This window comes from Microtus pennsylvanicus, chromosome 2, assembly GCF_037038515.1.
Source record: "Microtus pennsylvanicus isolate mMicPen1 chromosome 2, mMicPen1.hap1, whole genome shotgun sequence".
NCBI lineage: Eukaryota > Metazoa > Chordata > Mammalia > Rodentia > Cricetidae > Microtus > Microtus pennsylvanicus.
In genome coordinates, this window is record NC_134580.1 from 127,281,993 (window position 1) to 127,353,353 (window position 71,361).

Genomic DNA, 71,361 nt, shown 5'->3' on the forward strand with positions numbered 1-71,361 from the left:
TTCCTCATCTGTAATGTGGGATAGCGTATGTAGACCTCACGTGGTTGTACTGCTCAGTTGGTGCTGGCCTCCCTGTCAGGGAACATGCCCTTCCGTGTACATATATTCATGGATTTACAAAGTAAAATCATTTACAGGTTCCTATTAGATACAAAATAGAAATGAAACAAGATGAAATCATGTAATACAGATCAATTTTCTTATTATTTTTCTTGTAAGACTTGGAGGAACTTGGTGCAGCCCTCAGGTCTGTTTCTTTACCTGTTTCATTAAACTGACAAGCCCCTTCCTGAGAACTGAGGTGTGGGGACAGGATGACCATGCCCTGTTCACTGTTGAGAGTGATTTGTTTCCATGACGACGCTGTGGTTTGGCCATTGCTGTTATCCCTCCTTCCGTTTTGAATCAGCCTCCAAGGTGGGCTCCTCAATGCTAAACTAGGCTCCTCTGGGCTAGCACCTGGTGAAGTGGAATTCATCCACAGAGGTTACTGTAGTTGGGAGCCTGCCACCCAAGTGTAGCCCAAATAAATACATGGGATCTTATTCTCACTTATCAATGCCTGGCCTTAGCTTGGCTTATTTCTAGCCAGTTTTTCTTTTAAATTATCCTGTCTACCTTTTGCCTCTGGGTTTTTACCTTTCTCTATTCTTTATTCCTTTGTTTCCTTCTTACTCTGTGGCTGGTTGTGTGACTGGGTGGCTGGCCCCTAGCGTCCTTCCCTCCTCCTTTTCTCGTTCCTCCCTTCCTTCTTTGTTCTTCTCTAGAGACTAGATTTCTTCTCATTTATTCTCTTCCTGCCAGTTCCACCCATCCTTTCTCCTGCCTAGCTATTGGCTGTTCAGTTCCTTATTAGACCAATCAAATATTTTAGACAGGCAAATTAACACATTTTTACAGAGTTAAACAAATGCAACTTAAAAGAATGCAACACATCATTAAACAGATGTTCCACAGCATAAATGAATGTAACACATCTTACATTAATATTCCATAATAGGTTACTATTATTGCTAACCTTTTATTTTACCATGTAGGATGTAAGTTTGCAGGATCGCCTCAGAAAACTTCGGAACGGTACCTATTAAAACTAAATAGAGCCGCTGTTGAGGTGGCTGTGTGGGGAAAAGGCATCGCCGGCTAGTGATGCAAACCTGACAGCTGAGTTTAATATCTGGAACCCATCAAGGTGGGAGGAGAGAACCAGCCCCACAACCTTGTCCTCTGACGTCCACATGCATTGGGGTGACATGCACACCTCCCTCTACCCATATCACACATACACCACCACCACCACCACCACCACCACCACCACCACCACCGCCACCACCGCCGCCGCCACCGCCGCCGCCACCGCCACCACCACCAATTAAAATAAAAACTAAATAGAGTTCAATTGACCAAGTCCTTGCCTAGGCTTGATCCATAGCACCATGTAAAACCAGATCTGATAGCTAACTCCTGTAATCTCAGAACTCAGGAAATGGAAGCAGGAGGATCAGAAGTTTAATGACAGAGAGTTCAAAGCCAGTCTGTCAAAAATGAACAACTGAACAGAAACTGAGTTGTTGCTGAAAATTAGGCATTGTATGCACGAAGCGCACAGGTCCTAAGACATACATCTCAAAGAATGTTTTGCAAATGTGCTTGTCATCTAGGTCAAGAAAAAGAACTTTCTGGACCCACTGCTTGGCTTTCATGCCTTCCTTCCAGCTGCTCCCCATCTTCCCTACCTGCCATTGCAGATGCAGACTGTGGGAAAGACATCTTTATCAGTCTTCTTGTGCATGGCTGTGACTTTGTGTCAGATATCTCATGACAACCAAGGTGGCTAAAATACTTTGGTAACGGGGAAAGCTGAGTAGACGTGGTAGAATCCGAATGAAGAGTCCCACTCGCAGCGGGGTTTCCACAGCTCTCAAAAGCCCATTATGTCCTGCATGAAGTACCAGAGAATTAGAAGATGAAAATGCTAATTACCCTGGTTTTGTATGTCCACGCTGTGTATGTGAGTTGAAATAGCACATCATAGTTTATTAACAAGTACAGATATTCTGTGTAAACACCGTTGCTATGAGTTTAAGCCAGTAGAAAGGCCAACTAACCCAAGCTGATCAGGGTGTCTGATGGGTGAGCAATTATGATGGCTGCCATGGAAATAGGTTTCTATGGTAGCATGGCTTTTGCCTCAGCTTACCTGAGAGATGGATTTCAGGAACTGTAAGTGAGATGGTTTCAAGTAAGTCAAGGTAGCCAGCCCCCTGCCTCAAGCAGCTTCTACTCAGCCTAAAGTCAAGGGTAGGCTAGATTCCACCATCTTCCCTGATATTATAGAATCTAGTTTAACCTAAACAACAACTATAAATCTCAAAATTTTACATTGGTATGGATTTTGGTGTATTAATACAAATTTAATTTTGTTATACTATATGCATGCCTCTACTCTTTGGGGGTATTGTGTTTATGTGACTCATTTAAAAATGTAATTGTGTAACTAATAAATACAGATTAAAATAGTAATCTATATGACAGTTAAGCTTATAGTTATGTTAGGTATGTTTTCAAAGTCATATACAGACAAATTTGGATAGATGGTCTTCAAAGACCTACAGAATATGGCATTTCATATGTTTAATAACCTAAGGTTTTCATGACAATGAGACATGTCTGCTCCTAACAGCACCAATTTACTTCAAAAGAAGATGATGGGTATTGAAGAAACTCTGTATGGTGTTTGCTTTCTTTATGGCAAAAGAAACTATCCCTGTCTCAATTGCTGACAGTATACTATCCAAACTGGACCAGTAGGACCCACAAAAAAAGTGACTGCCAAATTTTGCGAAGACAAGGTAGGACAGTCCTTCAAAATTCCCAGCTTCTCAAAAATGTTTGTCAGCTACACTAGGCCTGTAGGCCAAAGTTGGATGTCCCAACATTACAGAAGATCGTGTCTGCCCAGTGACAGCACATGCCCCCTCTGCCCATGACCCCAGCTCCCAAAGTCAGTTCTGCACATTCTCACGGAAGGCACACTGCAGCTTTGCTTACATCCGTGTGAAGCTTAAAGGCTGATAAAGTTATTCTAAGATTCAGAGGGCATGAGAGGGTAGATAACTACCCTCTAGAGGGTGACCAATAGGGTGGGGACCCAGATGCGACCGATATTTGTTTTTCTCCATCTAAGTGCTCCTTATGGGGTATGGACAGTCTGGAAGACTTTTCTGCTTGCTCACTCATATGTGCATATTTTAAACATAGTATTCTTAAACCAGGTTTGTGTGTTTTTAAGTGGTGTGTATGTGTGTGTGTGTGTGTGTAAACCAGAGGTTGACCTTGGGTGTCTTTATTCAATGAGACATAAACCTGGTACCAGAACCAACCTCCTGACAACATGAAGAGGGGGACTCTCCCCGACAGCCTCTCATGGGAAGCCCTCTCCTTTTAGGCAGAGTAGCAGAAATCAGGGGAGGGTCCCTTAGACACAAGAAAGGGTCCAATGTGATGGGCAAGCACCCTGAGTGACAGAAGCTTGTGGACTGAGGAAGCAGAACACTCCAGAGACAGGAAAGCTGTGCTTGTCCCAAATACAGAGCCCCAAGGTGGCTTTGACCCTAATGGAAATGGTCCTCCTGCCTCTTCATCTGCGCTCCCGGTGGCTCAGGTGGTGGTTCACCAGCCCTGCTTCCCTGCCGGCTTTTTCTAGCTTTCCACTCACCCCCAGCCATCACCTCAGCAGATGCAAGCATTTCTTCCTCAGGATCCTTGCTCTGAGATCCCAACCCAGGATGCCCATGCTTCTGGACTTCCTACTCCATTCAAAGATGGAGATCTTGACTCTACTGGGAGAGACAGAGCCGACAGGGCCAGAAGATACATTGGATTTGACCTGACTCGCCACTGCTGGTGTGAGGGGCCTGCTGAGTAGCGAATGTTCACTGTGGGGAAAGTGAGAACGCTTGTGCTCACTGTGAAAGAGAAGAGTGAGGGGAAAGAGTGGTTGTCACTGAACACCTGCTGAGGAGGCCAGGTCAACCTCAGAGGTCTTCCTCACTCTGTACCTTAGTTTCGAAGCAGGATCTCTGACTGAATCTAGAACTTACGGACTTGGCTAACCTGGCTGGCCAGCACACCCTAGGGATCTTGTCTCTGCCTCCTCCAACTTGGGTTTACAGATGTATGCTGCACACCTGGCTTTTGGCATGGGTGCTAGGAAACCAAACTCGGGTCTTTACTTAGGCTTGTACAGCAAGCACCGTATTGACTGTGCCATCTTTCTAGCCCCACTGGTAGATTTTATATACTTGATTCACTTAGCACGCCCCCCCTCCCCCCAGTTATCACCAGGTAAATGCTAACTTACAGACAAGGAAATGGTTCAGAGAGGGCAAGTAGTTCGCTCAAGACCACACAGTCAGCAACTCAAACAACTGGGATTTGAATCGTCCGACTGTCTTGTACTCGGCCCACCCATTTCTTAATAAACACCCTCATTATTAAGTGATGACTCACGCTGCAGCAATGGCTCCTAATTAAGTTTGGGAATCGGAAAAGCATTTGGGCAGTGCTTGGAGGAGGCCGGCGTGGCAGAATTACTTCCATCCCAAGCTTTCTTCCCCAGCCAGGGAGCGGCTGGGTTTCTCTTTTTGCATTCCTTGCTATTCACAATGAGCAGATGACCAGCTTCCGCCTTCCCCATCCTTCCCAGGCTGCCTCAGACCCTTTGTATAATAGGAGCAGAGAAATCACAACAGAGAACTTCATCAATAAATCAATTCCCACTTCCCCAAGCTATGACTACGGGGGGGGGGGGTGTTACTGACCCACGGTGGACACAGGGAAGCCTTAGGCTCCAGCCCCCAAACGCTATGACAACCCTACGGAAAGTGCTTAGTGTTGCAGCTAGAGGTCCAAGAACACATCTGCTCCCAAGCTTCAGGTTAAACCATCATGCAGAAGAAGCCATGGCTGGCCTCCCTCTCCTGCCAAGAAGAGCTGGGCTGAAGGAAGCCAGTTGAGAAACCCAGCTTCACGTTTTCTGATTGTAGTCTGGAGGCCATACCTGTTGATCACCCATGAGATGGTGGCTTGGTTGGGTGGCTAACATTTCCTTCTGAACCAGCTATGAGAGAATCCTACAGGGCCTCTTTTCTGTGGTCTACCAGCTCAGAGGCACGGTGGCAAATAAGGTTCTGAAAGACCTGGAAGGGGCCTGCGTTAGCTTTCCATCACTGAAACAAAACACCCGAGGTAATCAACTTAGAGAGGGAGGAGGCTGGCTGTGGCTCATGGTTTTCAATGTTTCAAGCCCGTTACTGGCTGGCCCACCTCCTTCAGACCTCCAGAAGGGCACAAAAGGCGATGGCTGGGAACATAAGGCAGAGAAAATTGCTTACCTGGCCTTAAGGAAGAGGAAGGAACTGGGGTTCCACAACCCAAGGGAATACCCCAGTGACCTAACAGCCTGCCGGGAAGGTTCCCTCACCTGCTGATAGTGCCACTCTGAGAACCTGGCCTTTCACGCTAGGGTATTTGGAGGATATTCAATATCCATACCTGAGCAAGGATGTAAGAGTGAGGTGGGTTTGGCATGTGACCTCCAGCCAGCTACACAAGCTCCCTGAGGCTCAGCTTACTCCTCTACAAATGGAGCAGATGATGGAGAAGATGGAGCAGGGTGAGGCGTGGGATCCTCCCCTTCCCTAAGAGACAGACAGCTGCAAAAGCTGCTGCAGAGACTTCAGTCTATGGCTCCATTCTGACCCCAGGCGCCACTGAGGAAAGAGAAGCTGGGATTGCCTATGTCAGGATGGCTGTGGCTCTTTTCCTAGTAGATAAGAACTCATTCTGGCACTGAGAAGACCCTGCTGGGCCAGCTCAGTGCGGACTGCACCCAGAGCTTGGCAGCCCTTGTTTCCCTTCCATGTCTTCTCTCTCCCCTCACACTGTCCCATTCACACCAGCTCTCCGAGTTCATCCCGACCAAAGGGCTTTGCACAGCTGTTCCCTCTGCCTTTCTCCCAAGATGTCATAGGGCTCCCTTGAGATCAGGTACAGCTGGTCACACGAAGACGGCAGCCGCTTTGCTCGGAGGACCAGGCTCTACCACAGTGTCCATAGCCTGGAAGGTGGGTGACCGCAGGTGGGGGTTAGTGGTCCAGGGTGGGAGTGGTCAATCGCAGATGAATGAACGCAATGGAAAGCGCTGAGTTTGAAGTCCCACGGCCCCTGCCTTTGTTCCAGTCTTCCCACTCATGACCTTTGCTGAGCCACTGTGTTCTCTGAGTCACTATCCACACATCTGCTCAACACAAAACAAATTCTACCTCACAGGGCTTCTCCGAAGCAGACGTGATAACATGAGCCTTGCCTTTGCTTGCTCACTGTGTGTTCCCTGGGGCATTAGAAGAGCTTCCCTCACAATGGTCCCAGCATTCTGTAATTCTCATCGATTTTGCTCCCATGAGAGCAGGTATCACGATCGGGCAACTTCTGTGGAGCAACTGTAATGTCAAGAAGTTGACGGGACAATGTTCTTGAATCTCCTCCAGCTTTCTTGAGATGAGGAAGCTGAGGCCAAAGGGGAGACTGCAACCCAGCTGTCAATGTGTTAGCATCTTGAGTAGGATCTCAAAGCAGTGACCTCTTTGGACACTGGAGACCAAGAGAAGAAATCACAATCAGTGCTGATACCGAGGTGGCAGCGGGGCAGCTTTCTCCAGAAGGGCACTTTCAACCCTTCCTGTAGTCGCTCGGTCCTTCCTCTGGCTCCAGGATCAGGTTTTATATCTCCATCAATCTCAGAAGGGCAAAGGAAAGCCAAGGAGTATAAGGCACGCACCCAGGAAACACCGCAAAGAGCATGCCTCAGACTCTGTCGCCAGTGGGAACCAGATGGCTGGAGAGATTGAGGCAGCCGGAATGGAAGGGTCTGGGTAGATAACATGGTAGAGGGAAGACCTTAGGCCCAAGACACCCAGGACCTCGGTGGAGCTGTCCACATGAGTGCATAAAATGTGGTGACATATTTGCTGTGGGGAAACTGAATTCTCAACCACGGGTGAACCAGTCCTCAGCAAATCTCATTCAGTGAACGAAGGGAGGAAGTGAATGAATTACTGTGAGCCTTACCTTACTCGGTCCAGGTACTATTTCCATAGGCTTTTCACGGTACCTCCCCTGGATGCCCACGACCCTCCTACGGCCCCAGATTCTAAAACTTGACTGACTTTACAAAAATCTCTTCTTTCCTAATATGCCTCTCCAGCAGCGTGTGAGTACCTAGACATCATCTTCAGCTTCTGCCAATCCTTTCTGCAGCGAATGCTGGGTAATGAGTGAACGAATCCCTCAACCAACTGCTCACACCAGTGAATGTGGGACAGGAGGCCTCGGAGCCAGTGTCCATGCTACGGCTCACAAGATCAACCCGTCTTGTCCTTGCAGCCTGAACTTTGTATATAGACATGAAATATTTTATGAATCTGTAACAAGCTACCCCTTCCCCTTTGCACACCTGCTGTGATCATGAACCTTGACTGTCAACTCGCGGGGTTTGAATCACCATGGAAACAACCTTTGGGCAAATCTGTGAAGGAATTTCTGGTTTAAACGATAGGGGAAGACCACCCCAATGTGAGTCACCATTCCATGGACTGGGTCCCCACTGAATAGAAAGAAGAAAGCAACTGAATGCCACAATCTGCTCTTGCGGCTGCCGATGCAATGTGATGGGCTGCCTCAAGTTCCCGTGGCCCTGACTTTTCTGCCATGAAGCACTATACTCTTAGACTGTGAGATAAAAATAAATCCCTTCTTCCCCTAAGCTGCTCTTGCCAGGCATTTTGCCACAGCAACAGGAAAAGTAACCAAGACACCCATCATGCACCAGGGGCCACATTTATTAGCAAATTAATCTTCATAACCCAATATCTATCTCCATTTTAGAGACGAGGAAACTGAGACTCCAAGTGGCTCAGCAGTTTGCCTAAGGTCGTGTAAGTAAGTGGCCAGCCCACGACTTGACTCTGGTTTCAGTGGCTCATCAAACCCTCCCGTCACTCCGTCACTCCGCTGACAGTGGCTGCAAGTCATGACAAAGGCAGACACTGTCCTTTGCATCTGCTCGGCACTTCACAGTCACCATGCAGTCCTTGGGCAGGTGCTGGTAACTCCAGACTGCAGGACTCACAGTGGCTCATAGACCCTGCTCTCATCAGCTCTCTCCAGAGTTGGGACACAAAGGCGTTTCTCCTTCCTTCGTGGGCTCAGCTCTCCGTCTCTCCCTCTCTATTCTTCACTTCTTCAGTGCAGACTGGCAGCCCAGCTCAGCCCCCACAGCCCTGCCCCCCACCCCGGTCCTGATGGAAAACTCCTGCAGCTCTCTCTTCTTCCCTCAATTACCAAGGGATCGACGTGACTGTGAACATAGTTTGGAAATATTTTCACTGTTGTTTTTCCATTTTGTCCTTTGTTTGAAAGAGTGTCACAACTTCCAACAGCAAAGAAAAGAAAAACGCTATGCCAGGCTGACCAAGGCTGGACGCAAAACCAGAAATGACTTATTCAATAATCAAAACTGAAAGCCACCCAGCCAATAGCACTCGCCATTACTCTGGCATCAGAAAACATGGAACTTTGGGACTCTTCTCCCTGGGGTACACCCAGCAATTACAGCCACAGGAGGTGAGACAGGGTCTTACTCCTATGGTGGCATATGAATCTTGCCTTGACACTTGGACCTTTCCAAGAAATGCCCAATCTTCTGGTTCACTCTTTCTAGACAGATGATCTGATGGAAGATGGGCAGCAGCTGAGGTGGACATCTAAGTTCGAGAGCCCCATTGTGCTGAGACAGTGGCCAGAGTCGGGGCTCAGCGTGGAGTCGAGATCCTGAGTCAATATGGGATCAGTATTAAATTCAATCTGTCTCAAGGATTAGGGGTCAGTCTACCTCAAATATCAAAGCCCAGTTGGGACTGGAATCAAGAGCTGGTGCAAAACAATATCCATGGCTCTGAGTTCTATTAAAAATTAAGATTTTTAACCTTGGTTTCAGTCTATAATTAATAATTCTCTTCCCTGGATTAAGTTCATTGCACCAATATAATGGCTAATTTTGCTTGTCAACTTGATACACCTGGGAAGATAGAACTTCAGCTGAGGAATGGCTTCCGTGAAATTGTGTGTGTGAGGATGTCTCTTCTGATTGTTAAGTGATGTAAGAGGATCCAGCCCACTATGGGCTGGTGGTACCATCCCTAGATAGGGAGGCCTGGGCTATGTAAGAAGCATAGTTGAAGGTGAACCCAGGGCAAAGCCAGTAAGTGGTATTCCTCCAACGGTTTCTATTGATGCTTGTACCTTGAGTTCCTGCCTTGGCTTCCCTCGATTATTGGTTATAATAAACTGTTTCCTCCCCCGAGTTGCTTTGGTCATGGTGTTTATCACAGCAATAGAAAGCCAACTAAAACATTTTGTCTAGGATCAGGCTCAAGTTTCAGTGTGTGACAAGGATCAGGACCTCCCCGGCCCAGCCTACCAAAATGGAGCCTGACTCTTGCTGTTCTGAGAGCAGGAATCAGATGCCTGCCAGATGCTGGCTTCTCAGACTCCTGTCCTGAAGCTCTCCCTAGATCAGCATCAGGCGGCAGGTGTCTGCGAGCTTTGCAAACTGCACCCTGGAGAAACGCTGGGATGTCGCTCAGTTTCACCTGGTCCCCCGCAGCTTCTGCTTCCTCTTCCACCTGTGACACTAACAGCAGCTGAAGTTCCCCAGTGTGGCCTTGCGCTGTCCTCTACGAGCTTCGTGTATGTTTAACTGATTTGATTCTCTCCTTCCATCTTGTCGTAGGCACTGGGGATCAAACTCAGCTCATCGGACTCCCACAGCAAAGGCTTTACCCACGCAGCCATCCTCCCTGCCCATTATTGCAATCTTATGGACTGACGCTAGAGTCTCCTGCTTTCTGTGGAGAAACCGAGGCCAGCAATGAAGTAACTTGTTTGAAGCCTTTCTTCAATGGGAAAATTTCTGCTTCAATCAGAGAGGGTGGCTCCCAAGCCTACACTGATTGTGGGACCTGAGAAGGAAGTGGGAAGTATGTCGTCGAGCAGAGTGGTAGACATAAGTCATCATAGAGCCCGAGAGGTGACCGTGATTCCCAGCAGTCTCTCCGCCCAAGAGGCCATGCCCCGGCAAACTCCATACGCACACAGGACATAGAGGGTTTAAGAGAGTTCTGGAGTGGCACTGAGGTAACCCATCAAACTCGTTTGTTTATGGAAAGAAATTTCAAGCCAGCTGCTCAAAACCTGTATTTTGTGGGTAATTTTTTTCAATTTATTTCACGGCATTAAAATAATAACAAGCCAATCTGTGGAGGGTGGGGGCTGGGATTCCTCTGGGGTTAACACAGAAGGGGCAGGCGGGCTTGAAGCTGTGAGGCTGCGTATTCCATAAGGCCTGGGCTGCTTGCCTTCCCCGGGGGAAAAGCCAGACACACAAGGAATGAAGACAGAGGTTCCAGGGTTTTGATTGAAGAGGGGACTGACATGAAGTCCTGAGGAGGTGTTGGGAGGTTTGATGTCTCTGTTTATGGATTCTGAGCAGACACAGATGAGGAACATGTGAGAACATTCCCTGAGTTGGGAGTTGCTCCTAACTCACACGCATTACCTATGACTTACCATGAGAACTCTCTCATTCTCTCTTGGTTTAGAATTGCCTTGGCAGATCCTGGAGTCAAGCCGGAGGTGAGGTGGGGTGGTGTACACCTTTAATCCCAGCACTCACTCGGGAGGCAGAGGCAGTTGGATCTCTGTGAGTTTGAGGCCAGCCTGGTCTACAGTGCAAGTTCCAGGACAACCAGGACTGTTACACAGAGAAACCCTGACTAGAAAAAAAAATAGTTGGGGTCAAGTTCATGTGGAAACTGATCCCCCAAAACATGGCACAGGATAGACACTGGACAGGAAAAAACTTGAAACAGGAAGGAAGTTGGCCCTGGAAGGAGAGCTGCTCAGTCAGCACCGGCTACAGCCTAGTTTGCCATTCCCAGTTTCTGCTGGCACTGGGGGAGAGGGGACAGTGTCTGGGAAATGCCTTGGGCCACCTTGTCCCTTGGGGGTGGGAGCTGGGGTTTGTCCATCATTGCTCATTTCTGCTCTATTATTGGGTCTATTAGCAAGTTGTTTTTTCCAATTATTAATTTTTTTCAGCTTCGTAATTTCTATTTGGTTCCTTTTTTTTCTTTGCCATGGTTTTATATGCTTTCATTTGTTTCAAGAGAATGTGTAATTTCCTACAAGAACATTGTTATGACGGCTTCTTGAAAATCCTCGTCAGACTATTGCAACATCTTAATTATCTTGGTATTAGCATCAGTTGAGTGTACTTTCTCACTAAAGTTGTGGTCATCCTGATTCTCATTATGACAATTCTCTATTCTGTCTTGGTTATTTGGGCTTTTATGTCAGGAAGCTTCAAGTCTTATAAATCTTCCCTTTTTATGTATTCATGTATTTGTTTGCTTGCTCTCATGCTGAAGATTAAACCCAGGACCTTAGGACACACAGGCAAGTGTCCTATCACTGAGTTTCAACTTCAGCCTTTATCCCTCTTGATTTAATAGTCTCACCAATGAAGAGGAACACGCGGATTCCTGTTGACCTTCAAGTGCGGAGTTACAATGACAGGAACACACTTTTAATCCCAGCACTTGGGAGGGAGGGGCAAGTGGGTCTCTGAGTTCAAAGCCAGCCTGCTCTCCATAGCAAGTGCCAGGACACTATGTGAGTGTCCAGATTAGTCCAAGTAAAGGCAAAGATATTTTGTGACTAGGAGTGCAGGGGAATAGAAAAGAAGGCATCCTTAAGGTCAAGGGCAAAGCAATGGGAGGTGTCTGAGGGGATGATGGAGAGGAGAGTACAGGAACTCGGTACTTCAAGGTGCTGAGGAACCACTGCTGAGATGATAAGCCAGAGACCCTGAGCAAAGTGATAGACCTGTTGGGATTTTTAGCTGCTCGTGTGGGTGGGCTAAAGGGGGAAGAAGTGAGACACAAAAGATTCTCTCTTGCCAGGTGGTGGTGGCACATGCCTTTAATCCCATCCCTAGGGAAGCAGAGACAGGTGGATCTCTGTGAGTTTGAGGCCAGTCTGGTCTACAAGAGCTAGTTCCTAGACAGGATCCAAAGCTACAGCTGGAAAAAAACGATTCTTTCTTAAGAGATCAGAGATAAGAGTCTTTAGTCCCCCAGGGCTTTGAAGAGAAAGTGAGTATTGGATCTTAGATATGTATTTGATCGGGCTTAATAGTTGGGTGATGCTTCCCTATAGAAGGGTTTTGAGTGTCCCACACCTGGGGATCTACCTGAGAGGCTGGTAACGGAAAAGGAGTAGCAGAATGTGGGTTTGGAGAAGGAGGGGAATGGCTGGCGAGCCTGGGGTCAAGTGGATGGGGGAGCAAAAGAAACACTGGCTCCCTAGGGCTACATGGTGAGAGCCTGTTTCAAAAAACCTAATTAATTAATTAGTTAAAAATCTAATTAATTAATCTATTAAAGCATTATGTCAGGGTCGTCATCAGAGCCTGTGCAATTTCATTCTGTCTGCTTTGTTCTTCTGGGGCTTCCTTCAAAACTAGTGTTAAGCACTGATACTTGAACCAGACAGAACACAAAGGAAAGCTACAGGCCTCTAGCCTTCATGAATGTATTCATAGAAGTCCTTAAAACATTCGGAAAGAGAGCTAAGCAAACCATGACCAAGTGGGGCTTGTTTCACTCTAGGAAGTAATGTATGACATCCACAGGTAAAAGAAAAGTTAAATGAACACATCAGCATACACAATAAAATCGACAAATTCAAAATCCATTCACAATTTTAACAACCAGAAAAACAGCAACCAGAAGAATTCTGCAGCTTGATGAAAAACATCCACAAAAGCCTGACTGGTAATGTCATGCTCACTGGTGAGGGCTGGACGCCTTCCCGCTCAGACTGGGAACAAGACAAGGATGTCTGTTCTCATCGGGCCCTTTTGGCATAGTGCTGGAAGCTCTCATCAGTTCAGTAAGTCAGAAACAAGGAAATAAAAGGCACTAAGTCCAGAAAGAAAGGAAAATGGTCCCTACTTGCAGGTAATATAATTGTCTATGTAAAAAAACACTTATACATACAGAACACTAATACATATATAGGTGTATGTTAATTCTGAATATATATTTATGCACTTGTAGAACTAATAAGCAAATTTAGCCAAGTGACAAGATAAAAGAGCTGTACACAAAATTGTCTGCATTTCTGTATGTTAGTAATGAAGATGGAGATAGGAAAATTAAAAATCCAATAGCATTTAAACTTGTTAGGGGAAGAGGGAAATGAAACAGGCTTGATCCTGACAAAACATGGCTGTGAATGCTATGCTACACGGATGAAGTGTGGGTAGAGAGAGACACATGCCGTGTTTGTGGATGGGACAGTTCAGCACACTGAAGCTATCTCTCTCAAATCCATAGGCATATGTAGTAGGGTTCTTGGTAAGATTCTCCTCTAGACACAAACAGACTTATTCCGAGATGTATGTAGGGAGGAAGACAAAAGAAATAGAACAGCTGAAATAATTTTGGATAAGAATTAAGTAAGAGAAGTGGGTCTAACTAAACTCAAGACTTACTACCGAGCCACAGTGAAGACAATGTAGTAGTGTGTGTGTTTACACACGTGTGTGTGTATTTACACATGTGTGCCTGTGCTCTGCACATAGAGTCGAGGCCAGAGGTCAACATTGGGTATCTTCTGTTTCTTTCTATCTTATTTTTATATGAATGTCTTTTACTGAACCTCAGGCTTCCTGATTGGGCTGGATCCTGTGGGAACTGCATGACTCGGCCTCCTTAGCACTACAATTAGAGCCTGCTGAGACCAGTTTTATACACGGTGCTGGGGATCTGAACTCAGGTTCACATGCTCGTATGGCAAGTACATTGCTGATTTAGCCATCTCCTAAGCCCCAAAAGTGTAGTGTTGACAAGCAAAAAATATATATACACAGTCCACACAGCAGGATAGAAAAGTTCTAAAATAAATCCATATATATATGTCCAATTAATTTGTGGTAAATGAGTTAAAGCAGTTGAACGGAGGCAAAGTACCAATACTAGTGGAGGCAGTAACACCACAGCAACCAGAGTCCCAAGCAGAAGATGAACCTTGACCTAAAATAAACCCCAGACTTTTCACAAAAACCAATTCAAAACAAATCATGAACCTAAACATAAACGTATCATTTTTAGGAAATCGTAGGAGAAACCCTTTGACACATAATATTAGGAAATGTTAAGCTTGAAACTTAAAGTGTGATAGCTGATCTTGGCTGTCAGTTTGATACACCCGAGAAGAGGAGAACTCAGCGGAGGAACTGCCTCCATCAGATGGGCCTTTGGGCATGTGTGTAGGACATTTCCTTAATTGCTGGTTGATGTAGGAGGGTCTAGCCCACTGTGGGCAGCACCATCCCTATGCTGCGTAAGAAAGCTAGCAGAGCCAGCCAGAAAGTGGTGTTCCTCCACGGCTTCTGCTTCAAGTGCCTGCCCTGAGCTCCTGCCCTGGCTTCTACCCTGAGCTCCTGCCCTGAGCTCCTGCCCTGGCTCCTGCCCTGAGATCCTGCCCTGGCTCCTCTCAATGACAGACCGTTACCTGTAAGCTGAAGCAAACCCTTTCCTCCCCCGATTGCTGTTGGTCATGTGTTTGTTAGACAGAGCAACGGGAAAGCCAAGTAGGACACAAAGCATGACTTATGAAAAGGAAAATATGATAAAGTGGACCCCACTGAAGTTAACTATATTTGCTCTGTGAGGGAGCCTGGTAAGGAGATGAAAAGACAAATTACAGAGCAGGAGAAAACATTTGAAAAATCACAATACCCAACACCGCACTTTGAATCTAGCACATAAAAAAACAGACGGTGGCTTGATTCGTAATAAGCAAAATTTGAAAACACAAATGCCTTTAATGGAGTAAACTGCTGGGTGACTGGGTTCGATGCCCACCACCATGGAAGACCACTCAGGAATAAAAAGCAGCTGACTGTCGTGGATGAGCAAGCTGGGGTGACTCGGAAGAAAATTATGCTGAGTGCAGAAAGCGGGTCTCAAACTGTACACACTTCACAATCCCATTACATAATATTTGTGTAACGACATAATTACAGAGATGGAGAACAGATGAGTGGTTGCTAGGGATTAGTGCTGAGGAGGGAGAGGAAGGGCAGAGCCATGAGGGTACCATGTGGGAGTCCTGTGGTGGTGGCTCTGTTAGGAATCTTGACTGTGGTGCTGCCGAAACCAAGCTCTGTGTCGTGAGATAACACAGCATTCTGGAAACAATGCAGGGTCACAAACCTGGGCTGGTGGTCATCTGAACAGGGGCCATCAAGTGGCTCTGGGGAAACTGTGCTTGGCCTAATGGAAAGTTCAGGTGTCTTGGTTGGAGATATCCACCCACTCTCCCTGGTGACTATGTGAACTCCAGCTACAGTATTAGACTACATTTCCCAGCCACCCTTGCAAAGAAGCAGCGGTCCAGTCAACAGCGCATAAGTGAATAGCTCTGTCCTCTCCATAAGCCCTTTCCCTTCTCAGGAAATTTGAAACCTTGTAGAGAAGTCCCCTTTCCAAGATGCATATCCCTAAGATGCCTAGTGGATGTCTGAAACAAAGCATACTAGATAGATAGATAGATAGATAGATAGATAGATAGATAGATAGATAGATAGATGATAGAAGAGAGATAGATAGATGATAGAAGAGAAATAGATAGATGATAGATAGATAGATAGATAGATAGATAGATGATAGATAGATAGATAGGTGATAGATGATAGATAGATAGGTAGATGATAGATAGATAAATAGATGATAGATAAATGATAGATAGATAGATGATAGAAGATAGATAGATGATAGAAGATAGATAGATGACAGATAGATAGATAGATGATAGATAGATAGATAGATAGATAGATGATAGATAGAGATACAGTTCATTCTATATATCCAACTTCTGATAAAGTTCAACTTATAAGTCAAGGCGCAACACAAGATTAACAACACCAACTAATAAAAAGAGGGGAAAACGTAACAATATACTGTAATAAAAGTCAAATGGATGTAATATACCCCCTCAAGATAGCTTATTTTACATCTACCTTTCTACTTAAAGGAAGCACTTCCTGGCTTCTCTCTGGCATCTGTGAATCACTGGTGTCACTACTTGGGACCACTAATAAATGACATAACGGTGGCTTGAATACAAGCCCTGCCTAGCCAACTAAGTGATTAGCAGGAAGGTGATGTATTCAGAGTAGACACGCTAGAAAATGGTACGATTCAAACCCAGGACCAGATAAAACAGGAGGTGTGTGTTACTCCATACGGGACATAACTTCACACTTACGAATACTTGCTTCTGTGATTGTCCATTATATATCTGCAGTCTCTGTTAACTGGCATCAACTGAAACTGTGGAAAAGAAAACCATGGCTGAGGAAGAGCTGCTGTGTGGAAGAGGGAGGAAGCCTGAGTCCTCCAGTCTGAGAGGATTTCTTCTGGGACCATGTGTTATAAGCCATTATTCTTGACAGTGCCCAACAGTTCCTAAGCTCCTAGGCAGATCACCAGTTTTCCCAGCCTTAATGCCATCTCTGGGTGGCTGTACTTGGGGAGGGTCTGGATGGTGGGCTGAGATGCCTAGATAACCTCCTAGAGATAGCACCAAACCCTCTGAGCATCTAAGGGAGGAAAAGGATCCTGAGTTTGGGGTTTATATCCTCAAACTCAGGTTCTGGAGGGTCCAGATGGCTCACTGGACTCACAAGAGTCAAAAATTCATGAGCTATTAGTTACTTTTCTTTTGCTGTAATAAAACACCATAACCAAGGCAATCTATAGAAGGCAGGGTTTATTTGGGCTTATAGTTTCAGAATTTTAGGGGCCATATTGATGGGAAACAGCATAGAAGACACGGATCCTGCTGGAAGCTGAGAGCTGAAGGCTCACACCACAGGCTTCAAACAGGAGACAGAGAGAGAGAGAATTAGTACGTGTCTTTTAAACTCCAGGGCCTGCCCCCAGTGACATGCATCCTCCAACAAGTTCTCACCTCCTAAACCTACGCAAACAGCACCACCAGTTGCGGATCAAGTACTCAAACATCTGAGCCTGTGGGAGAAATTTTCACTCAAACCACCACAAGGTCCCACAACAAAGCTTGGGGTTGAGGAATGCTCAGTCGTTCATTTATTCATCTCATTCATACTTGTATTCATTTACAAATATTGAATAATTATTTTATGCACGGGGTACATGGAGAATACACAGGTGATTGCTACCCTATGTAACTCACAAGCAAGCTAGTTGAAGACAAAACCAGGCCGGTGGTACTGGTACTGTGGAGAGCAGAGGAGGCGGAGTGAGAGTCCTGTACTTCTGCAGTCATGGGAGAGGTCTTTCAGAGGAGGCCATGCTGGAGACATGTTCTGAAGGGGCCTGGGGAAGAATTTTCCAGACAGAGACACAGCAAAAGTCCTGTAAAAGACTATACCTGAGGAGTGGGAACCAAGAGGAGGTATGGGAAGCTGGGGCAGAGGAAGAGGCAGACATGTCTGTACTTCCCAGTGTGTTAAGACAGCTATGGTGGGGAATGATGGATGCCCAGAAGAGGTACTGACCTGGGAATCAGGGACAACTTCCTAGAAGGCATCAAACCACGACTGGGTCCTGAAAGCGTCAGTGGGGAAGAGGAGTGGAGTCAGCTACCACTCCAGGAAGAAGCCTGGGCAAGAAATGCTCAGGATGGAAGGGGACGCTGGATGAGGTATCACATACCTGTAATGCCAGCAATTGGGAAGAGGAGGGAAGATGGTCAGGGGTTCAAGGTCATCCTTAGCTACACAGTGAGTGCCGAGCTAGCCTAAGATACACATCTCACAAAAAGAAACAAAACCAAAACAACAACAACAAGAAAACAAGTGTACGAGGCCTGAGAAACTTGCAAAATAGGGTGAGAAGTTGGAGATTTGGGATGAAAAGGAGAAGAGAGAAATCGGAGTCATCAGAACCAGAGGACCCTGCAGGGAACCACAGTGTTTACCAGAGGCAGGCCCATGCACATAGGCTGGGGGCTGTAGGGGTGGGACAGCCAGCCTTGGAACCTCTTTCTAGCAAGTCACTTGCAGGAAACAGAAAGTCTGACTGTCCTTTGGGCCTCCGAGGCTCTCTCCACCCTCTCTGTGATGAGACTGTGTGCTGGAAAGTGGCTGAAAGGCGATGGACCTGCTTTGGGCAAATCATTTGGTCTCGCTGAGCATCCGTTCTCCTTTGGAAGGAGTCCTTAATTAAAACAGGAGCTGTTCAGAAGCTTTTAGCTCACAGAAAGTGTTTAGCAGAAGGCCAAACTCATGGGTCTCAGATATCTCCGTAGCAGCTTGGCTCAAAGGGTCACAGGAGGCAAGAGAGGAGTACTGTTTTGTTGAAAGAGCAATTTGGCACTCAAACAGTTAAAACTAATCCAATCCCGGAGATAAGACTTTGAGAAACACTCCAGGTCCCAGGTCCCTTCATAAGCAAATTTATGAGATACTAGACACTGGGTCAAAGAATAGGGGATCCCCAAGGCTGCAGCAGGAATCGCTCAGGGCCTGGACCAGACAGTGTTGGGGACATCTAGAAAGAAAAGAGGGTGAAGCAGCGTGGTTCACACTCCCACCCCTGAGAGCCAAGGGATGGAGAGAGCCGCGCGAGCGGGCTGGATACCAGAGAGCCAGGTGTGGACAGCGCGCCAGAAAGGGGCCTAGCTCTTGGCAAGAGTGGAGTGTTGGAGGCCAGACAGTCAGGGGACAAACAGTTGGAACAGTAAAACAAGCCAGGAGGGTCCTGGGAGAAGGAGGGTAGGAACCAGAAGTGGCAGAGGGAGGGTGCTGCTGGAGGGTCTGAACGGGTGAGTGCGCAGTACTCCGTGGGAGTGTGTGTACCTGCAGTCGGCCTGTGCCCGTGCGCAGGGCGTGGGGTTGTGTGAGACGGGCAGGACCGCAGGCACCCGCACGGGCCCCCCGAGGGTTAAGCGCCGCCCAGCCGCCGGCTCCTCCCCGCCCCGGCCGCGCGGCCAAGCTGACGCCCTCACTCGACCCACCGCGCCCTGGGCGCACGGCGGGTCCCCGGTGACCGCAGCGACCAGCGACCCGCGGATGCGCAACGCGTGCCACGAACTGTCCCCGCACAGCGGCTGCCGGGCCGTCGGGGCGCCCGGGCGCCAGGAGCATCAGGCTGCCCAGATGCGGGCGCCACTCTGCCTGTTGTTGCTCCTCGCCCACGCGGTGGACATGCTCGCCCTGCACCGGAGGAAGAAGCAAGGTACAGATGTGGCTGAACTGTGGTGGGGTAGTTTGCCATGAAGCAGACTCGTGGTAGTCTGGCGGGCATCTGTCTGGTGCCCAATGCCTGGGCTGTTGACGCAGGGTTAGCACGGGGAGCTGTCGAGCAACCTGGACCTAGGAAGCAGAGAGAAGGTTGAGCTCACTGGCCCCAGCCTTCCTTCCGGTCGTGTCCCAAGGGTAAATCCATGGACACCAAAACCCAAGGAACCATCCTTGGGACCAAGGCACTAGAAAACAGAGCTAGTGGCTTAGAAGCCAGCTCAAACATCCTCGCTGGACCACAGGGTCCCATCAAGAGCAGTTGCTCCAGGGCCTACGTGAGGCTCTATTACTGTCCCTGACCCCTGCTATCATCCCCCACCTCCCCGAGAAGTGATCTGGGTGAGCCTCTCTGGTGATCTTTTCTGGATGACCTGGAAGAAGTTTGTCCCCTCTAGGATAGGAGCCTTGGAATTTATTTTTTTCCTTTGGGACCTGCTGGAACTCCTAAGAAACCTGAACCTGAGACTAACTGTGCCTGGACCCTGAAAACATTGTCTTTGGGGTCCTGGGCCACAGTTCCTCAGTGCCACAGTCAGATGTCTTTTGTAGGTGAGTTTGGGACTGTCCCTGCAGAGCCAGAGTTGGCAGACTCTGTGCTGGCAGGAGGAGCAAGATGACCAGCAAGCCCTAAAGCTGACTGGGGCAGGTTCTAGAACCCTTGATGCCTGTCTGTGAACCAACAGCCAAAGACTAACCACAGTGCCGAGAGTCTACCACACACTGTCTCCTCACATCCTTAAGACGCCCAGAGTGGCCGGCTCACTCTGTAGAGCTAGAACCCAAAGTGCGTGCAGGGTGCTTGGCTGAGTGGTCCCACAGGCAGGAGGAAGCTCCAGCTGAGAGCCAGGGTCAGAGAATGCTGAGGAGGAGAGTGTGAGAGTGGCCTTGCCCTTAGGGCTTCGAGTCCATCCGCGTGAAAAGCCTTCTGTGGAGGCGGTAGCCCCTGTAAGGGAGCAAGGTGCGCAGAGGGACGGTGGGAGAGCAGGTGTGAGGTGGGATGGCAGGCCATGGCCTAGGGGTCCGTCTTCTAAGGGAGGTGGACAAAGGGACGAAGAATAGAGAGGCAGGTAGACTTAGGGGTCTTGAAGGTTTCCCTCTGTGAGTGGCCTTCACTCTGCTGTCCAGAGCCTAGGCACTGGAGTCAGTCTGTCTGGAAGCGCATCGCTCCTTTGAAGGCTTGAGATGAGTGACTACAGCGGAGGCATTCAGGACTTCAGGTTTGCCTGCGTGGGATCCTTCACCGCACTGGTCCTCCAGAATGCTTCTCCGTTCTGAATCCTGTGTGAGATCCTTCACTTTGGTCCTCTAAAATGCTTCTCCATTCTGAAACGATATTTTAAATCCTTTCCTTTTACCAGCTTATCTTTAAAATGGGAATAGATTTCCGTCTCCATCAGGAGGACCATAACTATGATGACGTGAGGTAAGGTAGAGGGTTCCCTGCCTCTGCCGGCACCTTGTGGTCCTTGTCACCATAAATCATCCCAGGCTCTTGTCTGTTGTGTCATTAGCTACTTCCAGAAGCCCAATGAATGCAGGGAGAGGTGCTTACTTTCTAGAGAGAAAACAAGTTCAGCAATTCAGACAGGGGGATTGACTTGTCTAAAGCTGCACAGCCGATGAGCAGGCTGAGATCGTAGGATCAGATCCTAGCATCTCAGAGCTAAGATGATAGGGTGTTGTGAGGTCCTGTGAGCTGGATTGGTCTTCTTTTCTCAGAACCTCAGTTTACCTCACTAGAGGGAAACGTAGTTAGACTTCTGAGATGCTTCTCACTAATCAAAGGAAGAGAGGGGTTGTGAAAATCCTTTGTTCCTTTTCATTAGCCCAGCTCACTAGCAGCTGCTCAGAACTTGCCACAGAGAGATGCTCTTTGCATTGGTCCCGCTAGATGGAAATGCTGCTTTTGAGCCTCGGGTGCGCCCACCTGCCCAGCATCTTCAGCGAGGTTGTGACTGTGTCATGTGAAGCAAAGCCTTGGGCTTCAGTCTCTCTCCTGACCCATTCATGCCACGTGACCTTGGATGAGAGGGTTTCTTCTCTGCTTCTGCCAAGAGTCTCAGTTTCCCCCTTGGCACGGAGGTGGAGGCTACGTAACTCTAGAGCCTGTTCTGCAAGGCAGTCACAGTTGCCATGGCCAAGTAGGTTTGGGAAATGTAGGGTTTGGTAGAGTTCTTGGCTGTGCAGTTTTATCAGAGCTCAGGAAGAGGTGGTGGAGAGGGACTTACCTCTCCCATACCTAGGCATACACAAGAGGACCATTTCTCAGACATGCCTTGGAAGGCATATGGTCCTCAGGGGCTAGCTGACTTTGGCCCTCTGATCTGACTTTGGTGAGAGAATGTGTGTTTTAGATGCTCGGATATTGACAGTGCCTCGCTCGCTCATTCCCTCACTAGCTCACTCATCTATTCCTGTAGTGTTACAGAGCAGCCTCCCAGCCAGGTTGTGTCAGAAGCCTGGAGGATGCTAAGCTGAGACATCCAAGGCAGCAGGAGGCTCCTTGCTTTCCTGAGCCGCCTCCCCCACACCCTGCCCTTGACCTCAATCTTTGGCCCAGTATCCAGCCATGGGGAAGGACCTGCTTACCCCAGCTTAATCTGTGCTGCCTCCCATGGGGTTCACTTCTCATGGACCTAGGCTCCTCTGGCTCCAGCGTCATCACTGGGTTTTTGATGAAACCTAATTTTTCTATTTCTACAAAACAGAATGAAAGAAAAGGCTTAAAAGAAGTTCTTGGACCTCAAGTGTCTCTTACAAAACACTTTGATTAATTAAGTATAAATGAATTAGAACCAGATGGCGACATTTCTCTTGAAATGAACTGGTGTGCCTGGCAGTGGGGCAGTGGAGCAAAATGAGGGGACTTGTCGGGCGGTGGTGGCGCACGCCTTTAATCCCAGCACTTGGGAGGCAGAGGCAGGCGGATCTCTGTGAGTTTGAGGAGAGCCTGGTCTACAAGAGCTAGTTCCAGGACAGCTAGGGATGTGACACAGGGAAACCCTGCCTTGAAAAAAAAATGAGAGGACTCTAGGTTGTGTCCCCTGTTCCCAGATCTAGAGCTTCCGTAGGGAGGAGATAAGGCTGGGGTCCAAATCCTCTGTCCTCTCCTACACTGGGCATGAGAACTTGGGCGGTCCACGCACTTTCTCTGATATGTGTTTCCCTCATCTGTGAAGTGGGAGCCACTGAACCTGCCTTCTTGGGTAGCAGGAAAAATTTACCGTCACCCCAGAGGGAAAGTACATGAAGGCTTCTTAGGGCAGAGAGGGCTGGGCAGAGGGTACCGCCTGAGTGTTGACTTCCCCATGACCCTGTTCCCTTGAGCCATTTGATTTACTGTGGCAGGTGCAAGGAATACCATGTGCAAAGCCTGAACGGCAGCACTGGCCCCGGATGCAGATCCAGAGTGGGGGTTAACACCTGGGCAGGCAAGTGACAGATGGCACAGACCACCTGGGCCTCTTGTCTATGGGTAGGAGTGTGGCTGGATGCAGAACAAGATGTGTTGCCTGAGAGATGGTACGCAGATGGAGCCGGCTCGGATGGACATTGGCGTGGCTCTGAAAAGAAAGCCTGTTCCCTTGGGGCAGAGTGAGGTGATGCCTTCATGGGTGCTGAGGGATGGGGTGGGTGAATCTTGACCTGAGACCTGGGTCTCTCGGGAAAACAGCAACTGGTTAAGTCTAGGAAGCAGAAGCCTGCACACAAGGCAAACAGGCAGCTGATCCTGAGCTCCTCACCTGGCCTGTCCCTCCTCAGCCACTCTGAAGCCAGCCTGTGTACAAAGGGAGGGGGAGGAGTTTTCCATTATCCTGCCATGGCCTTGGGAGGCCGTCCAGACACCCTCCCCATTCCCAGTCACCAGGGCTGCAGAGACCACAGAGAGAGCTGGCCGTGTACTGGGACCCTGAATAGGGGATGGACTTCCTTTTCCATGCTTTTTGGCAAACCCGTTTTTCAGGCAAGGCAGTGAAGGGGCAGTGGCCTGTGGAGAACTCCCAACAGCTGAGTTGGGGCACAGAACCAAAGCTTAGGAGACACCCCAGCCTGTGCCTAAATCAATCAAGGACTGACGGTCAGGTCTCGGTGAGCCTTAGCATGTCATCAAGCAGTGGCAGCAGGTAGCGACCTGCAGGAGGAGGGGGAGCCTGGCTGCGTTAGGGACCACATGGTGGGAAGGAGATGGGAGCCCCACTGTGGACAGAGCTAGTGTTGGGTCATGGAGGGATTTGGGGTACCATATTTGCTGAGCTCCCATGTCCAGACTCTGCTGGGTCCTAAAGACAGCAGGGGTGGACACTGCACTGTCACTGATGTCATAACACCCAGCAAGTCCCTAAAGCCCATCAGGGATAATGCTATGGCAGGGCTCTAGTCCTCTTCAGCCCAGCCTTGACAGGCAGTCTCAGCTGGGGACTCCAAGAAGGGACATTGCTTGGGGACTCTGGGGCTCCAAGAGGAGACATTGCTGAGCTGGAGTGTGTAAGAGGTTTGCTGTCCCTTATGAAGGGATTCACACCTGAGATATGAAGCCTTGGCAGTGAGCAGTCAACTAAGTACGTTGCAAGGCATGTTTTAATGAATGGCATGGAATAGAACAGGACAGAAGGGAACAGAACAGGGCGGAAGAAAAAGTAGAATGGAGTTGGAGGTTGTTTCTGTAAAGAACTAGAGTCAATATTCTAGGTTTTGTGAACCACCCGGGATCATGCCAGAGGCCATGGCATACCAGACTCTCTGCAGAAACTGGCAGAGTGCTTTTCCAGTGTTGAGAAGGGTAGCGATGCTTGCTTATGTGTAGGGCTGTATGCACAGACAGGTATGTGCAATTGCACATGGATATGTGGTGTGTGTTCTCATGAGTGTGTGTACAGCGTGAATGTTAATATGGAATATTTTTCTATTTGTGTGCATGTTTGTGATGCGCATGCCAATGTTATGCGCATGTTTATATGTATGCACACTCACATGTGTGTGCATGACTGTGAAGGCTGTCAGGTCTCCTGCTCATTGGCTCTCTATGGAAACAGTTCCTCACTGAGCCTGGGGCTTGCAATTCTGACTAGTCCAGCTCGCTAGCTTGCCTGGAGGATTCTCTGCCTCTACCTCCTGAGTACTGGGATCACAAGTGAGTCACCACACCTGCCTGGGTTTTCATGGGTTCTGGAGACCCGAATCCAGGTTTCCAGACTTGCACCGGCCTCTGAAAGTGTGAGTGCGTCCTTCCCATTAACAGAACATGGATGCCATTCCCCCAGCTGTGCCTGTCGGAGGCCCTCAACCCTTCCCACGCTGACCTAATAAGAGGACAGATGTAAGATGCAGGACTCTGTGAAGGTATTAAGGTCCGTTTTTTCCCCAAGAGGGGACCAAGGCCCAATGGACCACGTGGCATTATCCAGAAGTGTCTCCCTCCTGGGGACACCTACACAGGATGCTCAACAGAACGGCAAGTGTCAGACAGGCAAGGACCTGTGACAAGACTGTGACAGGCCTGGGTTCCCATCCTCCTCTCCCTACAGCCATGCTCCCGAATGCCACTGCTGTCAGGACAACGGGGCCAGTGAATAACATCTGACTGTACAGTGTCCTGGAGGTCACTGCTTGTGGCCCATCTGGAAGACACAAGGCACTCAGCTAGTATTGATGACTGCCATGAATCATGGGAGACTGGCGTCTTGAGTATGTGGAATGCTTAGAACTAATGTCACACACGCCCTAACACCAGCTGAGGATCTTAAGCAGCTGTGGTGAGTCCAGCCGAGGTAGCTCTGAGGAAGCTAGGTTCTTAGGATGAAGTTGGTGCTCTGTGCTGTGTGATGTGGCCTAGTGAGCCACCCTCTCTGAGCATCTGCACTCCCTCTATAGGGACCTGAGAGGGTGATAGTGAACATGGGGATAGCGAGGGTGACAGCTCGCACACTAACTCACTACTGGGCACACCATGAACCCACAAGTAACTAGCTGTGTGTTCCCAAGTGAAGCCATCAGCATCTGATGCCTTGTTCTCCATTGTACGACAAGCTGGAACCCTCGCTCCTGGCCTCTGAGCCGCTCAGCTCCTAAACGCCCACACATTGGCCACAGGTGTCTACAAAATCTTTGTGTGCTGACTGTATTTGTTTTCTGTCATTATTTTTTAAATTGCTAAAAAAAAAAATCACTTGGATTTTAAATGTTCCTCTTAAAAGTCTACTTCACTTCTCTTCTGTTTCCTCTGTGTGCGTGCCTTGCCTGTGTTGGTGTGTGCCCCTCATGCATGCTTGATACTGGCGGAGGCCAGAAGAGGGCGCCCATTCCCCTAGAACTGGAATTGCAGGCAGTTGTGAGCTGCCTTGTCGTTGCTAGGAATCAAACCCAGGTGCTCTGACAGAGCAGCCAGGGCTCTTAACCACCAAGCCGTCTCTCTAGCCACTCTTTTTAAATTTCAAATCTTGATTTAGACATTAAAGTTAGCTTCAATCTGTACTACTTATTCATTTAAAAGTAATGTATTAGAATGTACTTGAAAAGTGAATTTTTATTTTACTTTTACATTTTAGGTTTTGACTTTTATCTGATTGTTTTAAATTTGTTTTAAGTGCCATCTTATTTTAGAATTGTTGATTGATTTTTCATTTCCATATTTTAGGGATTTTGTGTGTTTATATGCGTACATGTGTGTGCATGCTTGTGAAGAGATATGCACACACATAGTGGCGAGAGGCCAACCTTAGCCGCCATCTCCTTTGTCTTTGGAGACAGGGTCTCCCACTGGGACCTGGAACTTGCTGTTTTGTAGGATAGGCAGGGTGGTTACTGAGCCCCAGGGATCTGCCTGTCTCTGCCACCACACCCAGGTGCCTAGGACTCGAACTCAGATCCTTGTGTTTGCAAGGCAAGCAGTTGACTGACTGAGCTATTTCCTCCGCCTCATTTTAGTGTCTTACTTTAATTAAAATAGTTTTTAGTTTTCCAATTTAATTTTTGCTCCCCTCCACTCCTCTTTTACTGGGCTTCCTGATTTTCTTCCTGTCAGTTTTGTGGGCTCCCTTAGTGGCACCTGCTTACTGACCCATCTTAACATTGAAGAGTCTCTTGGAGCTCATCCATTTGTCTCGACAGTTTATCAGTCTTGTGGAAAGCAGTCACCAGGAGGCATGGTGCTGCCGTGGTCAGATCCAGTCGCCACATAACATGGTGTTGCTATAGTCAAATCCACTAATCCTGTCTTAATTTGTATAGATTTAAAAGTATTTTTAGCGACTTTTTTAATTTTTCTTTTTACATATTTTGGAAGGGACGGGATTGTTCTGCCTTATGGCCCGAGTTGGGTTTGGTCTTAGGGAGAGCATTTCGGAAGGCCCTGTGGATGTTACAGAGATGTGAGCCAGGGGCTACATCCATGGCACCTTTTCCCTTAAGCTTCCTCCTCTGATCATCAGGTGCTGCTGGGTCTCAAGAATGCAGGTGTTCCTGCATGTGTCCCTCCCCTGCCTTGAGAGACAGGTCACCTTGGCTTAAGTGGCAGCCCTCCCCAAGTGGAGGGGTATCCCCAGCTAGCAGCTTGCATTTGGTTCAGTGGCCCTGGTGTGGAGATGTCTTCTTCACCCGCATCCAAAATTAAGGCACATTGAGGACATTTGTTGGCAACGTGGACTTCAGAAGGTCTGGGGACTGGAGCTTGTGCCCACATGCAAACAGGTCGAAATCAAAGACACCCAGGAGCTGGGCCTCTTGCCAAGTCCTGCTTGGCTTGACTTCCCTAACTCCTGCTCATTGCACACAGTGGTGTCTAGCCCTGGGGACCCTGGGCCCTGGGCCCACCCTGTTTTTCAGTAACAGTTCCCGCCTTTTAGAGTACCACCAGGCAGAAATGGACAGGGAGAAGCTGGAGTTTCTACTCTAGTCCGCATCCCATGGCTCTTTGCTGTACATGTGCAAACGGCCCCTTACCACCCTCAGTCCCTCTCGTCCGTGCAAATAGAGTATGCCGAACCCACACCTTGCAGGGTTGTGATGGGGAGCACAGGGCTTGTCCTGGCCCGATGTTCCTGCAGTGTATCACCTGTGAAACGAGGGAGCCTGGGTGTCAGTCCCAGGCTTTAGAACAGAGGATGTGTAATTTGCTTCAAAACCATCACCAGAGGGAACCTGAACTAAGACTTGGTCTCAGCAGCATGGTGCTCAGGAGGCAGCAGCAGGTACAAGAGGCAGGACTCGAATCCATGACTGGGGGGAGGGGTCGTGGCTGGGGCATGGGTAGAGGAGGTTTCAAGAGGGACAGCCATGAGTGTCTTAGAGCTTCTACTGACACAATGAAACACCATGACCAAAACTCAGTTGGGGAGGAAAGAGTTAATTTGGCTCACACTTCCCTATCAGTTGATCACTGAAGGAAGACAGGACAGGAACTCAACCAGGGCAGGAACCTGGAGGCAGGAGCTGATGCAGAGGCCATGGATGGGTGCTGCTTACTTGCTTGCTCCTCATGGCTTGCTCAACCTAATTTCTTATAGAACCCAGGACCACCAGCCCAGGGCTGACACCACCTACCATGGCTGGGCCCTCCCCCTTCAATCACTAGTTAAGAAAATGCCCTACAGGCTTGCCTATAGCCTCTTATGGAGATTTTTCTAACTGTGCTTCATTCAGATGACTTTAGCTTGTGTCAAGTTGGTATCAAACTAGCCAGTGCAATGAATCTCTATGACAAGGTCCCCTTGGAACTAAGGACGGGAGGTAAATCTGCTGGGTGTGACACTGTGGACACAGCCATCTACCTTTTAATTCGCTTGACACACAAGCAAACTTGCTGGAGCTGTTAGGGTACGCACATGACCCCACAGAGACCACCACTCACATATGCGATCAGCATTTATTTCCAGCATGCTGGGGTCAGCCACACAACAAAATGGCAGCAACCCCCAGAGAAGCTCACAGGCTTTTATACACAGCTCCGGAAATTCCAGAAACAGTTAGGTCCTCTCCCACAAACCTGATTAGCTGAGCAAGTAATAATTACACTAATACATTTCTGATTGACCAGGGCTTGTCTGGGCAAGTCCTCACCTCCCAGCCTGAATCCAGAAAACTTGACACCATCCAAGCATATACCTCGAGATCACACACAAGGCCACATACAATGTAACTGTTTCTAATAGTTCTGTTGTATTGTTTAGGGAAAAACAAGAAAAAAAACCCCTGCCTGTTCTGTCAACAGGGTTTTGTTTTTAATATTTTTAATGCAGAACTTGGGCAAATCAAAGACAGTTAGCCCACCCTAGTGGTCTGGGCCCCCACCCTCTAACCTTAGCACTTGCTCTTCCTCCCTTGGTCACTGCCCTCTGATCTCTCCAGCCTGAGGACCTTCTACTTGCTGATTCCTCTACTAAGAATGTATATTCCAGAGTAGCTTTGGAACCCCACTCCCTTCCGGATGGAAACTCCCATTGTTTCCATCTTGTCTAGTGGAATGTCTGTTCACTGAGGCCTCCCCTTGCCTTTAACAGTATTTGACACAAAACAGTAATCCCTTGGTATCCCACCACCTCAAGACGCCCATTCTGCAAGTGTTAAGTCCCGTGTATAAGACAGCGTATGGGCATGTATGGTTGTTTGAATGAGAATGGCCCCCTATAGGCTCATATATTTGAATGTTTGATCCCTAGTTGGCGGAACTGTTTGGGAAGGACTAGGAGGTGTGTCATGGGGATTTGAGGTTTGGCAGTTTCTGAAAAGCCCACACCATTCCCAGTTAGCTCTCTCTGCCCCGTGCTTGTGGATCAAGATGTAAGTGAGCTTCCAACGCTGCTCCTGTGCCATGCCTGCCCGCCTGCTGCTCTGTCCCCTGCCAAGATGTCATGGACTCAACCCTCTGGAACCCTGAGCCACAAATTAAATGCTTTTTAAAATGTATTTATTTATTTATTTATTTGGGGTTTTTGAGACAGGGTTTCTCTGTGTAGCCCTGGCTGTCCTAGAGCTCACAGAGATCCCCCTGCCTCTGCCTCCCGAGTGCTGGGATTAAAAGTGTGTGCAGTCACCACCAGACTTTGTCTTTGACTTTGTCTTGGCCATGGTGTTTTATCACAACAATTGAAAAGTAAGTTAGATACCTTGTAACCTTGAGATCATAAACAAGGCCGCATAACAATGTTGTTGTGTTAGGAGCGGTGGGCTACTTTCCCAGCACCCGGCAGCCCACACGGCTAGCTTTACCGGAAATAATTACACAGAAACTGTATTCTTTTAAACACCACTTGGCCCATTCTACCTAGCCCTTTTTCGGCTAACTCTCGCACCTGGATTAGCCCTCCCCCATCACAATGTAGCTGTTCATAAATAGTTCTGTTATTTTGTTTAGGGAATAACAAGAAAAAGTCTCTGCCTGTTCTGCCCAGTCGTATTTTTTTCTTAATGTTTTCAATACTGAGCCTGGATAAGTCAACTCCAGTAAACCCTCTGTAGACAGTGTGTGTGGCTGGCCTATTCTTCACAGCTGTAGAGTGGGGATCTGGGGTCTGAGACCAGGTTGGTTAAAGCCAAGACCTTGTATTCCCGCTTCTGTCTTCTGCATCTCACCCCTCAGCCAGCCTGACTAAGCCTCAGCTCCAGGGCCCTGTGATGGTGAAGTATGTGTTACCTGGAGTGGCAGAGACCCACCCTTTGTCAGTCAGAGCTAGCCTCTGAGTCGGGGGCTGTGCCCACATCCAGATGGGGAGGAAAAGGGAGCTGGAGAGATGAAGTCCAAAGCACACATTCAGATCCAAGGGTCTCAGCCCTGGATCCCAAGGATTCGCTGTGTGCCTCTAAAAAGAGTTCCTATTCTTCACTGAGGACCCTTTATTGATGGAGCCCCCTCAGGAAAATGCTGTCATCTACTGTGCCCCATCTCCTCTCGTGGAGTGGCTGGTGCTGCGGTCTTTTTCAGTTTGCCTATCCAGTAGGTCACAGAAATATTTTGCACTAGTGTGTGCAGGTCCCTGATGGGGTACAGAGCAGCAATGGCAGAGAAGCCATGGTGGGGGAAACTGTTCGCAATAGAGAAGCTGAAGATAAAGACGGAGTAGCCAAGCATGTTCCCCAATACCCTGAGGGGCTCTCATTATACCCTGAAAGCTTCACCCAGTTCTCATTAGGGGACCGAGTCTTTTGCCCATTATACTCCTCCTCACATGGCCATCCCCCTTGCCGCAGCCAGGGCTCTCCCTATGGGAAGATAGCTGTGTCAGGTTTTACTTCGCTCACGGTTCTGTGGGTTCCAGTCCCAGTGGGGCAGCTCTGTTGCTTTGGGCCCCTGGTGGGGTATGTGGTAGCTATGGTGGAGAGCCCATGGTGTGGGAAACTGCTCACCTAACAAGGGAGAAGCTGAAGAGGAAGATGGGGAGGCCAAGCATGTGCCCAATATTCTGAGGGTGTCATTAGATCCTGCCACCACAAGGCTCCCCCATCTCTCCTTAGGGGACCAAGTCTCTCACATTCGGATCTTTGGGGATGACGGCCCAACTTTAACACTGATTGCATGTTGTGTGCAGAAAGGGTAGGGATAGAATTGCTTGCTAATGTCACCTCCAGAAATCCTGCAGTTGGAAAACCCAGGTCCTATCTCGGTGAGTAGAGGGGAGGGGCTGTGCCAGGCACACCTGTGCAGATGGCAGGTGTCCCAAGGTGGGACTCTGAAGCCTTACACCCCTCCAGGTAGGAATCACCATCTCGAATCAATCTCAGTCACCACCATTGGTTTCCCTATACTCAGATGATAAATTGGCCAAATGATGACAACATGGCTGTCCCACCTGTCCCATCCCCTCCACCTCTTACTAGTTTGCTCATCCTCAGTGGATCAAGGTAGACAGCAAATGTGAGTTTAATTGGGGTGTGGCATCTCAATCTCTCCATCCTTCGGGCCCCTCCAGACCAGAAGCTCACCTGCACGTGGGGACTGGGGACATGTCTACTGGTCCATTCTGTAGCAAGCTTTCTTGTTGAACTATCTTTGGACCTCCAGCCCACAAATAATGACCTGGAGACTTATTAATTATGAAATCTTGACCTTAGCTTAGGTTTTCCCCTACCTAGCTCTTATAACTTAATTAACTCATATTTTTTAAACTACATTCTGCAGTGTGGCTCTGTTACCTCTCAGTACGGCGCATCTGATTTGCTCTGAGTCTGCTGGAGAAATTGCGCACTTAGATTCCTCCTTTCAGTTTCTCTCTCTCTCTGCCTGGAAGTCCCACCTATTTTCTCCTTCCTACCTATTGGCCATTTAGCTCTTTATTACACCAGTCAGAAGGTGCCTTAGGAAGAGACAAATATTCCGCACCACTGGTCACTGCTGGGTCATCCCTTTGTGCTCTGTGAACAGGCACCCATAGACTGGAGAGGTGCAAGGGAGGAGATGAAAGGCAGCAAAGAGAGCTGGTCCCCTCCTGGAAAGTCCGGGTGTTCCGAGCAGACCACACAGGGCGTCACACTGGACCTTACGTCTGAGGGCATTGATCCCTATCTTACAGGAAAGGAAGGAAGCTGAGGCTTAAGGACGATCATCTGGGTTAGAACTCAGGGCATCTGCCTCTGCAGCCTGTGTTCCTGGCTACCCTAAGCTCTGCCCTCCTCTGCTCCTGCCATCAGCCCAGCTGGACTTCAGGGGCACCCAAGCCTCTGGGCTTCTCTGGAGATAAACTAAAGGAATAGAAGGCTAGGCATGAGGTCCTCCCCTTACCCATCCTGGACTCGCATTTCCCAGCGTGGGCAGCTGGAGGGCTCTGGCCCCCACATTGCTGTACTCCGTACTCCAGCTGGACTCTGTGATGACCTAGAAAGCTCAGAGAGGAACTTAGACCACCCTCTGAGTGGCACAGAGGCACAGAGCCCCAAAGGGAGCCAGAGCGCAGGGCCTCAAGGTCATCCAGCAGACACCCATTTAGCACCTGTGTGTACCAGGCATCGCTATCACAGAAGCAGCGCTTGACGACAATGACATACACAGCAGTCCCTTCCCTACATCATGGAAAGCTTGTCAGTGTTCACTGCGTGACAGGGCTGTGGACTCTGAATTGATCTCTAGGACAGTTCCATGATTCATTCTCTCTCTCTCTCTCTCTCTCTCTCTCTCTCTCTCTCTCTCTCTCTCTCTCTTCCTCTCTCCCTCCCTCCCCCTTCCTTCTTCCTCCCCCCACCTCTGTGTGTGTGTGTGTGTGTGTGTGTACTGAGTGGGTGTGCAGCTATACATGTGTGTCGGTGTATGTAGAGGGCATGTCAATCTCATGTCATTCCTCAAGCGTCATCCCTCTTGGGTTTTTTTAAACAGGGTCTCTCACAGACCCTGGAGCTCACCAGTTAAACTCAACTGGTTGACCAGCAAGCTCCAGGGATCCTCCTTGTCCCCACCTGGCAACACTGGGGTTACAAGCTTGCACCATGTCCCTCTTTTTGTGCGGGTTATAGGATTGACCCGGATCTCTATGCTTGTGCAGTAGGCACGTACTGACCAAGCTGCCTCCATGACGCACACCCTTGTATTATCAGTTTCTTCTTATATGGTTTTACATATTTGACACACAGGCAGGCCAGCTGATTCTCCAACAGTTTCCCCTCAGGGTAGCTCTGTGGTGATTCTGCACTGGCAGCTCTCAGAAGGCTGAGCTGTGGGGAGATAACCTGGGAGAAGCCAGCTGGTGCTTCCCACATTACCTAGCTTCCTCTCTCAGCATGATCACCCTGCGAGGCCCCAGGAAGTGGAGTCCTGTCTCTGCCTCACTGGTTGCTCTGTGTGCCAGGCCTCCCACCAGGGACACCAGTCTCACTTCTCCTGTTGAGTGGCCAACAGAGCGCTGTGCACCTGGTGGTCCAGAGTGGTCCTGCAGAGATGGGAGGAGAGACTGGATTTGGGACACTCAGCCTGTGCTGGCCTGTACCCTGCACCCTACCAGAAGGTCAGGCAGGGGCACTGTTGAGCAAAGGCCAAAGCTTTCTCCATGCTGCACTCGGGGGGGGGGGGCACCTCAATCAGAGCTGATCACAGATATCAGTGCTCACCAGCCATGTCCCGGGGCACACGGGGACCCAAACAGTCCTTCTCTTTCCTGTCATTTGAGGCTTAGCAGGGATGGTCCACAACCAAGGTCTCTCCTGTAGCTAGAGAGTGACCCCCAACCACTGTCCCTTAGCCACTGTCCCCTGATTTCATTGATCTGTTCCATGGCTGCTGGGAGGAGTGGAAAGGCAGAGGGGCGGGCCAGGCCCAGGCAGGCATTGCTGCTCCTGCCCTCATTTGGCAAGGTTTCTATCTCTGTTAAGGTCAGGTGCCCGGCGGCCCTTAGCATGGCACTAGGAAGACTTCTCAAGATCTTGTTGAGGGGCCTGTGGCCCTCACTATGTGGAAGCTTGAAGATGCAGCTGATGGTACAACCCCAAGGTTAAGCCTTTGGATTCTGCTGGATGTGTAACCTCTCGAGGTCCCATCCTGGTGCTGAGAAGAAACTAGTGGCCTGAAAGCCCCTAAGCCTGCCCTCCCTGGGAGCCTCCAAGCCGGGAGCTATCTCCAGAGCCTGGATGGTGCAATCTGCCCCCCAGGCAGGAATGTGCTGGCCCTCTGAGCCAGCCTCCAGCAGTGGCAACTGCCTCCCATATGTGGCCGTCAAAGGGGGCAGGCGAGCGCCCAGATGTTGTTCATTTCCCCTTGGTCATCAGCGACATGCGTCCCTCATTGCCAGGAAGATATCTGAGATGTGCTGACTAGCCCTCTCTTTGCAGTTCCTCTTTTGAAGTTCTGGATCCTTCCCAAGGGCAGAGCAGGGACCAGGTCCTGCCCTGGTCTTCCCTAGACTGACTTACCTTAGAGCAGACTCCATGATCTTTCTCTGCCTGTGCCCCCCCACTCCACCCCGCCACCTTCTCACCCTGGGAGTCCTGAGGACGGCTGTATTAAATCTGTAGTCCACCATGACAAACCATGTTCTCATGCAAGGCATACTTCACTGGGCACACCCCAGTTATGAAGAAACTCTGCCCCAAAAAAATGTTGGCCTTGAAATAAGCAGTCCTGCACTGACTGTTGGAAGAACGACAGCCACAGATTGGAGTCAGGGTCGGTGGTAAAGGTCTCAGCTGCATAGCGATGTCACCAAGACCCTCTTGTCGGTCAGTACTGCCCAGCAGCTCCACGGATGTCTGTGAGCCTAACTCACGGATTTCCGCTTTGCGAATGGGAAGCTGGAGCACAGGACGGTTAGAACCCTGGTTCCTGGTAACACAGGTAAGAGGGGAGGGTCAGAGCCGGGATTTGAACCTGCATTGAGCCCGCTCTGGCCTCGATCCTGCTCTCCACCAGTGGATTTTAAAGTGTGGCTCCCAGACTACAAGCAGGGACCCATAAGCAATGTGGGTTCCAGGTCCTGCCAACCCTCCCAAAGTATCTGCTGATGGGAGGCCCAGCTGGGGGTGTTCCAGCAAACTTCAGGGTATTCTGTATACAAAGGGGATGGATCCTGCTTGGCCCAGTGTGGTGTGCTTGCCCACACCTATTGTTCCATATCTGTGGAAGACTGAGGAAGGATCCCCAAGAATTCAAGGCCAGCCTGAGTAACATAGCAAAACCACCCACCTTAAAATCAAAATTGACGGGAGACCCTCTTCCCATTGTCACTAAAGGGGGAAGCGGATGTGGCTGCTGCCCAAGCACAGTGAGATCTGGAACTTCCCATCATCCTTGGCACCAGGATGGGCATAGAAACTTGAGGGTCTGCATTTGGCACCCAAGAGCATCACTTCGGACAACCCCAGCCACTGCCACTGTGAGAATGCAAGCCAGGACTGGCAGATGCTCTGAATTTTTCCAGAAGTCCAAATTCTAGCTTTTTATGTGAAATCCCTTGATTTTATAAACGCTGGCCATCTGTCCAAATTACTCTTTAAAAAAAAAAGTGTGGGGCGTATACTTGGCCTGGGTACCAAGGGCATTTTAATGTCAGGCGCACTGTGTCTGCTGAGATGAACCTGTCTGGGACAGCACGGTGTTTTTAGGTTCCCAGGTGTCCACACAAGCCCCCAGGGAAAGAAGGCTGTGATGTGTGTCAATGTGGAGGTGACCTTAAATCCACTCAGAGTTTCTGGGGCCATTGGTTCCTGTCAGATGAGGTGTTGGGGCCCAATCCCAGGACACAGATGACTCTGACCCTGGACTCTTTGTCATTCCTTGTCCCCAGAAGAAAGAACAAACCTGCCCTTCACCCGAGACCAAAGCTGCCTGATGAGATCTTCACTTAGTGGTGGCAGAAAGCCGTGTCCCCATTCCTTGCTAGCTACCTTCTAGTCTTTCCCATGCCCCTGCCTTACGTGAGACAAGGGACACATGGTGGTTCACAGTTCCACTGAGGGTCATGACAGTGAAGGGACAGCGTAGGCACTTCGGTTGTGAATGAGCTATGTGTGGACACTCGGCTGATTTGCTGTTAGGCCCCCTTAAGGTTTCAGGGCCGGGAGCTGCCACCACAAGTCTTCAAGTGGGGAAACCACAGCATCAGTGATGAAGGGACTTGTCTAAGGTCATTCATCAAGCAGAGAAGCCAGGATTTCCATCTGTTCATCTGCACACATCTATCTTTAGATACTTTAGATCTTTGAAGACAGAAATTACACCATCCTCTTCAACCTGGTAAAAAAGGGCTGCAATTCCTCGGATGCTGGCTATGTGCTGGGCTCTGAGCTCATCATAGGCTCCTTTGCCCTCCAACATGGCAGCCCTGCAAGATAAGCATCATCATACCTAGAACACCATACCTAGAACATCATACCTAGAACATCATACCTAGAACAACTCAGGGTTGTAACGGATCTTGCCCAGGTTCACACAATACTCCCCATAGGCATTGTAACCATTGAATCTCTAGCATCTCTCAGAAGAAAAAAATTACAAAGGTTCAGCGACTGTGGTGACTTGAAAGAAAAGTACCCCCAAAGGGAGTAACACTATTAGGAGGTGTGGCCATGTTGGAGGAAGTGTGACACTGTGGAGGTGGGCTTTGAGGTCCATTATATGCTCAAGCCATGCCCAGTGAGGCAGACCACTTCCTGTTGCCTGTGAGTCAAGATGTAATAACTCTCAGCTCCTTCTCTAGCGCCATGTCTGCCTGCATGCTGCCTTGCTTCCTGCCATGATGATAATGGACTAAACCTCTGAACTGTAAGCGAGCCAGCCCAGTTAAATGTTTCCTTTATAAATTACCATGGTCATGGTGTCTTCACAGCAATAGAAACCCTAAGAGAGCAACCATTCATTGAATGAGTGGCTGGCTTCCTCAGCACCGAGTTTCTGTGTGCATTCAGAGTCATCATAAGCCAGAGTCACCTTATAAACTGTCAAGCCAAAGTGGTCGCTGTGTTCGGTAGAGTGGACTTCCAAGTCCTAACTCATTCCCCAGGTACTGGGAGAAAGACTGGTAACTGAGAAGTCATTCAGAGCGCTCCAGCTGCTGGCCCAGGCAGAGCTGTACCTGTGGGGCCAACTGGCATTTCCACTGCGGGAAGCTGGTCTCAATTGTAGGAGATGGTTGCTCAGGGGAATCACATGGGCTGTCGACTCTGATGCTCCAAGGAAGCTCATGAGGTTGCAATTAGAGCCCAGATGTACTCATTTATAAGTATGTGCCTCATCTGGGGTAGGGAGGGATTCAGTGGGGATCCACCTGACATGGAGAAGAACCCGGGTTTCCTCGGAGTGCCATGGAGGGCAGTGGTGAAGGTGGTGCTGTGGGCCCTCTGTCCTGCAGGAGTATAGCTGCCCACCGGGTTCTTCCTATCCAGGGAGCTGGGTCTCTTCTGATTGCAGAAGAGGAGCCTTAGCTGGAGCGGAAAGCTCCTTTCTTCGGAGCGGTGAGGGAGCCAAGCCCCAGGAGGGCCTGGAAGGGCCTCAGAAGGTTTGCAGCCTTTTGGAGCTAGTGAGGTTCCTGGCTGCCACTTCCCACTAGGAATCTCATTGTTTATTTGTTTTTCTCCTTCTGCTTCTGTATTAGTCAGAAACCGTTTGGTTGCAAGTGACAGAAACGCTAACTCAACGTGGCTCGAGAAGAGCGTGCTGGCCTCTGGGGTGGACCAGGTGGGATGGAGGCGCCTTCGAAACGCAGACGTAGCTCCTGGCTCCGCTCTGAGAGCTCTTCATTCTTTGGAGGGTCTTGGTTTGTGCAGCCTTCATCAGCCTCCACCATCCACAGCTTCCCAGGTCCAAAGTGCAGAAAAGAAAACACGCGTGAAATACCACACACACTACACCACCACAAACTCACACACCACACACACATGCCCACACCACACAAAAAAAATATACACCACACACACATGCCCACACCACATACCACACCACATAGCACACAAACAACACATATACCACACCACACACACACACACTGCATGCTACACCACATACCATAGCCCCCGACACTCACACCACACAAAACGACACATATGCCTATTGAGGAAGAAAAATCTCAAGACGAGTTTCTGTTGGGACGCATGCCTGTGTCTGGACCAGCAGTGACTAAGGTCAAGGGCACATGGTGAGCTGCTCCAGTCATAATGGGTGTCAAAGTGTAGGTGGTACCACATGCGCCTCAAAAGTCAGGCCTAGTTGAAGATCAGCGTTTGCCAGAAAAGATGCCGTGGCCACCAGTGGCCACTTTGCCTTGGGGAAGACTTGTGCATCCCCCGACCTGCCGCTGTCTTTGTCCTGACCACCATTTCTCATCCAAAGTCACTTTCCACAGCTGTATCTCACTGGCCCAGGGGAGCCAAAGCAGAGCCTGGACCAGAAAGCACATGCCTGGTGGCCATCTTCTTCGCTCAGAGAAAGGAGACTGGAGCAAGGAAGACATTGTGAAATGCCCAGTGTGTTTATTTTAGATTTGGACCCAAACAAACGACTTCCTGCGCCTCGCTGGGACTCTGATACAGTCAAGTTTAAGAACCAGTATGTGTGGCTCCTTCTGGAGCAGCCCTGTCCAAACTCGAGAGGTCATTGTTTCTCTTCCATAAAGTGAGCAATTGGGTTCCTTCACCCATGACCTTGAGGGAACCCCATTGTTCTTTCTAATAAATCAAGAAAGGTGTGATAAAGACCTGGGAAATACACTTGGCGCAGGAGATCACTTCCTAAATATAACCCCAGTAGCACAGACACTGAGAGCAACAATTAATAAATGGGACCTCCTGAAACTGAGAAGCTTCTGTAAAGCAAAGGACACGGTCAACAAGACAAAACGACAGCCTACAGAATGAGAAAATATCTTCACTAACCCCATATCAGACAGAGGGCTGATCTCAAAATATACAAAGAACTCAAGAAATTGGCCTTCAAAAGAACAAATAATCTAATAAAAAAAATGGGGTACAGACCTAAACAGAGAACTCTCAACAGATGAATCTAAAATGACTGAAAGTCACTTAAGGAAATGCTCAATATCCTTATCCATCAGAGAAACTCTGAGATTCCATCTTATACCCATAAGAATGGCCAAGATCAAAAACACTGGTGACAACTTGTGCTGGAGAGGATAAGGGGTACAGGGAACACTCCTGCATTGCTGATGGGAGTGTAAACTTGTACAACGTGTACAGCTGCTTTGGAAATCAGTATGGTGATTTCTCAGAAAATTAGAAAACAACCTACCTCAAAACCCAGCAATACCACTTTTGGGTATATACTCAAAGGATGCTCAATCGTACCACAAAGACATGTGTTCAACTATGTTCATAGCAGCATTATTCATAATAGACAACCTGGAAACAACCTAAATGCCCCTCAGCCAAAGAATGGATAAAGAAGATGTGGTACATTTACACAATGGAGTACTACATAGCGGAAAAAAAAATAATGACATCATGACATTTGCAGGCAAATGGATGGAGCTAGAAAACAACATATTGAGTGAGGTAACCCAGACTCAGAAAGACAAATATAATGTGTACTCACTCATAAGTGGCTTTTAGACATAAAGCCAAGAAAAACAGCATGCAATTCAAAATCCCAGAGAACCTAGACAAAAAGAGGACTCTAAGAGAGACATACATACATACATACATACATACATACATCTACATGGGAAGTAGAAAAAGACAAGATCTCCTGAGTAAATTGGGAGCATGGAGACCATGGGAGAGAGCATAGGGGGAGGGGGCGGAAGGAGGGGAGCAGAGAAAAGCATATAGCTCAATAAAAACAATCTTAAAAAAGTAAAATAAAAATTTCAAAAGATGCCATTACAACCTTGGAGCACTAGAGGGCACTGTAGCCAATTTCTGGGTCAGGGAAGCAGCCAGAAACTAAACCACAGCCCTCACAAAGGTGGGAGGCTTGTGTGTAAGCATATGGACGCGCGCTCATACACGTACGTACACACACACACACACACACACACACACACACACACACATCACATCATGTGCCTACATTCTGACTCTCAGAGTCAGGGGACAGTTCCTGAAGGATTCTTTTGCCCTCAGCATGTTCAGTCAACATCCTCCAAAGACTATGGCTCTAGTAGGGAGTTTCCTTAGGTTTGCAAGGCTTTTTTCTTTTCCTCTTGCAAAATGGCAACACCCCCACATGAGGGCATCTTGGCCCACAGATGCAGTTTGCAGGGCAAACCCCACCTTGTGCTCTGATGAGAGAATGTAACTTGCAGTTTGTCCAAGTTTCCTTGGGATCACTGAGTCCGCTGAGTTGCCCTTCATTGCTGGGTGGCAGCTTGGCTCTGAGGCTTCCCACACAGCATGAGGGGAGCACCCTCGTCTCGAGCAACACCGCTGTGCTTCCCAGCATCGAAAGCCTTGGTGCCTGGGCAAGGCCGTGACCTAAACCAGGTGTATTGCCGTGCGTCTGAGCTCTGTGCGCCCGCACCCAGTTCGCGAGCTTCGGGCAAGGGGGCTGGAGGTTAAAATACACAGACACACACAGACAGAGAGACAGCGACACGGGTCATCCTTGAATTCCCCAAGAATGCCCCCTTTATTGTGTTCAGGGGCAGATTATATAGAGATAGCCACGCCCCGGCCAAACCCACCAGAAACCACTCTCCTGCCCTCAGGAACTCCTGAAGGTCTCGTGCTCAGAGCAGCTGTAGGCACTCAGATCAGGGGATCAGGATCTGGGGTCTCACTGCTCCCAACAGTGTATGAGATTTTTCTTCTCCTCCCGTTACAGCCCTGGGTTCATGTGGTGGTTGTACCAGTGCCTTTCTCAAGATTCCTCTGCCACAGGGAGCAGCCAAGGCTCCTGCCATCAAAACTGAAACTCTAACAGGGAAGACAGGGGAGAGAAGAGCAATGTGGACCCTTCCCGGGCATGGCCCATGACACGCCCACTCCCATCTCACTGACCACGGTTAGACATGGGACCGCTTAGCAGTGCAAGAGGGTCTGAGCAATATAATTTCTGAGACAAATCATGCTAAACATCAGGGGTCCGTTCCTGAAGACAAGGAATGCAGAAGCAGGAGGTGACTAGCGGAGAGCCTGGGTGTGTGTGGGTCTCCACTGCCCCCAAACCCCCCAGCTCAGGAATCTGTTTCCTTCCCTACCCATGACCTAAACCTGAGGGCAGAATGGGGCTTAGGAAGGGGATCTGGAAGAAAGGGGGAATAATTAATACATCTTTATGGGACTAGAGATGGCTCAGTGATTAAGATTAAGGCTACTCTTTTAGGGGACCATGGCTAGTTCCCAGGACCCATGTGGCAGGCTCACAACTGTTAACTCGAGTCCCAGGGAACCCGATGTCCTCTTCTGACGTCGGTGGCACACGGCATGCACGTGATGCACAAACATACATGCAGGCGAAATGTTGACACCCGCAAAATAATAAAATAATCTTGAGGAAGAAAATGTAGCCCTTCCATGCTCTGTACACCAGAGAAGCTAAGTTTCTTTTTCTTTAAATGGATTTTTGTTTTGAACTGTTTCAAGTCTATACTAAAAAATAAAAACTAATGTAATAAATACCCCAGTGTGTATGTGTATGTTTGTGTTACAGGCACAGGTGTGCATGGCCATGTGGAGGCCAGAGGTCAACACTGGGTGTCTTCCTCAATTCGGTCTCTACCCTGTTTGTTTGTTTCGGTCAGGGTCTCTTGCTGAACCCAGAGCTCTCGAATTTGGCTAGACTGGCTGGCCAGCAAGCTCCAGGGAATCCTCCTGCCTCTACGTCCCTGGCACTGGAATTACAGCCACACTCTACACTAACTGGCTTTTTTTGTGTGTGGGTGCTGGAGATCAGAACTCGGGGCGTCCTGCTTTCGTAGCAGGCACTTTACTGGCCGAGCCGTCTTCCCACCCACCCACCCACCCTCATCAGCCATTTTGACCAGTTTGACCAGTTCTTTCTATGTACACGTCTGCATCAAATTTTAGGAAGTTAAAACACAAATGAGGTCTCAAGTCTTCTTTCCCATCCCCTCTCCCACATCTGCACATGAGTACCCCCATACTGAATTAGATGTGCATGCACCCTTATATGTCTCTCATTCTTCGGATGCCTCATGTATAGGCAGGGCAACAGATCATGGTTCTGCTGTTGAACTCAAATGGTAACTTGTACATGACTCATCCACACACTTTCTCTTTCTTCTCAGCATTGGCTTTGAGCTGCGTCCGCAATGATAACCGACCCTGCCTCAGCCGTTTATCATGGCCGCGCTGTGTGTGTGATGCACGGCTGTGGCGTATGACTACACCACCACGTATTTATCTGGCCTCCCCAAAGTGGGTTCTCTTTTGTGACTGTGCTATTAAGCCACACCGCAGTAAGCATCTCTGTCAGGGTCTCTTGGCGCAGATATGCAAGAGTTTCTCGGCTTTGTGGTTTCCCGAGCGAGTCTGTGACGGGCAGTGACGGATCACCTGGTAGATTCTCGAGTCTTACCCTAGACCTCCTGTAATGATTTGGATCTGAAATGGCTCTCCCAGCTTGGTGTTTTGAATGGTGCTCCCTAGCTGGGGAAACTATTTTGAGAGGCTGGAACCGTCAGGATGTGGGGGCCGCATAGTAGAAGTCTGTCACTAAAGGCAGCCTTTGGAAGTCTTCCCCGGTCCCACCTCCTCTCCCAGTCTGTGCATCCTGACCCACTGTGATGGGAGCAGCCTCCACCATGGGCCCCCACAGCCATGAACTCCCTGCTCCTCCATGGCTTCTCTGCCATCAGTGATGGATCTGCTTTAAAACTTTGGGCTCAGATAAACCTCTCCTCCCTGACAGTTGTTCCTGTATCTACTAGGGGATGGAGGGACAGCTCCCTAAATCACCCGTGGGGCATTGAGAAGTTCCCTTAATCTCAACTCTGATAAAACCAGTCCCTTTAAGCATTTCAGGGAAGTCTAGCATGGAGTGGAGTTGGAGTTTGTTAGAAATAAAAAGGGGCTCAGAGAAAGCATACGACACACCCAAGAGTACTGTGAGGTGGGGTGCTTCTTTAAAAAAGCACACTGAAGTGCCCTAATGGTGATCTCTCTCTCTCTCTCTCTCTCTCTCTCTCTCTCTCTCTCTCTCTCTCTCTCTCTCTCTCTCTCTCTCTTTCTCGTGTGTGTGTGTGTGTGTGTGTGTGTGAGAGAGAGAGAGAGAGAGGAGAGAGAGAGAGAGAGAGAGAGAGAGAGATGCACATCCATTCAGAGAGCAGAAGAGGACATCGAGTTTCTTCTTCTACTGCCTTCCATTTTGTCTCTTCAAGACAGGGCCTCTCACTGAACTTGGAGCTCTCATTGGCTAGGCTGGCTGCCCATCAGGCTCCTGAATCCACCTGTTGCCTCCGTTCAGGGCTGGAGCTACTTGGCCAGTCCTGGCTCCTATGTGGTGCTGAAGATTGGACTTCAGATTCTCTTTCTTCGATACTGTCAGCAAGCCCTTGCGTGTGCTCTTGTCCATTAAGCCATCTCCCTAGTCCCTGCTGAGTGGGTTCCCAAGGTACCTGACCCTCCCTCTGTCTGTTTCCTCTCCTGATCATTGATGGTCATTGAGTTTCTGGGGGTGTCTCTGGGGTGTCTTGGGTGGAATTATAATCTGATAAAGCCACAAGCCGCTGGAGCTGCTCAAAGAGGTCCTAGAAAATTTCAGGTTTCCAGCTGGAAGGAGAAAAGGTAGATGCTGGTGGTTGTATTGAGATCGATGTTTCTCTGCTGGTGAGTCTGCAGAGTGCGGGGCTTCTTTCCCTTCTCGCGCCCCCATGTTTTTCCTCTATCATGCCTCAACATCACCATGGCAACTAATCACAGAGCCATTCTGGAGTGGAGGTCAGATGTTGAACTATTGGGTATGAGAAGGCATGTCTTCAGATTTACTGGATACTGCTAGACTTCTTTCCAGGGCTCACACCAGCAGAGGGAGAAGTTTCCTTTCATTCCCATCTGTCTTTGGTGTCATCCAAGTCAAGCAGGTTTTGCTGAGTGGGAGAACCTGGCTCCATCTGGGTCTGGTGGTGTGGCTCTCTCTAGTCTGGGGCCCTCTGGTAGCTTCACGCTTTCTCTTGGGTGTCAGCTGCCTGCAGCTTTGGAAACCCCGTCTTTATTCTTCTGTCCCAATTCTCCACATTCTTTTCCTGGAGCAAGTGTGCTGAGGGTACTGGCACTTGCCCGGTACCCAGGGTGTGTCACGGGGTACACATCTGCTACAGTGTGGTCCTGTGAGGGCCACATCAGCCAGCTCCTCCGGTGTAAGTGACCAGGTGCAAGGCTCTCAGGTTTCTGGGTTGGGAGATGGAGAGAGAGGCAGAAACCCAGCAAGTCTAAGCAGAGTCCGTGGATGTTCCCACGTGTCCCTTACTGTGTATTAAGCATAACATATCATCCAGGCTTTGGGGGGGACTGCTCTGCTGACAGGAGGAGGGTGGCCTCTCTAGGGAGGTTCTGGCAACTCATACATCAAAAGTATCTCAGTGAGGAAGATGGGAACAGAAGGGCTGGGAGGTGGAGAGCCAAGGATGTCCTCTTCTGAGGACCCACGGCCTCAGGTCAGCCAGAGGGGGTAACCAGCTCATCCGATGTCTCAGCTCAATGAGATATGAAAACAGAGCAATTCAATGCTCTCTGGGCATCTTCAGTGTCCTTTCTTAGTGACTCCTGATCAAATCCCGACTCTTCCCACTGCCCATCCTCAGCGGTCTCCACTGTTCCCTCTCTTCTGGGCACCTGCCTCTGCAAGACATAAGCAGACCCTATGGCCTGCCTGGCTACGCCATGGATCCCTTGCAGCAAGCTCCTCATGCTTGCCATGAAGTCTGGGGGCTTTCTGCTGTCATTCTCTGCGCCTACTCCCCCAGGTTCCTCTGCTCAGAGAGGTACAAGGAAGGACTGGCAGCAGGGCTGGGCATGAAGACTTAGCGCTCCACATGGTTTGGTAAAGATGTCCCTGTGAGCCTTGGTGTGGAGCATACGACTCATCTTCTCGACTTTGCGACCTCGTTCATCCTTCATCCTTCCTCCCCTTGACTTCCTGAACCCAATGGTGACAGGAGCTTTTGTAATGGTGACAGGGGAGACTGGAGTATTGTTCAGGAACTGAGAAAGAAGGTGATGGTCTCACCCGTCCCCATGTGTGCAACTTACATACACACACACACACACACACACACATACACACACACACACACACACACACACATGCTGTTTTAGTAAAGAGTAAATATGTCTGTAATCAAAAAGTCCAGGTAGCAGTGTCTGAGCAAAGTAGACATTGATTTCTGTGCTATCAGCAGTCTATAAATGCCTACCTCTATGTCCCGTTCACCAGATTTTGATCACATGATATCTAGTAGTCGGAGATGCTCGGAAATGTTGTCTTCTATTGGATCCAGTTAATAGCCCATGAGTCCATCTAAGTAGCTCACATATGATTTTGGCTATCTTTCTCCTGTCTGGTCTGTCTGCAGCAGGCACCGGTCTGGGGGCCAACTGCACGGGCTGTGTCATATGCTCGGAGGAGAATGGCTGTTCCACCTGCCAGCAGAGGCTCTTCCTGTTCATCCGCCGGGAAGGGATCCGTCAGTATGGCAAGTGTGTGCATGACTGTCCCCTCGGCTTCTTCGGAATCCGTGGCCAGGAGGCCAACAGGTGCAAGAGTACGTGTCTCCTCCCATGTATACAAGCTTAGGTAGAGCTACCCTGTATTCCACCCTCCCCCACACATACCCTGGGAGGAAGCAGAAGCATAAGCAAGCCCAACCCTGCAGTCCCAGGCCAGGTCGTCTCCTCTCCGTGAGCTCTAAGAGGACACCAGCAGGTCTCAGCACAAACAGGGCAGGGAACCTCCATTTCTATCTAGGCTCTACATGGCCGCTAGCAGATTACTCACCTCCTCCAGGTCTAGCTCTAGTAGGAAAGCAGCCCTGGCCTTTTTTTCCATTTTCGCTGTGGCCTAGGACAAATCATCACTGATCTCGGAGCCTTGTGAGTAAAGGGCAAGGGAGCTTCACTCCCAGCCCAGAATGGCTGTGATACCTAGTGTATCACTTCCCGTGCTCAACCTCAGCTTAGATGAGAAAGGAAGGCCTCTCCTATGCAACCCAGCTCATCAATTTCCAAGTCTGAGCTGCCGACAAGATGAGTCCATACCCCAGTGGGCTGCACAGAGACCCTCCCTCCTCAGGCAGGCCCATGACTTATGGTGTCTCTGGCTTTGTTGCAGAATGTGGGGCCACATGCGAGAGCTGTTTCAGCCAGGACTTCTGTATCCGGTGCAAAAGGCGGTTTCATCTATACAAAGGGAAGTGCCTGCCTGCCTGTCCGCCAGGCACCTTGACCCACCAGAGTACCCGGGAATGCCAGGGTGAGTGAGACACTGGCCACCTGCCCTAGCCTTGGGGAGATGTCGGGAGACCTGGAAACAGTCAATGAGATATTATGGGGTGATGGGCAGCCCGGCCCCATGTTGGTACACAGAGAATCTTCAGGGCTCTAGTGCTACTGTGACCACCAACTCTTGATGTCACTGTTGTTACCAAGGGTGTTCTCACCAGTCAGGCAACAAGGAACAGTGTTACAGTAGCTTCTTAGACAGTCGCTTCATCTGTGTCCCAGGGCTTCTCTGAAGATTTTTAAAAAGTAACAACACAAGGCCAGGCAAGTGACTCTTTGAGAAAAGGGCGGATCCCCGGCACCCATATAAAAACAGTGTGTGCTCTCTGTAACCCCAACACGGTGAGAGACAAGTGGACCCCTGGGGTGGCCGAGAGCTCCGCCTTCACACTTCAGTAGGAGACAGAAGGGACATGCAATTGGTATGTAGCCCGTTAGGTGCAGTATCGCTGCAAGGGATGCTGACGCGCCATGCCTGGACCCGCCCACCAGTCACTCCCTGAATCTTTCTTCCTTGGTGTGGCCCCTGGGTTGTCTCTGAATCTGCACTCCCATGCAGGACCAGAAAATATGACAGTAATCTGCAAAATGCCTCTGCTGCTCAAGGCCCTTCTGTGGCTCCCGCTAGCCTCTGGCAGAGTCCTGGCCAATCAGGTTCCCCGTCTATAACCTCTTCACACATCTTCCTCCTCTTCCAGGCTGGGCCTGCCTGTATTAGGTCAGTATCCTGGGGACTTTGTGGGGTTTCCACTCACTGGAAACACCTCCTACTTCTCCTTCCCACCCCACTTGACAGTCAGTACCACAGCATCCTTCAGGAAGAAGGCTTCCTGGACCCAAGGGTGTGGCCCATTCCTCTTCTGGGCTCCCATAGCCTCTGTACCCTCTAGAATTGCACAAAGTACCCCTGCCTTCCTGGTGCAGTATCTCAACAGGGTGCATTCTGGGAGGCAGGCGGGCGTCTCCTCTGCAACTGCCCTTCTGTACCTACAACCCTGGGTCTCACAGTAGGTGATCAGTCTTGACTTGTCAGGTGACTCCTAGTAGTGGCAGCATAGGTACCTCGGGTCTAGGGACCTGTTCCCAACCTGCTCTGTATACCAGTTCCTGCTCCAGGCCTCAGCACCTAAGACTGCAAGGTGGGACATTCACTGTCCCCAGAGCTGGGTGCTGCCTCCTGCTCAGAAGTGATTGGAATGATTCTGAAATTTCCTTTTCTGAGAACTTTCTGTCCATCACCTCATTGATCCTCACAATAGCACCGGGTGGCTTTGACCTTCTACAGTTGTTAAAAGGCATATGGTCAAGTTCAAAGATAGAGCCCTGATCCTGAGGACCTTTTAGCAATCAGCTACCTCTGTGTCTGTCCCTAATCCCTGCCCCTTTCTGAATTACAGCCACTTGGGCTCTCAGATCCTGCCAGCCATGGGAGGCTTAATTCAACTCTGTTACCTCCCTTGGGAAACCTTCTGCTTTGCTGGCAGGAGCCGGCTCTGGCTTCTAGCACAGCCTTGGTAGGGGTCTTTGCAGGCTCCTGCAAGCAGTGGTCTCTATGTATGTTCTCTGCGTCCAGCAATACACTGAGTCCCTTGCAGGCAGAGCTCCTCAGATCCCTGGTCCTTGAAGCCAACAGGCAAACACTACCAACTGACTCACCTGTCTGTCTCCCTTCACCCACAGAAGAGTGTGAGCCAAGCCCATGGGGCAGCTGGAGTCCCTGCATACACAATGGGAAGACCTGCGGCTCAGGCTGGGGCCTAGAAACCCGGGTGCGGGAGGCTGGCCCAGGCAAGCAGGAGGAGACTGCAAGTTGCCGGGTGTTATCTGAGTCCAGAAAATGTTCTATAAAGAGGCCCTGCCCAGGAGGTGAGTACTAAGCCTGTGGGGCTGCATGGAAAACATCCATGGGTGATTTCTAGCGTCCAGAGACAGAGACACCCCCACAGATGGCATCTGCAAGGCCACCAGAAAGGGCCTGCCAGCCCTTCCTGAGAACTAAGCATCACCCTGTGAAGTAGTTACAGAGAAGGGTCCCAAATACAGTAGGAAGAATGATTTGCAGTGCCCAGACCCCTATGCTGCAAGGACTTTGGAACAAGCTGCTGTTTCTAGTGGAGTTCCTGGGAAAGCCCAAGAAGTGGGGGCTGGAGGTGCAATGCAGTGCAGTGCCCATCCCGTAATACAAAAGAGAAACAATGCCAAAAAGCAGGTGCTTGACCCAGCATACAGAGATCAGTTGGAGACAGGTCCCAGGAATGCAGAGAGCCGAGGTTGCCATAGAGATTTGAGTGAAACACTCTAAAACCCCAGGCACACATGTGCAAAGAGATCTCAGCTCTGAAAAATCAATGCTGTCAGCTATGCAAGAGTAAAATGGGAGACTATGCCTATACCACCCCACTAAATACCGCAGGAGCCCCTTCACTTGGGCAGACAAGACCACAGATTTCCAATGGAGACCACTAAGAACCCCAAAAGAGAGGGTTGTGAAGTACGAGAGGCATCGGCATGAAAAAGCAATGTTAAGGATATGAGCATGGTGTATTAGATTCTCTATAGTCACTGGCTCATTTGATCTGCACAGTGACTATGTTATAGGCGTGGTTACTATCCCGTTTGAGGAGATGGAGGCCCACAGAGCTTGAGATCCTGACCCTAGGATCACATAGCCAAGAGTAGGTGAACCTAGAGGCCAAACGTTAATCAGTGGGCAAAGAAGACTCTAAGTCATAGTCAACAGTGAAGACGTGAAGCCAGGACACAGGACACACAGATGGGGCTATGCAGAGGCAGAACTTGAATCTAGGGACTCTCCTGCCCCCATCACTACCCACACATACACAATGGGCAGTTGGGACGGAGAGTGGAGTCTAGTGAGACTGTCCACCCAAAACTCGAGGAGAGCCCTTTTTAGATGATGACCCTAGGAGCTGTGGCCGCAGACACTCTGTGATTATTGCTGTGAGTGGTGTATGCTGAGTGTATGTATGAGTTCCCAGACGCCTGCGGAGCCTGCTGGTATGTGCCTCAGCCCTGGCACCTTTTCCACTCAGAGGTTTTCCGAGGTCCCCTTCCGGAATCCTCTCGTGTCACGTCGTGTCATAGCACTGACACCGCTAGGGGAAAGCCTTGCTCCTTCTGCAGCTGTCTGTGGTCTCTGGAGGGTGAGGCTGACTCTGATGCTGGAGCGGGACCCAGATGTCGACTGTGTGGGATGAGTAGGTGCGTGGGTGCAGGGAAGAGAGGTGGATGGGTGAGGGAGTGCCTAGATTGGTAGTTGTGTGAGTACCTGGTAGGCAGATGGGTGGGTAAGTAGAGAGTTAGGTTGTAGTAATAAGGGCGGTGGGGCTGCATCCCCAACACCCCAGCCGCCTGCCCGGCTAGCTTATGCCCCAAAATAATTACATAGACACTGTATTCATTTAAACACTGCTTGGCTCATTTCTACCTAGCCTCTTCTAGGCTAACTCTCACACCTGGACTAGCCCATTTCTTATCTTCCCGGTCTTACCGGGAAGATTCTAGGTCGGAGCTTCATCGCGTGTGTCTGCCCGGGAGTGGGGCATGGCATCTATCTGAGGCATCTGCTCCAGAGAGGAGAGCTGTCGAGTCTGCCCTCACTTCCTCTTCCTCCCAGCATTTTGTTCTGTTTACTCCTCCCACCTATCTCCTAACCAATGAGAGCCAAGCAGTTTCTTTTATTTTAACCAATGATCTTCCTCCATCATTTCCTCTTTTTTGGTTTAAACAAAAAAAAAGGAAGGCTTTAACTTTAACATAGAAAAATTACATATAACGAAACAGTTATCAAGTAAAAGTTACAATAATCTTTATCATAACTAAGGAAAACTATAACTATAACTAACTATTCTTAACTCCATCAAAGACTCCAGAAAGATACAATAGTACCTAAGCAAACAAGAAAAAAGCAACTTTTAAAACTCTAGAAATGACAGAGACATCTCACTGCCTGGACAGTCACCCAAAGTTCCTCTGTACCGTTGGGGCATCCATCTTCAGCCTTCATGCCCATGGTATCCAGCAGACATTTCCATAAAGCAGGAAAATTCAAAGTCAGTTCAGTCACTATCTGTTGTGTCCTGCAGAATGTCTCGCAGACTCTTTCATGAATCAGGAACCCCGAAAGATCATCTCACTTTAGGCAAGTTCAGTAGTCCTCTCTCTGTGGGTTCTCTGTGTCCAGTTTATGCAATAGTCCAGGCAAGAACAGTTTCTTGCCCAAATGGCTATCAAACTCCATAACGATCCTCTTTGATGCCCATCTTCCTCTTGAAGTAGATTGGTGCTGCCAGGAGCAGACATGTCTCATTGTCATGAAAAGTCCTAAGTTATTAAAACATTAAATGCCATATTCTGCAGTCTTTGAAAAGTATGAAGAATGTCTATCTAACTGAAATGTATCTCTATATATCTAGAAAATCTAACTAACATGACTACAAGCTTGGCTATTATCGATGATTATCCATTAACAACCTATATTTCTTAATTATACAGTACATATTTAAATGAACTACACAATCACAATACCTTAATAAAGATCAGAAATACATATACATATAACAAAATTGACCTTAAATCTCTATCAATAAAGCAAAATCTATACTAATGCAAATTATTCATATCATATCCCCCTTTAAATGTAAAAGAACGTTTATAAACCATATTTGGGAACATGGGCGCAGTTTTTTCTCTCCAAACTGCTTCCTGCTGAATGGGGGCGTCGTTAATTAGGTCTTTCATGGTATAACCTGTGTGCCAGGGTCATCTCAGTTGGCAGTTGAGCGAAGTAATTTTTTGAGGGTGTTCACAGGAGCTTTTCGGGAGGTTGTGGTCTATCATACCAAATCGGGATAGAAGAAATCCAAAGGGTCTGGTCCTCTGTGAAAACAAAAGAAGAATCTCTTTTCCAAAGTATCATATCCTTAGATCCAAATTCTGAAATCATACCCTCATGATATCCGTTCTGGTTCCACTTGGCAGCCCATATAATGAAATGTCTCTCTGTACTTAGCTCCTTCACAGTCAAAAATTTTAAAGAAAACATAATGTACATAATCCAGACTCTCTGTGAATTTTCCATTTTTATGTGGCTTATTTTTACTCTATCACTTTACTTTATTCTGTCTCTTTAAAGACTTTACCTTTTTTTTTAACATTAACTTTATTTTCTATATTCTTTTTCTTCTCTCTCCCAAGCCTACGTACATTCATCCAACAGTGTGACTCATTTAGTGGTCTGAATCTGTCCTATTGTGAATCTGCAATTTTTTACTATCCAGGAGCACTTTTGATTTGCACCTTTAAATCACTAGGCGCTTAAGAATCTAAGCTGTGACATTCCTAGGTTAACTTTTTGCTTTTTGAGCGCACATCTTTGACCTGGAATAGCTCTGTAGACCAGGCTGTCTTTGAACTCTCAGAGATCCGCCTGTCTCTGCCTCCCTGGCACTGGGATTAAAGGTTTTTGCTACTACACCTTGAACTCACAGAGATCTGTTTGTCTCTGCCTTTTAGGCACTGGATTAAAGGCGTGTGCTACCACACCCTGAAGTCACAGAGGTTTACTTTAAGAATTTTAACTTTTAGTCTGCATATATTTTAACACTGTAAATCATTTAAAATTTTTCTTTGTCTTTGACGTTCTCTTTACTGTATCTCTTGTTTTTCTGATCACATGGGTCTTTAATGTACCAAGCAATATCAGTAGGACTAAAGCCGTGGCTTTGACGGCTGGATCCTTAGCTTTCCAGCCTCATGGCTGAGGTACTGGCTGTAGCCATGTTTATAGCTACAACTGGCATTTCAAGGTCCCTGCCAGCCATCAAGCTACAACAGACAACACTCAAGTCCTCTCTCGGTAGCCGGCCCTCCTGCCTCAAACAGTCAGAGTTTGCCCTGGCAGGATGGCCCAGAAAGCTGGCATTTTTAAACGGCACAGCTTTTTTCCTGCTACGGCTGAAAACCGAAAAGCATGCGTTCAGCTTTTCGTCAACACCATTTAAGTGTTTCGTGGCAGGACCTCTTAATGAGCTGCAGGCTTTGCAGCTAAAGCTGAGTCAGGAAGCCTCTCTTAGATGAGGCGCTTGCTTGCCTCTGGCAAGCAGAGTAGACCCAAGACATTGCCACAGGAAACATGCTTTACTCTATTCTTTTCCAAGCTTTCTCAGGCTTTCTGTGGACTCAGTTAGCCACACGTCTGGGCGCCATTTGTAGTAATATGGGCGGCGGGGCTGCGTCCCCAACACCCCAGCCGCCTGCCCGGCTAGCTTATGCCCCAAAATAATTACATAGACACTGTATTCATTTAAACACTGCTTGGCTCATTTCTACCTAGCCTCTTCTAGGCTAACTCTCACACCTGGACTAGCCCATTTCTTATCATCTGTATAGCACCGGTCTTACCGGGAAGATTCTAGGTCGGAGCTTCATCGCGTGTGTCTGCCCGGGAGTGGGGCATGGCGTCTATCTGAGGCGTCTGATCCAGAGAGGAGAGCTGTCGAGTCTGCCCTCACTTCCTCTTCCTCCCAGCATTTTGTTCTGTTTACTCCTCCCACCTATCTCCTAACCAATGAGAGCCAAGCAGTTTCTTTTATTTTAACCAATGACCTTCCTCCATCATTAGGTGAGTGGGTAGATGGGTGGGTAAGCAGAGAGTTAGGTGAGTGGGTAGATGGGTGGGTTGGTAGGTGCATGGGTTGGAGGACACGGGTGAGAGGGTAAGTGGATGGTAAGTAGGTAGTTTTGTGAGCGCATGGCTAGATAAGTGGGAGGGTGCATGGGTGAGTGGGAGGGTGCATGGGTGTAGATGGAGGGTGCATGGGTGAGTGGGAGAATGCATGGGTGAGTGGGAGTGTGCACGGGTGAGTGGGAGGGTGCATGGGTGAGTGGGAGGGTGCATGGGTGAGTGGGAGGGTGCATGGGTGTAGATGGATGGTGCATGGGTGAGTGGGAGAATGCATGGGTGAGTGGGAGTGTGCACGGGTGAGTGGGAGGGTGCATGGGTGAGTGGGAGGGTGCATGGGTGAGTGGGAGTGTGCATGGGTGTAGATGGAGGTGTGCATGGGTGTAGATGGAGGTGTGCATGGGTGAGTGGGAGAATGCGTGGGTGAGTGGGAGAATGCATGGGTGAGTGGGAGGGTGCATGGGTGAGTGGGAGGGTGCATGGGTGAGTGGGAGTGTGCATGGGTGTAGATGGAGGTGTGTATGGGTGTAGATGGAGGTGTGCATGGGTGAGTGGGAGAATGCGTGGGTGAGTGGGAGAAGGCATGGGTGAGTGGGAGGGTGCATGGGTGAGTGGGAGGGTGCATGGGTGAGTGGGAGGGTGCATGGGTGAGTGGGAGGGTACATGGGTGAATGGGAGTGTGCATAGGTGAGTGGGAGGGAGTGTGCATGGGTGAGTGGGAGGGAGTGTGCATGGGTGAGTGGGAGGGTGCATGGGTGAGTGGGAGGGTGCATGAGTGAGTGGGAGGGTGCATGGGTGAGTGGGAGGGTGCATGGGTGAGTGGGAGTGTGCATGGGTGTAGATGGAGGTGTGCATGGGTGAGTGGGAGGGTGCATGGGTGAGTGGGAGGGTGCATGGGTGAGTGGGAGTGTGCATGGGTGAGTGGGAGGGTGCATGGGTGAGTTGGAGTGTGCATGGGTGAGTGGGAGGGAGTGTGCATGGGTGAGTGGGAGGGTGCATGGGTGAGTGGGAGGGTGCATGGGTGAGTGGGAGGGTGCATGGGTGAGTGGGAGTGTGCATGGGTGTAGATGGAGGTGTGCATGGGTGAGTGGGAGGGTGCATGGGTGAGTGGGAGGGTGCATGGGTGAGTGGGAGGGTGCATGGGTGAGTGGGAGTGTGCATGGGTGTAGATGGAGGTGTGCATGGGTGAGTGGGAGGGTGCATGGGTGAGTGGGAGGGTGCATGGGTGAGTGGGAGGGTGCATGGGTGAGTGGGAGGGAGTGTGCATGGGTGAGTGGGAGGGAGTGTGCATGGGTGAGTGGGAGAGTGCATGGGTGTAGATGGAGGTGTGCATAGGCAGCGGGCTGGCATAGGAGAAGGATGGGGAGTACTCTCATCTGGGAAGATTGCTCCAGAGAGCTGGCAGATACCTAGAAAGGCGTGCAAGCAGCGTGGAGTACCACAGGGAAGCTCAGACAGGCCTAATAAAAAAGTGACCAGAAAGGAGCTGCTGAAGGAGGCTGCCAGAGGACCCTGTCAGGATATTGAGCTCTCCTAAAGACAGCATGCTGGGATCTCTGCCACACCCTAAGCCATCTGGCCACTAGCCACCCAGCTAGCCTTAGCCCAGATGAGCTTCTCTGAAGGGAAATCAGAACTGGTTCCAGGAACTCTAGGCCACTGAGCAAGTTAATCCTCTGGCCAGCCTTCGGTCATCTTATCTGAGAAACGAGACTAATCCGGTGTTCACACTGGACTGTATTCCTCCAGGATTGGTGGGACACGCTGCGGTCTAACTGAGACCTGGGTCTGAGATTTGCAGCCAGCCCCCTGTACTGTGGGAGCAGCCGAAGCCAACCCCTTTCCCTGCCTGTCAAATGGGATAGAAATAGTTTTTGCTCGCATTGCATGGATTTACTCAATACTCTCTGGGTCATCTGGCCCGCACCAAGAGCAGCTAAATCTCAGGGTCTCGAGATACCAGGCTGCTAGTGAGGGCAGGACCTGGCTGGAAGTAGCTGGGAAGCTGACAGGGACTCTGTGTAAAGGAGACAGAGTCTCCAGCAGGAAGCCTAATTAACATGTAGTACATGGGTGGAGTGGCACGGGGAGCCTGGGCGGCCATTCGAAATCCTGACAGGTGCTGATCCAAGTGGTCCTTCAGCCCTTACAGGATGTTGCCTGACTCCACCTCTGCTCCAGGCATTCCCTCCTCAAGCCAGTGTCCTCCTGATCCCCTAGGAATCTCCAAGGAGGAGTCTGTCCCGAGCGGTTTCACCTGCAGCCTCGAATTTAAAACAGGGGGACTTTGAGTCCGGCACTCAGAGCCTGCTGGGAATATCTGGGCTTCCCTCATCTCTCGGGACCTCCATGGACCTGTGTTCTCTTGCAGAGAGAAACCCCAGGCAGAAGAGCCGGAAGGATCGGAAGGATCGGAAGGATCGACGCCAGCGCAAGGACAGGAAGTTGGAGCGCAGGCCGCAGTTGCCTGGCTCACAGTGACCCCTCTCCACCTCTGGCATCCGACCTCTGCCCTTGGCTTGCTGCCTTCTTCCCCTGTGGCCTCTTCCCTTTCCCCCTGCCCTGCTCTTTATCCACATCCTTCGCTCTTTCTACCTGTCTCTCCTCTGTGTTTTCTTCACCTCCTTTCCTTTTCCCCCTCCCTTTCTTTACGGAATTCCTTGTTTCCGTCTTCGGACCTTTCCCTCTCTTCATGTACCTTTTTTTTTTCATTTCCTCCTGCTCTGCTTTCTTCTGTCCACTCCCACCCCATACACAGACACACATACGAGACAGAGCCTATATCCCCCATGTGGCTCCGTACACCTCAGAGCAAACATTTTTTCTAGATCTTTCTGTGACCCTGTCCTGACCCCACCTTTGCAGAGTTAAAATTAAGGAGGAATAGGGATGAGTGTGACTTGACTAGTCCTGGGAGCACTCAGCCATTGCCTCTGTGATGAGGCCACCTGGGATGCGTTCCAGAATCTCCCGAGGTCCGGCCTGAGCCCCTTGTTCAGGATGGTGGTGTAGGAGTCACTAGGGGCCCTTTGGCTGGACAGTGACCTCAGGCCCACCAACACATCCCTTTGAAAGTGCCTGCAACACAGCCTCAGCACCCCCCTCCGATTTCCCTCTCATAGTGCCTATGACCCTTCCCCAGCTGACCCTCTCCCAAGGCCTTTGGGGACGCATGCACAGGGTCAGGTGGGGCTGCTATAAGAACGAGATGAGACTAAGTCTCTCATCTCAAAGGCTATTGAAGCTAAAGGGAGTTTAGAGCTGGCCCCGCCCACTCTATTCACCACCTTGCTCCCTGCCTGCCCATCATATCCACGGAAAAACTGACCGCTTGGGAAGCGACGGGCTTACGCACCCAGCCTTCACTTAGTGCCTCAAGTCTGTGAAGAAGCCTGAGGGCGTTGGGGAAATGGCTGGGTCCGCAATAGGGATGGCTTCCCACTTACCCACCTCCTACGTGGACACCCTAGGTGTTTTCTTTCTTTGGGGTTCCTCCAACCCCAGACAGGAAGGACACTGGGAGGAGCCTTCAGGTAAACCAAATAATTGGCAAGTCTGTCCTTACCCCTGCCGATGACCTAGGAGCTGCCGTGGTGGCTGGGGAAGAGTCTGGGATTAGAGGATAGTTGGAGAAGAATGCGGTACAGGCAAGAGAGACTCCACATGATGCCACCCCTCAGGCAGTGACCCTCATACTCACCCTACACTTGACAGGTGAGGGTCCTCAGCGCCACCCCTGACCCTGTAGCTGTGTTTCTCCATGGTGTCCTACTGAGAACAGCTGGATGCCCTGTTCGCCAGGTCTGGCTCCCCACTTCTCTGTAGAAGTTCGCACCCCTGAAATACATTCTTGATTTGAGACCTTCAGATATTTTTTAAAGAAAGAAAGAAACTCATGATGGCTTCCTGGACATCAGATAATGTTAGAACTACCATGCCCATAGGTTTGCTGTAGCAGAACCTAAGCTTCCTGGGGCAGCTTCCACTAGAGTGTGCGGGTTGTAACAGGACAGACTGGGCTCACTTTGAAGTGCTTTCGGGATCCTCTTAAGAAGGGGGCTCGGGGGCTCTGTCATTAAATTGCTTGCTGTGTTGCCTCAGGACCCGAGTTTGACTCCTAGCACACACATGATAAACGTCAGGCATAATGGCATGCCTTCATGGTCACAGTGCCGGGGAGGTAGAGACACACAGATGCCTGGGGCTCACTGGCCAGTCAGCGTGCCCCAAAAGCCAGGCTGCCGGTCAGTAAGGAGCCTTATCTCAGAAAAGATAGTCAACACCTGGTTGTACACAACAGACAGAGAGGGGAAGGGGAGCTCACCAGAGCTTCAGCCAGAGGCAGATGACACCTCCTAGCAAACTCTCGGCCTCCTGAGTTAGTTACAGCCCAGGCCCCCGCTTGTGCTCTGTTCGACTTCTTAGAAACCCGAAGCCTCCAGAAAAAGCATGGTCTCATTGAGTCATGGCTATGCCTGGCCTACTAGTAACCTGGTGTAAGATCAGACTGAGTCTGGGCCAAACCATCTGCCCTTTTGGGGCTTCCGTATTCCTTTTGATGAAGAGGAGGCGAGGCTAGACTCATCCCATTGCCTACATCTGGAAGGTTCAGCCACGTCCTGGGCTTTGAGGTGTTTTTAAAGCTTTAGATTTCAGTGTCCCACCCCAGAGCTATATACATTATGAACGAGCTGAGCAGCAAACTGAGCTGGGGTGGGGGGCGGAAGGGCACCGAGTTCCGGGGTCTGGATTGAGGGCCACAGCTCCAGCTCTGACTCCACAGCCCCAAGGTGTGTGTGTGTGTGTGTGTGTGTGTGTGTGTGTGTGTGTGTGTGTGTAGCTGGGAGATACAGATATGTTCTGTCTGGGGTTCTTAAATCCTTGGCCACAGGAGGTTCCAAATTCCATAGTTGTTACAGGACAAGAGGGGAAGGTCTCTGGCCTGGAATTATCAAATCCTTGGCCACAGGAGGTTCCAAATTCCATAGTTGTTACAGGACAAGGGGGGAAGGTCTCTGGCCTGGAATTATCTAGCCATGCTCTTTCCACCATGAGGTGGGGGACCGAATATTCTGCCCCTAAATGAGGGCTCTGGGTATTTTAAAATGTTTTCTAATGTTTTTAGGTTTAAATAATTCTCCCAGGGTCCCCACCGTAACCTAGGGCTTCAGGTATCTTCCTGCCTACTACTGTTCTTTTGTTCCATCTCTCCCTCCTTCCTGGTAGAGGCTGGGAAAGTTCAGAAATGCTCCATTTCTGTCGTTATGGAGAAGGCCGGTGAGGTTGTTTAACCCCCAGTGATGATCCAGTGACAGAAAGGGACGCTTTGTTCCTGCTCTCTGTCCTTACCTCCACCAGACCGCTCACCGTGGGCTGCCTATTATTCCCACATACAGCCACTAGAGGGTGTGACTCAACCAGGAACTGCCAGCCTGTTTGCAGCCCACTCTCTGAACCTGGGGGCATATTGCTGTCCTGGAGGACAGGGAGAGACTGCCTCCCAGCCTCAAGTGGACGGTGACTTCAGTGGAATGGCCTTCACAGCACCACACGACGGCTAGACTCCAGACCCAGGCCCCAGGCCATTTCTAGCCCACAACAGAAACCTGACTCAGAAGACAGCGTCCGACATTCCAGGAGAGCCATAGCGACTGACCTCTGCAGACACCAGCCCCAGGCAACCATGAACATCCCAACTAGTTTTAAGAAATTTCCATTCATCCCCATGGGACCCATCTGACTTGGAAATCTGCATCCTAATAATAAAAATGGTAGTGACGGTGGTGATGATGTTCCATATTAGTTTAACAATAAAAATGATAGTGACGGTGGTGATGATGTTCCGTATTAGTTTAACAATAAAAATGATAGTGACGGTGACGATGGTGTTCCATATTAGTTTAACAATAAAAATGACATTGATGGTGGTAATGGTGTTTCTTGGAAAATTGGGAGTCAGCCTACCTCAAGATCCAGCAATACTACTCTTGGGGATATACCCAAAAGATGCTCAATCATACTACAAAAGCATTTGTTCAACTATGTTCATAGCAGCATTATTTGTAATAGTCAGAACCTGGAAACAACCTAGATGTCCCTCAACCAAAGAATGGATAGAGAAAACGTGGCACATTTACACATTAGAGTATTACTCAGTAGTAAAAAACAATGACATTTGCATGCAAATGGATGGAGTTAGAAAACACTATCCTGAGTGAGGAAACCCAGACCCAAAAAGATGAATATGGTATGTACTCACTCATAAGTAGATACTAGCTATAAACAAAGGACATTGGGCCTATAGTTCATGATCCTAGAGAAGCCAAGTAATAAGGTGAACTCGAAGAAAAACATATAGACCCACCTGGAAAGTTTGCCTGACAAAATTGGGAGCATGAGGGTGGTGAGAGAAGGGAGCGTAGAAGGGAAAGAGGAAGGGGGAAGGGGAGGGTTGAGGAGAACTTGAGGGAATGGGATAGTCGAGATGAAGGACAGAGATGAGGGCAAGAAAAGAGATATCTTGATTAAGGGAGCCATTATAGGGTTGGCAGAAACCTGGCTCTGGAGAAATTCCCAGGAATCCACAAGGATGACCCCACCTAAGACCCTAAGCAATAGACGAGAGAGGGCCCGATCTTGACTTGCCCTGTAGTCAGACTGATGAATATCTTAAATATCACCATAGAACCTTCATCCAGTAACTGATGGAAACAGAGGCAGAGACCCACATCGGAGCACTGGACTGAGCTCCCAAAGTTCAGTTGAAGAGTGGGAGGAGTGAGAATATGAGCAAAGAGATCAAGACCATGTTGGGTTCTCCCACTGTTTCAGTCTACCTGAGCTAATGGGAGCTCACCAACTCCAGCTGGACTGGGAAGGAACAAGCATAGGACCAAACTAGTACCTCTGAATGTGATTGACAGTTGCATGGCTGGGGCAGACTGTGGGGCCACTGGCAGAGTGGTACCAGGATTGATCCCTACTGCGTGTACTGGCTTTTGGGTATCCTGTTCTCTGTGGATGGACACCTTGTTCAGCCTAGATATAGTAGGGAGGGTCTTGGACCTTCCACAAAGCAATGTGCCTTACCCTCTCTGAAGATTAGATGGGGGTGGGATGGGAGGGTATGTGGAGAAAGTGGGAGGAGGAAAGGGGTTAAAAAAATAAAAAGAAAAAAAAAGAAGTCCTGCTTCTTGGCTTCCTTCCTCTGGCTTACTCAGATACTTTTTCTAATACACCCCAGGCTCACCTGTCTAGGGATGGCACCACCCACAGTGGACTGGGGCCTCTCATGTCAATCATGGATCAAAATCATGCCCGACAGACACACCCACAGCCCAATCTGATAGTGGCAACTCCTCAGCTGAGGTTCCTCTTCCCAGGTGACTCTACTCCGTGTCAAGTTGACAAAAACTGTACAGCACAGGCAAGCAGCATGTTTTTCTCTCGTGTGAGGAATCTGGTTAAATGCAGGTGCAAACCCCCGGGAATGCAGGACATGGAAACAGAAACGGAACTGAGAGGGAGGAAGGCATCTAAGGGGAGGAGGAGGAGAGAAGGCCATGGCTTGTGTGTCACAGGGAAACAGAAGCAGGGAAGAGCCCCAGAAAGAGGGAGAAGAAAGTGGGTGGAGACGGGTGGTGAGTGGGGGGTCAAGACAAAGTGCAATGATGGGCACATTTGGGAACGCCCACGGTGGAACCCCTTCTTTTTGTTGTTGTGTTTTGTTCACTCAGGTAGCCCTGGCTGACCCGGAACTCGCTCTGTAGACCAGGCTGGCCTCAAACTCACAGAGATCTGTCTGCCTCTGCTTCTTCAGTGTTGGGATTAAAGACAAGTGTTACCACACCTGACTTAAACCTCTTCTTCTGTAGACTAGATTTTAATAATAATAATAATATTAATAAATCACAGTCAAGGTGAGGGATGGAGAAAGGGAGGAAACAGACAGCGGGCAGGAGGTTGTGAGACCACCAGATCACTGGGTCTCTGAACATGGGCTCTGTGCTTGGCAGTCTTCTCCTCCATCAGCCCCACACAGGAAAAGCCATTTCCTGGGAGAGCAAATGGAGCTGCTCAGGTCACACAGCTCTCTGAGGTCACAGTGGCAACCATTCCTCGTGGGTTCTGAGCAACACAGGACAAGCATCTGGACCCATGCTGTGGAAGAAGAGAATTCACTGCCGTGAGCTGTCCTCTGGACTCCACATGTGTGCCATGGTACGTGTGCAATCATGTGTACACACGTATGCACACACAAAGTCAGTAAATAAAATGTAATTTAAATTTTTCAAAATGTCTTTATTGTTCATGATAGCCACTTACTTTGCTTTTCTCTGTTGCCTGATTCTGAATATCTCCTCCTGCACTTATTCATTATCAACATTTATTAGCACCTGTGATGGCGAATCTTGCTTGTCAGCTTGATTGGCTTGAGGGTGGCCTGGAAGATTAGTATAGCACATCTCTCCTGCCTGTGAGGGCTTTTCTGGGGAAGATAAGCCAAGGGTGGGGGTGCTACCCAGAGTATGGGAGGCGCCGCTTCATGTGCTGGGGGCCAGGTGGAACAAAGGAAGAGAGAGGAGGTCACTAGTGCAGGCTCTCTCTGTCTCTCCCCGTCCCTCCCTCCCTCTCTCCCTCTTCCCCTCTTTCCCTCTCTCTCTCCCTCCATTCCTTCCCCCCCTTTCTCCCCACCCCTGCTCCTTCCATCCTGGTTACAACGATGTGAACTTCTCTGCTTCCTCCCAACAATACACCCAAATCATGAGCAAAGTGAGTTTGCCCTCACAGCTGTTTCTGTTGTGGATATCCACCAGGGAAGACTACTGAGGCTCAGGTCTAAGCCAATAGAAAGTCATTATTAGCTGGCCAGTGACTACACCGGATATTTGGATCCCAGTATAGCCCCGAGCCTTTCTCAGGGTGAGCTTTTAAGCACAAAAACCATGTCCTGGGCCGACACACTTTAGTTAACAAAAACAGCTAACCAGAAGTGGAACTGCAGAAGCCTAAAAGCAAGGGTAAGACGTTTAGAGACTTTCCCAGAACTGCAGACTTTGATAGATTAAGTATTGTTTTCATTTTGGCAGGTGGTGGTGTCTACCTGCTGAGTTTTACAGCTGAGTGGTACTTCCATATGGTGTCAGTTGTGCTAAGGTCTGGGGACTGTTACACTCCTCTCCAGTATTTTGTCACAGAGTCAGGAGAAGTAACTAGCCCAAAATATTGGTATCAGGGCCATTGCTGTGACTAAGTCTTACCATGTGGTTCTTAAGTCTTTGGACTTAGTTTGTAGAGGAATTAGGAAATTAGATAAGCAGGCTAGAGAAAGTCTAGGACATGCTACATAAAACTCAATGGGCAATTCTAGTGGGTACTCAGAAAACCGGAATGCCGATAGAATGGAGTCAGGGACTCAACCGGTAATTAAATCAAAGACTGTTTGTTGATGCTATGCTCTGGCAAAGACCTTGCCAGAATTTTGCCCATATCCTGAGATTGGGACGATAGGTTAAACATGGCAGAGGATATTTCAAGGTGGCCTAGTGTGGTGGTTTAGATGAAACTGTCTCCCGTAGGGTTGCATGTTTGAATGCTTGGCCTCTAAATGATGGCACCGTTCAGGAGGCTAAGGAGGTATGGTCTTACTAGAGGAAGTTTGTCAGTGGGAGCAGGCTTTGATGCTTGAAAGCCTCGCGCCACCCCCAGTGTTTTCTCACTCTGCCTCCTGCTGTGGATCAAGATGTGAGCTCTCAGCTTGCTGCTCCAATTTCTGTTCCCGCCTGCTGCCCTGTTTCCCCACCCCGATGGTGACAGACTCTTAGCCTTCTGTAACCATAAGTCCAAATAAACCCTTCCTTCTAAAAACTACCTTGGCCATGATGTTTTATCACAGCAATAGAAAAGTAACTACTACACTTAGCATTCAAGCTATGGCATTGTGATTATTGCCTACATCGAACCAAATTCACAGTGAGGATCAACAGTAAAGAGCAAAGGAAGAAGCCGGGCAGTGGTGGCGCACGCCTTTAATCCCAGCATTCGGGAGGCAGAGGCAGGCGGATCTCTGTGAGTTTGAGGTCAGCCTGGTCTACAAGAGCTAGTTCCAGGACAGGCTCCAAAGCTACAGAGAAACCCTGTCTCAAAAACAAACAAAAAAACAAAAAAAAAATAAGAGCAAAGGAAGAAAGACTGAAAATTTGACAGCTTTGTCAGAAAAGATGATATAAGACTAGACCTAATTTCACAAGAAATTAGCACCACTAAAGAAAGAAGTCAGGAGAGCTGGAGAGGTGGCTCAGTGGTTAAGAGCACTGGTTGCTCTTCCAGAGGACCTGGTTTGATTCCTAGCACCCACATAGTGGCTCATTGACCAACTGTAACTCCAGATCTAGGGGATCCAATACCCTAGGTTCTAAAGGCTCCAGGTACACACATGGTGCACAGACTTACATGCAGGAGAAAACACACAAAATAGGAGAATAGGGGTAGAGGGACACCTCCAAAGAGTTCTGTCAGGACAGCAAGGGACAGCACAGGCTCAAGCGTACGAACGAGTGCTCACTGTGTATTTCCTTACATGTGTATGAAACACACCTGGGGAGATTCACAGGGAACTGGCCACAGAATGGCCTCCGGGAACAGGGATGAGGTTTGGAGGGCAGAGTCGGGGACATCAGCTTTTCATAGTGTCCTTTGTAACACTGAGATGTCCTGCTATGGCTGGAGAGTGCACCCTCTGAAAACAAATAGGAAATGGAAACAGAGGATGTTGCTTCCCCAGAGGCGGCTGTTGGGGGAGGCCCTCTGCCTTTGAGAGCTTCCCCTCCTCCTTCCCAAGACGCATCCATTGGGCAGGCAGCTTGACACAGAATGCTTTCTCAACTGGGGAAACTGAGCCTCTAAGCAAAGTCACTGGGGTTGAACCAAGGTTCTGGGTCAGGTAGCCTCAAGACCAGAAGGCCTGAGAGCTAGTGAGGGGCCCTTAGTTCATCCTGCCCCTGAGGAGACCCTGACAGAGTCACTTGAGGGCCAGCTCAGAGGCCAGCCCATCTGGAAGCTATCGGTGCCCTGGGCAGAGAGGACAGTGGAAGAGGGTGGTGGAAAGGGCAGGAGGGGGACAGGAGGACCTGGGGTGCGTGCACACATCTGTTCCTCATCAAGCTTGAACTGTGGAGTGCGCCCCAGCCCTGGAAATCTCGTGTACCAGTTACCCCCAGACTAGCCTCCCTCCCCATAGGACAGAGCAGCCTCACATGAGATCCGTGGGGGTTGGGAGCAGGCAGCCTGGCTGTAGCCCCATGCCTCATGGCTTCCCAAGTTCCCCTCCTAGGAAGGATTCCATAAGCCAAGCAGACCAGAGGTCCCTGAAGGTCTTACAGCAAGCATCCCCCACCTCCCTCCTGGCCTCCATACCACAGGGCAGGTGACCGCACTGGAAGCTGAAGCCTTCAATGCAGATCCAAACAATGCGTTCTCAGTCACCCACATTGCACAAAGCCACTGAACCAGGTGCCCCTACTATCTCGGTTCTTCTGATAATTCCACCAAGGCTCTGAGACGTTGAGTAACTTGCCCGGAGTCACACAGCCTGCAGATGGCAGAGGCTGGATATGAACCTGAGTATCTGACTCCAGAGCTCCTACATCAAAGCACTTCTTAACCATCCTAGCCGCCCAGGAACCCGGGTTCTGTGGGTACTTACAGCACTGTCCCCTGAAGTGGGGATAAAACCTGGTGCCCCTACCGGTGCTGGTTGTCAAGGCCACAGAGGAACGGCCACTTCTAGCAATTGGAAGAGAGCAGGAAGGCGAGAGAGGACTGGAGGTTGGGGAAGGCCAGGTGATGGCTCGTTTTTATTGTCGGCCTTGTTTGGGGATCATGTAGGAGCCAGGGCTCCAAGGAGGACCAAGTAAGGGGAAGATGCACTCTGAATACAGGCAGCCCCGCCCCCACGAGCTAGGCTCTCATAAAGATGAAAAGAAGAGGACTTGAGAAAGCACGAGGTCATGAGTTCAGATCCCCTGGACTTATACTTAAAAAGAGAGAAAGAGAGAGAGCTGAGCACAGCAGTCTGCATCTATAATCTAGTCCAATCCAGTTGAAGCTCCAGGCTCAGTGAAAGACTCTATCTCAGAAAATGGGCAGAGATTGAAGAAGATATCTAAAGTTAACCTCTGTTTTCTCCATATCTCTCTCTCTCTCTTTCTCTCTCTCTCTCTCTCTCTCTCTCTCTCTCTCTCTCTCTCTCTCTCTCTCTCTCTCTCTCTCGTGTGTATGTACACCAGCACACACACACATGTTCACGCTCAACAACACACACAAGTGTTCACACACATGTGCACATATATTTATACACAAAAATGAAACAAAGGAGGAGATGGATGGATTGCACAGCAGTGATCACTTGGCTCTGCTCTCTGATGGTGGAGGCATTGTGACTTCATGCTCCTGCAGTCATCAGGGATGCCCTGCAGTCAGGGATGCCCTGCAGTCAGGGATGCCCTGCAGTCAGGGATGCCCTGCAGTCAGGGATGCCCTGCAGTCATGGACTGTATCTTGGAGCCGTGCGCCAAAATAAACCCTCACCCCTGTAAGCCACCTCTAGTCTCATGGCTGATCACAGCAGTGAGAAAAGTAACTTATAGGAGCAGGGTGGTGGGGAGGGGTGGGAACCCTACCCTGGGGCACAGTCTGGACCATTCTGCTGGTAGGGTTGATGGAATGTGACTGACCCCTCCATTAAAGAACGTGGTGTCCACTACCCTCCTGTCTAGGATGCTCCCTTGGAGAAGCAGGCTTGTGTGGACTGAGTGGCACCAGCAAGGACTTCCCGACTGCCCTGCTAGTAACAGGATATTAGCCCCAGATCAGTTGCCCGGCAACGGCAGCCGTGTGGCCTAGCCACACTGTGGCAAACCATGCAGTGATGAAAAAGCTGTGGCCGAGCCCCTGTGCTGACAGGCTCTGTGCAGAACCCATTGTTCCAGGGACAAAGGAAGCTGCTGGCCCATGTGTGCCGTGTGGCTCCTGGGGAACTGTCTGCGTAAGGAGCTGGGAAGGAGCAGCAAGAGGGGCCAGGAGTGGCTGCGTGGAAAGAGTCACCACCTTACGCCCTTCCAGAGCTTTCCTCACCAAATCAGCAACGGTTATATCAGAATGTTTTCTCAAGAGTTGTGCTGGGCGTGTGATAGAGCACAGCTCAAGTCTCTGATGAGGGTGTTTGGGGCCCTTGTAACTATGTGGAAGTACAGCTGCTGGCCAGTGTGTGCAGTGAGCATCCTGGGGAACTGGGATCCGGGAATGGAAGAAAGTGGTCCAGGAGTAGGTAGATGTATGCACAGAGTTTTAAAGTTTGACTGGAGCTCCTTCCCCAGAGCTCCAGGTATCTGGCGGGTGGTAGTAGCAGGAAGAGGGGGAGCTAGGTAGGAGAGAAGGGGAGTTGGAAGACTGGAGACTTCCAGTGGGTATACTGAATGTTGATGGTGGGCCAGAGCCACTCTCCCGAGAAAGCTTTTCCATCCCATCTTCCAGATGGGGAAGCTGATCCTAGAGCACTTACCTCCCTCGCAGCCAGCCAACAGCGGCAGCTCAAGCCACACAGGCTGGCTGCCACCGCAGCCTGTGCTCCCAACTGCTCGGCTCTACCCATGAGCCATGACCAACTGCCCTCAACTCACAGGCCAAGAGCCCGAAGCCTGACTCCAAGTCCACACTGACCCCTTCCAGTGGAGGATGAGGGCAGCCAGCAGCCCATGGCCACTCCGCCAAGACGCCTGGGAGTGATTAGGACCAAGCCCAGCGCTCTGGCCAGAGGCGCCTTCTGCATTTTAATTACATTTTAATGGAGCTCCCAGCCACAAAACCCACAGGCAGGGCCAGCCTTCAGGAACGTGAAGAGAAAGTGTCTCCCTGTGAGAGAAGAGGGTAGGCGCCCAGGTAAAAAGACTTCAGGACAAATAAGAATACTCAGTCCCAAAGGAGTGATCTGTCCCCGTCCCCCCACCACTTGATCGAACCATTCTCCTAACAACACACTGACTACTGAGCCACCTACCCCCATTGAAGCCAGAAGGGACCCAGGTCAGGGTCTGAATGATTATCCTGATGACAGGCCTAGTAACAATGATAGAGAGGCAAAAAATGGGAAGTCCCCACAGTGACTGATCAGCTACCTTGTGGTGACCTTGGGACCGGGCCATCCTCATTCCACAGATGAGGTGGGTGTTGAAAAGCTACTCAGAGACAGACAGCGGCCAAGTGCAACACCACTCTAGCCCTTGACCAGGGAGGAGGCCGGCCCAAAGAGGGCACAGAGCAGCCGCAGGTCACAAGGCGAGCCAGGGCAGGACTCTGAGACTCTCCCCTTACATACCAGGCTCTTTGGGAAGGTGGGACTGTGGGCTGGGTTCCGGGGGCCTGGATTCAGGCCTGAGTCTCTCTCCTGGGGGACTCAACCTTTACTTGCCAAGGGCCCAGAGTCACAGAGTGCAAACAAGAGAAAAGGCGGGGAGGGAGGGACCAGCTGGTCACCTGGAGGGGAAGAAGACATCCCTGTCTCTCCAGTGATTCTTCTTCCCTCACCCCCACAGCTGACCTTCAGGTAAAACCTTCCACTACTGCCCACCAGAGCTGTCCTTTGTCACAGCTCAGGGCTGGCGGTCATACTCACTCCTGCCTCCTCCACTTGATCACATTGCCCTTCCTTCCATCCCGTGATAAGCTGTCCAACCCCAAGACCTTTGCCCTAGCTATCCCCTCTGCCCAGAGCATCCTCCTCATCAGTCTCCCTGGGGTTCCCTCTGCCATAATGTCTAGGCTCCAGGACCACATGTGGACCCCAATGTGGAGATTCCCAGACCCCTCCTGTCTTATGTCTTAGGGTCTTCATGACATTCACCCCCCCCCCAAACTCCTAAGGTTCATTTACTTGCCTACATGCTCTGCCCTACCTTCCCCTACTGGACCATGTGCCTGTGGGGAGGTCCAGGGTTCCCTCACATCTTCTCCATACTGTGAGTGTGGCTGCAAAGGTACCCGGTGCTATCCCACAGAGCATGCTGATGGTCTGGCGGGGTGGGGGGGGATGGGGGGGTAGGAGAGCAAGGGCAGGAAGCTCAGGGAAGGCTCCACCCACCCAGGGCCTTAAGCTCTCATCTGTGAAACTGGCTGACCTCAGTGCTGTCTTCCTTCTGCCTCAGCCAGGATTGGATGGCCTCCGCCTGCCAGCCCTGGCCCCTCTATGCCCTTGGATGCTGCAGTAGCTCTGTGATTACTACCCTTGTTATGGCTAGTGTCCTGTCTTGTCGCCAGACCCTCTGCCTGCCTGGGCGCCGTCTGGCAGTCCAGGCGGGGGAAAGGCTCTAGAAACATCTGGCCTGGGCTTCACAGAGAGGTCACCAAGGTTCTTGGGGGCGCCTCTTGCCTGCCTGCCCCATTGCTGCCAGTAAGGAGGTGCTGGGATGGGCTACCATTGTTCTGCAAACCTTTGAGGGCTCCAGGAAGAGGAGAAGGGGTGACACGAGGAAACCTGTGCCAAACTTGCCAGTGCTCAGCCCGGCAAGCCCTGGAGAAAGAACTGGCAGCCCTGACAGACCCTAGCCCAACCCCCAAACTCCAGCACCTCAGGATCCCCCATCTTTCGATGAGCTCCAGGAACAGGACGTGTCTTGGTTAGGGTTTCTATTGCTGTGATAAAAAATACCATGACCAAAAGCAATTTGGGGGAGCAAAGGGTTTATTTGGCTTACACTTTCCCATCCCTGTCAATCACAGAAGGAAGTCAGAATAGGAACTCAAGTGGGGCAGGAATTTGGAGCCAGGAGCTGATGCAGACGCCATGGAGGAAGGCTGCTTATTTGCTCGCTCCCCCACAGCTTGCTCAGTCAGCTTTTTATTGTAGAACCCAGGACCACCAGCCCAGGGATGACCCCACCCACAATGGGCTGGACCCCTCCCCATCAATTACCAATTGAGAAAATGCCCTACAGGTTTGCCTACAGCCCAATCTTGTGGAGGCGTTTTTTTTTTTTCTCACTTGGAGTTACCTCCTCTCAGCTGATCCTAGCTTGTGTCAAGTTGACATAAAATTAGCCAGCACAGAAAGGGAGACCTGGGGACGGGAGCTCAGTCAGAGAAGCCTCCTCAGCAAGGCAGGCTAGGGATGAATGCCAGGGAGACCTGGGTGGAGTGTTGCTTCTCTAGATTCTTCCAGCACCAGTCCTAGAACCATAGAACAGGTTGCTGGGCGGAGTTCAGAGACCTAATACCCTCAGTGCAGCTGTCCTGGGACCTGCAGGGCAGGCACCCGTGTAAACAGGTGTGTGGCACAAAAACTGCCCACCTGCATGGAATGGGGGCAGGTTTGAACTCAGGTCCACTTGGCCTGAGAACTATAGGGATGGTGGATTAGAGGGGTGCAAGAAGGGGGTTAGGGAAGGGGAGAAAGATGGGGGGGAGTTCAGAGAAGAGATCCTCAGCCTTCAGTATCTCAAAGGCTGAAAAAAACCACAAACAAACAAACAACAGCAACAACAACAACAACAACAAAAACCAGTATGACTCCATGACCAAGCAAGGCAAAACCGAGCCTGGAGGCCAGAACCCTGTGCATCTGATTCATGCTATATGGCTCAAACTTTCTTCCCAGGGAAATTCCACCCACAGGAAAAGCCTGGTGGAGCCTGAAGCTACAGCTTCCACATTCCAGGGTCTGCCATGGAACTGGCAGCCAGGAACAAGATGCTAACCATCCTGCTGACCCAGGACTGGAAGCGTGGCCCCCACATCACTACTCTGTGGGAAGACCCTCCCTGATTCTATCCTGAGGACTGTCCACACACACTCATCTCCTCGGCGAGGGTGGCCACTCAGAGTCAGGTGGTCACATGACCCACTGTCCCACAGAGGAAGGAAATCCCTTTGTTGTAGTGGTGGTGGTTTGCTGTTTTGAGCTAGGCTGGCCTTGAACTTGCTGAGGACGACTCTACATTTCTAACCTTTCCACCTTCCACCTTCACCTTTGGGATCTAAGACCCCAGGCATGCACCACCATTGTGGAGCTGGGGCTCGAACCCAGGACTTCACACTCTACCAAATGAGCCGCATCTAATCCCCCAAAGGACTCACTTGAATAGCACAGGAGGTCAGCATGAGAAAGAGTGGCTGCTGGAACCAATTAGTGTCTTTCTAGGGTTTCAGAGGATTTGAGACAGGAGGAGAATCCCTTGGAATGCTTTCTCTTATCCCCAAGAGGAATCCTGTGTGGTATTGCAAAGATGAGTTCAGTTTTCTCTTAGCTGAGAGTGTGAACTTAGGGTCCAGCAGGTTTTTGGGTTTTTTTATTTTTTATGTGCCCTCACCCCCCCACACACACACACATATACAACCACTGCCACCGACCCTGCTTTCTGTCAGGGTTGCACGATGGTGTGCAATCCAGGCTGCACGCTCACCTTCAAAGCAAGAGGAAGCAGGAAGGCACAGACACATCTGCTCCTTGGATCTGAGCAGCAAATGTCTTCCCTGCAGGTGATGCTCACCCACATGTCCCAAGCTGACTTGTCATATAAACGACAGAAAAAGGCACATTTGACAGCACAGCCCCCGGAGGAGGAGTGTACTCTGAGTTAGCCAAGCCTGGGTCCCACTCCAGGGTGCAGATCTCTGGACATTCAAGAAGACCTCTCAAAGAGCACACGGGGAGCCTGGGTAGAGGAGCAGGAGAAACGCAGGACCATGATGAGCATAGCCAATGGCAAGCCCAGTCTGGTGTCAGTAGCCTGAGGTGGAAGAAGATGGACCAGGGAGCAGAGCTCGGCAGCAGCTGATGCTCAGCCATGGGGAAACGGACGAAAACAGGCAGCTGGAGCAGCTCAGGAGTCCACAAGATTTTGCCTTCTGTTTCAGAAAACCACCGATGCCACGGAGGTGAGCCTTAGATAAACATTTGTCTGTCTGAACTTCTAGCCCATGGGGCTTGATTCTGCCTTCCAAGAGCTTATGGTGCCCCTGTCCTGCACGGCTGCTGCACCTGCCTGCGGATTGTGGGGCCAGCCACAGTCTGTAGCAGGCGGAGACGAGTGTGGGAGATGGGGTGACTTCCCTGGGTTTACTAATCTGGGGGGCGGATGATGAACCAGGGTACGTGAATCCAGAGCCTGAAGTACACCATTATCGGCAGCTGGCATGCCGTGTAGAGGTGTGGACCAGCTCGGTAGTGCACACAGAGTCTGTGGTGTGGACAGATTTGGCAATGAGACTTAGTCTGCAGTGTAGACCACGTGAGTCAGTGATGTGGACTGAGCGGGTGCTACCCCTTGGGCTCATTAGGACTCCATCAGTCACTGCATTGTCCTCGGCCACAGAG

At 49.8% G+C, this 71,361-nt stretch overlaps 1 protein-coding gene across 1 annotated transcript; it reads left to right on the top strand.

Annotated features, from left to right (window-relative positions):
* Nucleotides 1-19,224: 19,224 nt before the first annotated feature.
* Nucleotides 19,225-58,873, top strand: Rspo4 (R-spondin 4). Its single transcript, XM_075963869.1, has 5 exons — nucleotides 19,225-19,409; nucleotides 45,367-45,555; nucleotides 46,122-46,262; nucleotides 47,972-48,157; nucleotides 55,366-58,873. Exons 1-5 carry the CDS (start codon nucleotides 19,244-19,246, stop codon nucleotides 55,473-55,475), a joined length of 792 nt encoding a protein of 263 aa, XP_075819984.1. The 5' UTR covers nucleotides 19,225-19,243; the 3' UTR covers nucleotides 55,476-58,873.
* The last annotated feature ends 12,488 nt before the right edge of the window (nucleotides 58,874-71,361 follow it).

Bases quoted from the DNA above. Each gene is read 5' to 3' on its own strand.
- Rspo4 (XM_075963869.1), top strand. From the start codon at position 19,244: ATGCGCAACGCGTGCCACGAACTGTCCCCGCACAGCGGCTGCCGGGCC. The intron at 19,410-45,366 runs GTACAGATGTGG...GTCTGTCTGCAG, and splicing joins GCACCGGAGGAAGAAGCAAG to CAGGCACCGGTCTGGGGGCC. The intron at 46,263-47,971 runs GTGAGTGAGACA...CTTCACCCACAG, and splicing joins GAGTACCCGGGAATGCCAGG to AAGAGTGTGAGCCAAGCCCA.